General features: G+C 47.7%; 2 protein-coding genes across 2 annotated transcripts; one reads left to right on the top strand and one right to left on the bottom strand.

Moving 5' to 3' along the window:
* Positions 1-11,151: 11,151 nt before the first annotated feature.
* On the bottom strand, positions 11,152-11,685 carry LOC149367244 (uncharacterized). The gene has a single exon (XM_089566884.1). It carries the CDS (start codon positions 11,683-11,685, stop codon positions 11,152-11,154), a length of 534 nt encoding a protein of 177 aa, XP_089423010.1.
* A 1,520-nt stretch (positions 11,686-13,205) lies between these two features.
* Positions 13,206-60,286, top strand: LOC149367243 (uncharacterized). The gene is made up of 9 exons (XM_089573422.1): positions 13,206-13,239; positions 14,518-14,645; positions 19,358-19,452; positions 24,131-24,365; positions 34,914-34,965; positions 45,523-45,623; positions 50,381-50,463; positions 57,439-57,874; positions 60,248-60,286. Exons 1-9 carry the CDS (start codon positions 13,206-13,208, stop codon positions 60,284-60,286), a joined length of 1,203 nt encoding a protein of 400 aa, XP_089429548.1.
* The last annotated feature ends 11,803 nt before the right edge of the window (positions 60,287-72,089 follow it).

Raw genomic sequence — 72,089 nt, 5'->3', positions numbered from 1 at the left:
TATGAGTGACCAATTTAACGACGAAGTAATAAAGCACTCTGATATTGTTTGGGGGCGACTCAATAATTTGCTGAAATCAAAAGAGAAGAATGTAGTAGATGAAATAGTCACAGATGGCACTCACTTCTCCGGTTCTCAACTAGCAGATGCTTTCAATAATTTCTTCGCGTCCATTGCAGACGGCACGCAACCAAACCAATACCTCAACAGCATGAGTCAAAAGGTTAGCGAAACCGCGTTTTTAACCCCTGATACAACTAACGACGTTCTGTCGGTCCTACAATAGCTGAAAAATAGTAAAAGTAAGGACATTGACGACCTCAAAATACTTCCAGTGAAGTATACAGCCCCGTCCTGTCCTCAACCTTTTTGTGTCCTGTTTCAACGCTACGTTTTTTTCGTTTAGACTAAGTATACATCCCACATACTTGCACCAGTATTAAAATACATAATAAACTTCGCATCTTCCTCACGAACTTTCCCGAAAAAGCTACAGATTGCCAAGATTACCTTCATTTTTAAAGGAGGAGACGCTAATAATTTCTCCAACTACCGACCTATATCGAATTTCCCAGTTTTTTCGAAATGTTTTGAAAAGCTTTTACAAGTGCGCATTACAAGCTTTAATAACAAACACAGTCATATCAGCTTCCCAGTTCGGTTTTGTCGCAGGAAAATCAAAGAAAACAGCGTTATTAACCATGAAGGAAATTATATTAGAGTCATTTGAAGAAAAAGAACTCACTCTCGGGGTTTTCGTGGATTTTTCCAAAGCATTCGACTCTGTAAATCACAAAATATTATTCCTTAAACTTGAGCACTACGGATTTCGTAGCACACTCCTTAGCTGTTAATAACATAGGAATGGAGGAAGGGTATGTAAGACAAAAACAAGATAACCAATGTTCCTTTAGAGCAAGGGACTTGGTTCTAAGAGAACGGAAACGTAGCAGGGGTGGCAGGAAGGTATGTGGGCTGATGTGATAAGAAGTTTGCATGGATGGGGTGGGCGCCGCTGGAGCCGGACAGGGTTAATTAGATATGGGAGAGGCTTTAGCTCTCTCCCTCTCTCTTTCTCGCTGAGAAAAAGTGAGGGAGCACTCTGCAAAGGCCTAGTGTCAGTCTCCTTGATTAGCGTTTTAGGGAAATCAGCCACCTGTGATATCTGGTAGCACGTTGCGCAGAAAACTGTGTATTATTCTCGCCACACGATATTTATGATCAAGGGTGGTGAAAGCTGACGTCCCTGAGCTACACGGTTCCATAGCTCTTTACAGCGCTCCTATTCGAGAGGCCTGGGCCTGCAGTGGAGCTAGTGATGGTTTATGGGCACTGTCACGAGAGCCGTATGCTCAGCGCACAATCACGGTCTCCGCGCCGCTCTTAATCGCATGAATTAGAATTCCCCAGTCTTCCCGTGGACTTCGCTGAAGCGCCCGAAACACAACTCGTGCGCCGAATCTTGAGCCCTTCTCAACGCACTGTAGAGCAGTGTTTGTCTCCCTCCGTGTAAAAGGTAAATCTGCGACTATTAAGATGTGCAGTGAACGGTAGAGTCAGAGTTCACAAAATTTCTGAAATTCTGAATTTGTTGCTCGCGGGCGTTGTATGCGTATTGGAATTACTACCGTTTTAATAGGCTAGTACACTCCACTTACGTGTACAAAACTGGTGAAAAGCTCCCCGGCCGCAGTCTGCTTTTTATCGGTATATCCAGGCACATAAGATACCGATGAAGCTATTGAGATTCTTAGAGGATGGAACGTTACTTCTTCAGCCCACTACCTATATTTTGAGCTTCAGGAGTGCCGTAGCTGCCCCGCTATACAGCTCAATAGGAGACCCTGTGGCCTGGGAACTTTTGACCGACCCTGTACTTAGTGGCAGTTCAAGTAAACTGAGTGTTAGGGTTCCCGCGGGCTGTCCGGTCGACACTATGTGCTCACTCGCGTATTGTGCGTTACCACAGAAGGAAGAGCCGCATTAACCGGAGCTATTGTTTTTTCTCTGTGTATTTTAATTTGCATTTTAATTTCTCTCTCATCGCCCCACGTATATATAAGCGCGGTTCAAGTGTCCACTGACCCAATGCAAAGGAAAGGCGCATAACTGCCCTCTTGGAACAGTGGACACCTCAATCGCGCCCTAACTATGTGGCGGTAGTGAGACATGTGTGCTGCTTGCGTTGGATAGGCCGTCGGCGTTCGTTGTGTTCATGGGGGTTGGCGTTGACAACGTTTTACACTCCGATCATTTTAAGGAAAGGAAGTGCGCATTATGGCTCCCAGGGTAAGTGGACGCCGGAATTGTGCTTATAGGTACGTCGGGTGATGAGAGAGAGATGTAGGCTGCGCGCTGCTCTCCAGATGTGCGCCATGTGACGTCACTTGCTCCTCGTGCATGCGCAGTTGGAGTTCTCAGGGGCTCCGCGAAATCGCTCACATCTAGCGTAGTGTTGTAACAAAACAAGTGCGAATTGTCTTTTGAAGCGAAAAGCTTCACTACGAGGGTCGGAGCCTAGCTTCGCGTGAGCCGGTGGGCAGATTTTCCAGTCCTGCGCTTGCGCGAAACCGAGTGCCGTCACACGCGACGCAGGTGGCCGCAGCCGTCGCCGCCGGCTCCATCGCCTGACCCTTCGCCGCAGCCGCGCGCTACTGCGCAAGTGCGCCGCCGCTACCGCAGCGCGCGCTACTTCTCCTCGCCACCGTTTGACCTTTCCATGCAGCCGCGCATTACTGGGCTATGAATGCGCTTGTGAAAGAACAGGCGCTCGCACTCGCCATGGAAGGAGAAGCAGCCAGACGTAGCTGTAGGAAATCTACCGATCCAGAAGTGCTAGCTTGGGAGTTGGCCGAAAAATAGCGAAGAAATGAAAAGCGCGAAACTATACGCATGGCCGAAACGCCAGGAAACCGGGCAGAACGCCTCGCCATACGACGTCAAAGGGAAGCTGAGCAGCGTCTCTCGGCCGAGTCAACTGAGAGTAGCCAGATGAGCGAAGACGGCGAAACTTCTCAATTGGGATTTGGTTTTTGCTTCTGATATCCAGGCTTAACCAAGCTAAGCCATGCCCAACTTTTTAAAGCTGAAATATGCAGCAGGCGCAGAAAATAATGACACAAAATAAAACACAAAACTAATGACCACTGCTTGAAATTCAACGCGTAACTGAAGCGCGAGGAAAGAGAGCGCGACTAAAATAGGTCGCGGTGGTGGTGGTGGTGGTGAAAAACTTTTATTTACAAAGAGAGTTTGAGGGTCAAGAAACCCTGCTACATGGTCGGTATCCTTAGTCCGGGACACCGCATGACGAGGCCCCGTCTCGCGCCCGCTTTACTAGAGCCCTTTGAGACTCCAGTGTGGAGCAGTTGAGGAGGGCAGTCTCCCATGCATCTCGGGTGGGGGTGGGGGAAGGGGGAAGGTGAGGATTCCGAGTACATGCCCACACCATGTGAAAGATATCGCAGATCTCTCCACAGTGCGGGCAGCGCCCATCTGTGTTCGGATCGAAGTGTTTTGCTATGGCAGGACAGAGAAGAGTTCCTGTCTGCAGGCGCCGCAGAGTTCGCTCCTCCGCCTTACTCAGCCCCTTGGCAGGTACTGCGTAGAGACGGTGGCTGTCGCAATAATGAATTATGATTTCGCGGAACCGCAGAAGCGGTTTATGAGCTTCTGAGCCAGGAGAGCTAGGATGAGGAGCCCGGTGTGTGAGCGCTCGGGCGGCCGCATCAGCGGCCTCATTGCCTCGTAGACCCTGGTGGCCAGGAGCCCAGATCACTTTTGTGCGAGTTGGATCGGCGGGAGCGCGTCTTAGAATTTGGGAGGCAAGAGGGGATATTTCGCCTGCAAGATAATGTTCACAGGCCCGGCGAGAGTCCGTGAAAACTGTTCTCGATTTTGGGTCGGCGGCAGCGAGAGCTATTGCGACTTCCTCCGCTCGCGTTGAATTTGGGGCCCGAAAAGATAGCCCATCGACATTCATTCCCCGGTGGACTACGGCAGCCGTGAAGAATCCCGTGGGCGACGGATACATGAAATTTCTGAGAGTTCCTCTACAAGCTCAACATTAGTTAAAATCATCCGTTCTCTTAAATTGGTAAATTGGTTTTTGAGGAAAGAAAATGGCGCAGTATCGGCCTCACATATCTCGGCGGACACCTGAACCGCGCCGTAAGGGAAGTGAGGAAGGTGGTACTGAAAGAGGAAAGAGAGAAAGAGGTACCGCAGTGGAGGTCTCCGGAATAATTTCTACCACCTGGGGATCTTTAACGTGCACTGACACCGCACAGCACACGGGCGACTCTTGCGTTTTGCCTCCATCGAAACGCGGCCGCCGCGGTCGGGTTCGAACCCGGGTACTCTGACGCCCGCAAAAAACGATTCAAACCTGTAACAGAGGCAGAAGCACACACACCTGCCGAAAGATCACGGCCTGCACGCCCCATCAAATTACCGAGGCTGCCGCATGATGACTACAAGGTGGTAATACGTCTGCGTGGAGGGGTGACGCTGCATAACAACTCCGGTAGGTCACTTCTTGCTGCTTTGCAATTCAAGCTCAGCCGCCAATTGACCCACGAGGCCAGAGTAAGGATCAAGCCAGAGCAAAACATCGCTATTCTGAGCACCCCAGATCCGGACCTCACTGAACAGATATGCAACATCCAAGCAATCAATCTAGGAGGAAAGCAATATTCAATGAGCGCTTATGCAGCCTCACCAGATAACTCTTGTAAAGGCATCATTACCGGCGCCTTACCGATACCTTCAGAAGAGGAATTACTAAACTGCACGGAAACATATCCCCAACAAATAACCATCATTCAAGCGAGGCCTTTCGGCACCAAGGGGGCATGTCTATATACCTTTGAAGGCAAAGCTGTGCCACTGTTTGTCTACCTCAGCGGCATCGAATACAGGTGCAAACCATTCCGACCAGTGATGCAGGTTTGCGGATGCTGCCTGAAAATAGGGCACCGTGCTGACATTTGTCCCACTCCGCAGGAGAAAAGATGCTACAATTGCGGAGTACGCAATCCTCCACCAGGACATGTCGATTGCAAAAAGTACTGCATCGTCTGCGACACATCGGACCACTCCGCCATTGACACGAACTGCCCGGCAAGACAGAAGAACTACACCACAAGAGGGAAAAAGACCAGCAAAGCTGATGAAGCCGTAATCCGACGTCATCAACATAAAGACATTGCTGCACAGAGCCAAATGCAGAAGAACCAAAAGCCTGAGCAGAAGCAAAAGAATGCGCAGAAGAACAAGACTGAGCAGGAGCACGAGACTGAGCATCGGCCCAAATTTAACCAAACCCAAGCCGACCGGCCGGGAGAACTTCAAGGATATAGCAACAGCACAACACTTCCCACGAAAGGGAATCGGAAAAACGGTCCAAGCAAGGCACTCGCCATCCATCCAAAGAAAGCTTGGAACCAAAGCACAGAACAATGGCCACCCCTCCCACCACTGAGGAAGGAAAACCCAGTGGCCACCACGGGTGCCTAGACACCTTTGGAGCAGACCATGGAGACCGAGACCTCAGAACCATCGGACAATCAAGATAGCAAAGACCACACGGAAAAGCGTAGTGTGGACACCGTGAACGCCGGATATAAAACTTCACAACGCGATTTCGCCCAACGTCAACCCCTTCGGGTGCCCAGTGGTACCGAGACAGACGCCACCGAGCCACGGGCCTGTACCCCGAAAGCCAGTGATTGCGCATCCCACATCCAGGAGACCCAGGAGACGCAGTCACTCCGGAACGCGTCACCCGAGAAAGAAGCCGGCTCTGCTAAAAGCGGTGAGTTATCCGTCCAAGCAGCCTCCACTCCCACCTCTTTTCGAAACCCTGACTCCCCTATTACACCTCAAGAGGCGGTTAAACAGTACATACGTTCCGCTGAATTTCGCTCAGAAATCACTACCACAATAAATACTATAGTTGCTGAACAACTCGGAGTGATGCAGCAACAGCTCATACTAGCCCAGGCACAGTTGTTACAGTGCATGGCTGAGAGGATAGAAGCTACGATTAACACACGCTTGGAAAAACATGAAGCCGGCATCAACAAGCTTTTCGAACTTGTACCGCATCAGGAATTGCCTCGTAAGCAGCGCGCAGTTGAACCCGCTGCCTGTCGTCATCCACTCTATCCAGACCAGCAACATGGCGCAGAACAATAACACGCGAAAACGTCGGCGGCGACACCAGTCCAACACACCAGCAGAAACAATTATATGGCAACGGAACTGTCGCAGCATACGCCGAAAACAAGCACAACTAGCCGCCTATATAGCAAACTCCCCTAATCCCCCCCCATGTCATCGCTCTGCAAGAGACGGAAACAAATCGCATTCATATCCGCGGTTATCACACAACAGCCCTTACACCACGTACGGCAATCCTGACACTCGCATCCATGCCGGTACTAGACCGCACACCGACAAACACGCCCGACAGCAAGGGCACTCAATATACCGCGATAGAGCTCAGCTCACCAGGACACACATATGGCCTCACTATTATTAACATATACAGCAATCCTAAAGATAAAGGCAGAGTTATTCCGGGTATCCTGGGCTCCTTCCGTTCCTCAAACCTTCTTGTGGTGGGTAATTTTAACGCACGTCACACGCACTGGGGATACAACTCGGATACCCCCAAAGGTAACCTGATTTCTACCGCAATGGCTGATTACAACCTTAGCCTGATCACAAACCCCACCGTACCCACTCGCATTGGCACAAGCGTCACTCGCGACACCACACCCGATCTCACATGGGCCACACCGAACATAATCGTTAAATCTCACACGGTGCTCCAGGATAGCTTTGGAAGTGACTACTTTCCAGTCTCCACTATTATATCTTATGATTCCAAGATTTTCAACCCTCGTTCGCAGCTTCTCACTGACTGGGATAAATTGCGCTCATATTTGGCAACTGATTCGACAGAACCCCGTACTGTCACTGACTGGACAGACCGTCTGGTGAAGGCCATCCAGGCGAACAGCAAAAGCATTAAAAATACCCCTAAGGCACCGCAGGTTGATCCGCATCTGGCTCATCTATGGGAGGCCCGACAGGGACTTCTCAAGCGTTGGCGTCACCAGCGACACAATCGTAAATTGCGACTCCGCATAGCCGCTCTCACTCGCGAGGCAGAAGAATACGCGAACACGCTAGCCCGCGCAAACTGGGCAACCTTTTGCAACGACCTCAAGGGTACATTAAGCACTAAACGCACGTGGTCCCTCCTACGCCCTCTCTTGGATCCAACAACCACTAAATCTCAGACACAAGTAAACACACAACGTCTAATACAACTAGAGCTCCAAAAGGGCACCGACGTAATCGGCCAACTACGGGACACTTATATACCCACATCTCTTCAGTCGGCAGATCCACCCAATCTACCTCCTCCTAACCCAGAACTTGATGCCGACATCACCTTAAACGAAGTCCGCCGAGCACTCTTTAGTATTCGCCGCTCTACGGCGCCGGGGCCGGATGGCATAACGTACAAGGCACTACTCAATCTGGACGATGTCTATCTCCAGGAACTCATGGAGCTCTTTAATAACCACTGGCAAGCTGGGACGCTCCCATCAGCCTGGACCCATGCCAGCATGCGATTTATACCCAAACCGGGCAAAGCCCTCACTCTTCAAATTTGCGCCCCATGTCCTTAACTAGCTGTGTCGGCAAGCTCTTCGAGCATGTCATTCTCAATCGCCTGCAAACATTCCTAGAAACAACAGGCTTTCTCTCAAACGTTCAATTCGGCTTCCGCCCAAACATCTCGGTGCAAGACGTACTTCTCGCGCTTAAAGAGTCCCTCTTTTGCACTAAGCGTCGTACAGCCTCTACGCGAGCCATACTGGCCCTGGATATCAATAAGGCTTTCGACACAATAAGCCATGACCATATCCTCACGACATTAGCCACCACGGGGTATGGCACCCGCATATGGCAATATATTCGGGCCTTCCTTCAGGGGCGCACGGCAGACCTCCACCTTGGGGATATTACCTCCCAGCCTTTCCCCCTGCCTAACCGGGGAACCCCACAAGGGGCGGTTCTATCACCTTTACTCTTTCACATTGCCCTAGCGCCACTGGCAAAGGCCCTTGCTGCTGTCCCAGGGCTCCACACAGCCATATACGCAGATGATATAACCCTCTGGACAACGGGAGGATCCCTTGGAACAGACCAGGATATCCTGCAATCTGCCATAGACATCACCTCCACTCATTTAGCAAACACAGGCCTCCGTTGCTCTCCAAATAAATCGGAACTCCTGCAGCTGAAACCCCTCCCCAGTGACCCCCCGATTGAACTGCACATGTAGAGAGAGAGAGAGACTCTTTAATGAAGAGCAGAGAATTTAGCCGGCGTTTAAAGATCGCTGGCATGCTACTCTGCGTAGGGAGGGGAATTTGGGAGATAAAGACAGGAGAGCAGAGTGGAAGAGGTAAAAAAAAACGAAGATAAAATGCGGCCATGAAATGGGTACTAAGGATGCAATGGCGAGTATTGATGTAACCTATGGAGTGATGGAGTGCATAGTCCGTCAAATGGGCTGACGAAGTTCACTGCATGAAGAATGCATGAAGGTGACGTGCAAGTGAATTTAAAGCTTATCGAGAAGTCCAATGTCTTTTAAATATGTGAATAGAAAAGTCATTGCAAGTCTCTGTTGCCTAAAGCAGGCAAAAGGACCTAAAACTTTGTCCATTGTAAGGGGCACTGAGCAGAGCTTCTGCATGCAATGTTCATACTACGCACGCTCGTTAGCATATGCAGGGCACTCAAGCAAGATATGCTCCACAGTTTCTATCGCGGCACAGTTGTCACAGTGCGGACTGTCCATTTGTCTAAAACGGTATCGTAAGCCGTTTGTATATGCAGCATTAAGACGAAGTCGATGATAAAGTGTTTCCAGATGTCGAGGAATTCTGGGCGAGAGTCTTGATCTAAGATGTGGGTCGATTGAGTGAAGAAATTGGTACTGATATGTCGGCAAACTCCAAAGCCGATGCATTTCTTCGGAAGCAAAACTTTTGGCCACCTGGGACGCATCAGATTTCGTAAAATAAGTCATAATGTATCTCCTCAGGTGAAGATTCTCGGCCTTCTAATTAACAACACACTCGATGCAACCGCCACCCTTCAGCTCTTGCAGAGACAGACCAAACAGGTCGCTGCACTTATCAGGCGGGTGGCAGCACGCAGTCATGGGCTGTCTGAACGCGAGACCCTCAATATGACAAATGCACTAATCATTAGCCGCATTACATACCACCTTCCATACCACATACTCACTCAGCGGCAAAGACAACAGGCAGACATCCTAATACGCACGGCTGTCACCTCTGCCTTACGTCTTCTACAGACGGTTAGCACGAAACGTCTCCTGGCCACTGGTACCCACAATACAGTGATCGAATTAATAGAGGCTCAACGCATCAACCAATTAGTCCGCCTGAGTCGCACGGAAACAGGACAATGCCTACTGCGACAGCTACGTCTCAATCCACCAATTCCCACCCCAACAAGTCCTACACCTTACATGATTTCTCTGCGCACGCAGGATCACATATATCAGAAGCCCCTACCGCGCAATATGAATGCTAGTCTCCATTACGGTAGGCGGCAGGCACGAGCGAGCTATTACACCAAAACATACAGCAACCGCTCCGATATCCTTTATGTCGACGCGGCACAAAATTCTAAACCAGGATATTTCACGGCAGTCGCAGCCTATGAAGACGGCACAGTGGGGGCCGCCGCCACTATCCGAACTAATTCGCCTGCAGAGGCGGAAGGAGCCGCCATCGCACTTGCTCTGGCCCACTCCATCATTGACAAAAACATAACAGAAATTTGCACAGATTCATAGGCCGCGTACCGCCACTACCCAAAGGGCGTGGCGACTCCGGCAACACACCGTATTCTTACCACGGCCACCTCTCTCGACCGAACGGTTACTCTGTCGTGGGTCCCTGGGCATGCCTCGATCCCCGGTAATGAGCGCGTTCATGCGCTGGCCCGAGAACTCTCCTCCCGGACCCCGGAGGATCAGGCACCCAACCCTGCGCAAGAAGCCCCTTCGGTCCTCTCTACATATCACCAAATTACCACATTTTACAAATTCAGCCGCATGACACTGCCACCACCCCACAGCACCTTGTCGCCCTTATCCAGCGCCACATGGCGGCAATTACAGACAGGCTGCTTTATTTCACCCCACCGCCTCTCATGCTTTCATCCCACCTTTCCTCCTGATTGTAACACCTGTGGCGTGCCCAAATCCACACTTTTCCATTACCTTTGGGAATGCCCTTCCCCAAAGGCAGTATCCCCCATCCCCAATCCCACTCATTCTTCCTGGGAGGCTGCTTTACGGACCGCTCAGCCCGCCGGCCAGAAATGGCTAGTGGATCGGGCTTTACGTGAAGCACTAGCCCGTGGACTCCTGGACCAGTAGGGGACAACCCCTGGAAGATTTTTTTTTTTTTTGTGTGTGTAATAAAGTTGTTTCCATCCATCCATCCGGCTCGGTAGACGAGCGCCTTACCACTGAGCCACCGCGGCGGGTCTGCGACCATAAAATCGTCTAGAAGAAGGGGGGAGGGGGTGGTATGCAGCGCTCAGAAAATTTCGAGGGCGTTCTGACACAGAAGCACCCCCCCCCCCTCCCTTGGCTACGCCCCTGGTCCTGGGGGTAAACTATATATTTTAAAAGCTCATCTGCAACTCGCCACCTGTCACAGCTTGACGATGAAACCAAGTAAGGTTTAAGAACAGAATTAAGAACAGAATTTTTAAGAACAGAATTTTTTTCAGAAATGTTTCGGGACATTTCCTAGTTTTTATTTCAGCATATCTGATTATTGTTCGTTCCTTTTCATCGGAAGTCTCGTCTGTAAGCTTTATTCGCCCGCGTGTGTGGAGTGTGTGTGCTGTTGTGCGTGTTCGAAGTCTTCCAACACGTGACTGCGAGGTCCGCCGAAGCGCAACGCGCTCATTTTGCAGCCACGTGTGTGGAGTAGACTTCGCGAGAAGCTGCGATAGTGTCGCTCACTACCAGCTTCTTGAAGAGGCGCAAGTGGCTTTTGCTACAAAGACGCCTCATCACTTCGGCACCAAAGTTACGTCGGCGCAGGTGATGTAGGGGGCACCGTCCCGCATCTCCCACGTAACCTCGAGTCGCCGGGATGCCTTGCGCGCCTCGGTCCATACGGACTTCAGCGGCGTGGCTCGCGCCCTGAAGTCGCCCTCCGTCTCCCCGCTGAGGTAGGCTGCGACGTCCGCCTCGGTCACTTGTCGTCCTAGTCTTTTGGTCGTGACCTCGGTGACTGCTCGCTTCGCCAGGTCTCGAACCTCTGCGTCGTGAGAAGAGAGCAATTTAAAGGCGCTCTCGATGAGGCAGATGTCGCTGAGCTCTGCTGCGAGGGGGATTCCCGCCGCGCCCGCTGCTGCGCTGCCGTAGATGTACTCGTTAGCCGCGCTCACTGGAAGATAGAGAGTGCGTTTAATGAGTGGTCGCAGGGCTTCGTCGAGGCGCTCCCACTCTGCCTTCCCCAACAGCCCGCACCGCATGGAGAAGTTGAGCGCTGGGTAGACAAATGTTTTAACAGCGTCCAACCTCTGCCACGGGGCGAGCATTGAGGTCAGCAGGCGGGTGCCTACGCCGATGGCCTGGTCGACTGTCGCCGTGTCCGGGAACACGCTGAAGCCGACGGGGCGCCCTAGAAAAGATTGAGACTCGTAGTCGTTAATGGTTGGGATGTCGATGCCGTCGATGTTGAAGACGGTCGGTCTCGTTCCCACGGGGGTCTTGCCGGAGAGGTGAAGCGTCTTGCACTTCGCATCGCTAGTAAACGTCGTGTTTACTAGGAAGAACATAGTTCGCATCCCAAACCAGACAGAACTCTGTCGAATGTTTTCATTTTATTCGCGTAGTTATGATTAGTGATGAGGCGCCAACGGGTTGATAAGCAAGGTGCCGGATATGAATAGCTTCGATGGTTGTTCGCTTGGACGCGTCCAACCTAACCTTGCTCAGCACGCCTGACAAGATTTGGCGGCGCCTGTGCTTAGAAGAGCCACACGTGTCTGAGCCTCTCTAAACCTCCTGCAGGGACGCAATGGGCACATCAGGCGTGTGCTATGCGGGGAAGCATCTCGCAGAACAACCACGTCATTCGACACAACATTGGCCTTTCTCAATAGCCTGTCCGCAAGCGAATTATCGTGCCGCTGATCGGTTACGCGGCAATTATCACGGATGCCTGTAGTGTGTCCCCTTTTAATAAGGGAGTAATTACTGATTGGCATCCACCCAAGCGCAACCATATGTAAGCCATATGCTAGCCGTCCTGGTTAGCTCAGCTGGTAGAGCGACTTCCCGGTGAAGCGGCGGTCCCAGTTTCCCACCTCGAGCGTCTTCTCCGGTGAAGCGGCGGTCCTAGTTTCCCACCTCGAACCAGGACGAATTTTCCTTTAAGCTGCCGAGTTTCTGAGAAAGCTGTACAGCTTTCCTTTGTAGCCATATGACTGCGCTTCGGTGGATGAAAATCAGTAATTATTCTCGTATTACAAATATACTCCATCTTGGGGGATTCTTCTATACATCTGACTGGTGTGTCCCCTTGCGTGAAAAAGGTATACACGCAGATGCAGCCACGCACTGCAGCTGCTCTCCGTCCCATCACGGGATCACTCTTCATGGACTGATTACAGCCAAAATTTCACGCTAACCGCCACACGCAAAAAGACCTGAACTGCTGCAAAGTAATAAAATTAGAATCACAAGTAGAAGCTTTTACCTAATATTTCTTCTTTTAGCAGCGATACTTTATTGGCAAAGGTTGCACGCATCTCCTGCGTGAGAAAATCGATGAAACTACAGGGTCTGTTCTGAAAGTAGTAGAACTGGTTTTTTCATGGGCGAACGGGTGGACGAGAGGCGGTCTGCGGCGCGTGCTGGATCGTTGAAGGGGGATATTGGGAATGCAGGGGAAAATCGGCAGTCGGCTCTCGGCCGTTCAAGAGAGCAGGTCGCTTGTACTGTGAACCCCTGTCGAAACGTCTCGTCACGCAGAATCGTGGAGTGTTTACTGGATCAGCGATACGGGATCAAATTTTCTGTAAATCTTGGTAAAACGGGCAAAGACACTCGCGACATGATTAAGGAGGCCTACGGTGGGGCTGCCACGGGTAGATCAGGTGTTTTTTGAGTGGCACAAGCTGTTCCGAGAATGTTAGAAAAGAGTGGAAGACGACGACCGCTCCGGAAGCCCTTCGACCAGCAAGACCAATGAAAATGTGTAGCGAGTGAAACATTTACTGTACAGTGATGATTGCTGATGACTTGAGCATTCTTCAAACCCAAATTTTTGAGATCGTGACAAAAAACTTAGCCATGAGGAAAGTGTGCGCGAAGTTGGTGCCGGGAGTGTTGCCAGACGAGCAAAAGGCCAACCGGAAAGCGATCTGCCAGGATCTTCTTCATCATATAAATGAGTACCCCGATTTTTTGCCCAGCACTAGGCGGCAACGCTGCCTCAGCCCCCCTACAGCCCAAACTTGGCCCCGCCAGACTTTTTTCTATTCCTGAGAATAAAATCGACGCTCAAGGGGAAGTATCACGGATCGGTAGAGGCGGTTCAACAGCTGGGCCATGACGAGGGAGCTAAACAGCATTCCGGTCCAGGCGTTCCTGGAGGCGTACGAAAACTGGAAAACTCATTGGCAGCACCGTGTAGGTGCGGAAGGGTGCTGCTTTGAAAATTTTAATCGTTTGTACTATTCTCATGAGTAAATTTTATTTACAAAAATGAGTCCTACTACTTTCAGAACAGACCCTGTATGTCATGGTTCAGCCACACCCTTTCTAGAGAAAGCCCGAGAGATCACATTAAACTCAAGCTCTGCATGTAGCCGCTCTGAGGAAATTGCTTCGAGCTCAGTACGCTTGCAGTGGTCGCATGAAATTATCCCTCTTCACCGGCCGTCTGCGCTGCGAGCTTTTGATCTTGCGGGAAACAGTGGGTGACTACATTCCCGGCTCTAGTTGTTGGAACACAAGCAATTCCCCGTGTTGAACCTGGTGCTAACACTTAGCTGAAACGTTACGTACACAACGCAAGCAACACGAGAAGCAACGCACGCAGCTGGAGAAACAACGCTCGTTCGGGTTGCTGGAAGTACCCCTGGCTCCTCAACGTGACGTAACGTGGGCCGACAAGGGACGAGGCTTCCCTCTCCGCTGTTCTTTCCCCCCGCGCTCGCGGCCGACGCTGGAGATTTGAACACCTCACTTTGAATTGGCGACTGCGCGAGTGTTTTAGACAAGATCGAGAAAATAACTTGACAGACGTGATCAACAGCGAGTCTACTTGAGAACGCTAGAAGGTCAGCAGATTCGTGAACCGCCTTAGTATCCCTTTAACTTGGTCTTAATCCTATCTGGAACTAATCTCCTACCGCATGCAGGAGAACGTCCGACCAAATCAACCAACGCCATCATGACCGCCTATGGCCCTTTGGCAAATATACCCGACGACATACTGCAACAACGCATCGCAACCATGAACCTTAATGGCTATCACGTCAACTATCCGGTAAGTGGAATTCTCGCTAGTTGCGAGGAAGCGGCACTGCTAGCGACACACGCCTCGTACCGCATACTAACTGCTCAAATGCGCCGACAAAACCGGCAGAGCGAAGACAGGTAGATTAATAATTTGGCGCTTAGTTAGTGCTAGGAGATAAGTCGAAGGGGAAGGAGAAGAATTAATGATGCAACGGTGGCAATCCGTTAAGTTGCCTTCGCATTAGATGTACTGCCGAAGCCAGTTTCTTCTTTATTTCGACTAGCGTGTCATTAACGCGTCTTTGTTCCTCACTCACTCTGCCCGCTTGCTGGCTTCACCTATCATTCTCCTTTCTATAACTATGACTGCGTTCCCCGTAATGTAAAATGAAGCCATTCGTTAGCCTCCATTTTTCTGCCCCAAATAGGTGGGTATCGGTTTGGTACAGCTATTAAGTACATTCCACTTGAGGGATATTGATAAACTGCCATTCACGATCTGAGAAAACCTGGCAAATGCACTCCACCCCATTTTCATTCTTTCAGTTATTTCGCACTCGTGATCCCGATCTGAGGTACCTTGCCCTGGGTAGACGTATTGCCTTAACACTTCCAGCGCCTCGCTACCAAATAATCAACTGCTGTTGCCTTCCGAGACCATTGCGGATTAGTTTTCTGTGCATTAATTTTGCTGCTTCACGTTTTGACCACAGTCAAGAATAAGTTTATGAAGTACCAGGTTGATGCAGCTTGTGAAAGTGCTGGGTGTGCTTTCCTCAGGCTACTACCTCCTTAGTACTGTGAGTGCAACTCCATAGAACTCACTTAGGCACATAAATAAGAATGTAGCAGCAGCGCTGTATACTACATTCAAGGTCAAGGGTGTGCAAACTCTTCCTCTTGCGGAAGTACTGAAAGTTACGGAAGAAAACTGGAGCAATACTTTGCGGCATGTGAAAGACGTCGGAGCACTCTTCAGGGAGAAGTGTGGGTTTAGTGGTAAGTAATGCGTGAAGTTGGGCCAGTTGGTTCTTGAGTTCAGTCACTTGAAAACAGCGCGCAGAAGACGGGACAACAACAAGACGAGGCGCAAACAGACCACACAAGCGCAGTTGTTTTATTGGTAAGCTGTAGCCAATAATCTTCATCCTGGGCAGTGATAAGAGCACTTCTGAAAGCGAGCTGTCTGGTATTGAGCCGTTGCGGTGAGCTCAACAATGTCACGAGTGGCGGCTCGAATGCATTTACCACCGATATGTATGATCTTGCTTCGAGATGTGCCCGCTTCTACCACCTGAATGAGCCCACTGTCAGTGCTCACCTGAACCACACAACGGCTGAGGCGTGCTCCCCAGATGTCCTCACTGCTCTCCATGACTGTGCCCTCGCCTCGACTGAACGCTGGTTGATGCACTCTCTCTGCAGTTCATCAATCCGCCAGTGACTGAAATCCGCCTTGTGCCGTGTGACCCTATTGTGCCTTGTGTGGAGGGTGTTGTATATTCTATCCCTTTAACTTGCGGTAAGGCTTACGTAGGCCAAACAGGAAGATGTTTAAATAAAAGGTTAATCGAACATAAGAATGATTTATCTGGGGCGCCATTGAGGAACCTGCCCGCCCACTGCCGGGTATGTAACAGCAAAAAGAAATGTATTCCTCATTTTAAGAAAGCAACCGTCTTGAAAAAGCACGAAAACGAACTAACGCACGAAATCGTTGAAGCCGGCGACATCTCAGGTTGCGTAAGCACCCCATCTATCTCACTATCTGAAAAAGAAATCACCTTTCTCTCTGGTTTTATCTCATTTTACCTGGTTTTTAGAAGTACACTTCACATGTTGCATTTTCTTTCTAGCCGTGTTAATTGCTGGCGCTCATCCTTCGTATCGCTTACCTTTCCACCGTCTTCTCGGTTCCTCATGCTTTTAGCAAAATTCGGGCCTTCAAGCCTGTTTTTCCATTTTTTCCACCTTTTTTGTCATTCGCGCACACTCAACCCTGTTTTTTTTTCCCATTTCCTTTTTTTCCGCATATCGTTCGTTCATTTCATGGAACTCATTGTATAGTGTGATTCTTGTCATCCTTTGTTGCCCTGCACATCGTGTGGGTCCCAGTTCGATCGCGCGCCTTGATTACTCCCCCTGGTGGGCTTTTACCCGGTGTGTGTATACAAGTGCGGGTGCAGTTTTTGTTCAAATAAAAGTTGGAAGTTCAGCGCTCTGTACTATCTTCTGCTCCTTCCTTTTTTGTGTTCGCGCTGCTGATACATATTTTGTGCGCTAAGGCTCGTTGCAGCCCCCCCCCCCCTTTTTTTAGAGTGAAAGCGCTAGTCCTGCCCTAAAGAGCTGAAGGTCATGTGGCTATGAAATCTGACCTTCAAACCAGGGGGAGGGGAGGCTTGGCTCTGACGTCATGCCACGTGACTCGCCACGCCTCGCCACAGCTGCACGCGTTGAGCCGATGGCGCTCACTCGCCTAGCAACTATCGAATCACGTGATTCGCTGCGCCTCGCCACAGCTGCGTATGCAGAGCCTACGGTACTGTCGCTGCTGCCGGAAATCGCGTGACGACGTTCCGTTCACTCTATGAAGGCGTGTGTCGTGTGCTTACTCACGTGCTTATCTTAATAGAGCTTTCGCTCTCCTTACTAGATTTAGCCGGGTTGTACCGCAGCTATTTTTTCTTTTTACACACTGTGGGGCTAGAGACGAATTCTCCAGCATTTAACCACAGAGAAATCGAGCAACAAGCCAACAGACAGCTTGTACTCATTGTATCACCGGTATTTTATAGATTGACCTTGACGGTATGCGTTAACGTTAAGAATTTTACAATGGTATGAACGCACGGGCACAATTCGAACATCAGTGTACAACAGAGTTTAAGGTGACAGCTCGATCAATAGCACATCTCGCTAAAAAAAAAGTTATGAATGGCTCAAGCAATGTGCACAAAGCTTCTGCTTTGTCTACATAGTCTAATCAGACCTTCGAAAGAAGGAGCACTAGGCCAACAACATTTTATACGTTCACTTTATTTGGAACTACTTCATTAAAGGGGCTCTGAAATGGGCTCTGAATGTAGTTCCGGTATGCCTAAGTTGTTAAAGGACGCCGCATCCACAAGTATCCTTAGCAAGGATTTTAGAGTGAAAGCTGTGCTGCTTCATTCTTCAGGGTCATGTCGGTATGCAAAACGACCTTGGGAGGCAGCGGAGTGTAAAATAAAAATAATAAAAGAAAAGAATGAAAGCAATAACAAGATGAAATAAAATAAGAACAAGAAGTAAAAATGAAAACAAAACAGAACAGTACCTTTTGCTGGGCTAGTTAGTGTGACATTGTGTTCAGGAAAGTAGAAACAGCGCTAAATTTTACACAAACCACACAGAAAGACGGACAGGACGGGCGCTGACTCCAACTATGTTTCGGAGTTGGAATCAGCGTCCGTCCTGTCCGTCTTTCGGTGTGGTTTGGGAAAAATGTAGCGGTTTTTACTTTCCTGAACACAAAAACAGAACAAAAACCAAAAATAAAAATAAGCGAAAAATAATAAGTAAATAAATAAATGAAACAAAAGGAAGATAATGAAATAAAAATAAGTTAAACATGAAATAAGTTACAATAATGTAAATATCCAGAAATAAATGTAAAAATAAAATAACACGAAAAATAAAATAACAATCAAAGAAAATTCAACGAAACAAAAATGAAAATATAGAAAGTAAACGAAAAGCAGCTTTCGCTCTGCATTAGGGTTAGGCAGAATTGCGACAAACCAGCGTCAGTTTTTCTTCTTGCGTTTCGCGCAAACTGAGTCGTCAAAATTTAAACATCCGCGTCTTCGCCTCTCGTCACATCACTTTGTGCACGTTGAAATGAAGGCCTTCCTCCGCTGCCCCACTTGTTCTGCCGCTTGTTCTTGATCTGTGGCGCACAGGATAGCGCCTGCCAGGCACCTGCACTTCTTTTCGCAGTTAGATGCCCGTATTCACAGAGGACGGCACTGAACGAATCAGGGGAAGAGGTAGCGCTTACAGGGTTGTTCTTATTAGGCAGTTTTAAGGCGGAAGCCTTTAATGCCTCATCGTTGTAAGCAGGAGTTGTCGACAGATATGTCACGCTCTTCAATTGGTCGAAATGGTCGTGACGTCACAGTGCGCGAATTTCAAACGGGGCCAATTGTACTTTGGCTAGCGACCATGCAACCAATTAAAGGGATGGTATAGCGATGCTCTCAGTAAAATAAATAAATAAAACCGACTAGAAAATTGGTCGAGTTGGGGAATCGAACCACACACTCGGGAGTCCGAGACGAACACGCTAACCACCCCGCCACGCTAGCTCGATGGTTTGGAATGAACAAAGACACGTTTAGCGAATACGGTGTCTTCGTTCACTCCCATCTTCCTCCCTTCCCTTACGGCGAGGTTCAGGTGTCCACCGAGATAGGCGAGACAGATACATTTCCTTTCCTCAAAAACCAATTTACCGTCGAGCAAGGCGTAGAGCCTAATGGGCGATGGCGTTCTGTGGACTCCCTGGCAGAGTTGCAAGAGGCTGTCGCGTTCCACTCTTAGAGGCGAAGCCTAACATCTTAACCACCACACATCAGTGACACACGCAGCAACACTGCGCTCAAGGTTTTCGCCTCACCGCACTTTAGGTCAGCAAAGTGTTCCTTAATTTTATGCAGTTTTTACTAACGCCGTGACCACTGTTCTTGTCCTTGCCTGCAGCATGGACGCACACTCCAACAGCCTATAGGCAATGTGCTAAGGGGTCCGTATTACGATGGCCTGACATTCCGTGTGTTCTTCTACGCCCCACAGAGGTGAGTAGCTTCAGGTTCCTGGAAGATATTGTAGAGCTTTTAATGTCCCAAAGCAACTGAGGCTATCAAGGACACCGTACTGGAGGGCTCAGGCCACCCAAGGTAAAGACGAAATATGGACGACAACATATTGAATATGAAGCAGCTAAACTTCTGAATGGAAGAATTAACAGATCTGAGTGTTAATGTCTCCAAGAACACGCTTAGAGCTCTGCTGCTGGAAAATAACTTGGAATTCAATTAATCTGCCATGTTTTTGTTCATAGTTTGTATTTTTTGGGAGTGCAGTATCGTTTTGAATCTTGCTGTTGTGTGTTGCTATTATGATGTTGCTATTATGTTGTTGCTAAACTAACACCGGTTCTGAGCAATATTTTCCTTTCAATGATTGATCGAAGTGTGAATCAGCGGTTCGATAAAAATAGGGTATTGAAGGTTTTCAGGTACGTCGATGATTTTTTAATCCTTCGAAGTAAACAGGACACACAGTCCTACTTAGCCCCAGTTAACGAGATTCTAAGAATTTTTAGCGAGAAAGGAGAAGGGTTGGAATTTACATACGAGCAGCCGGAAAGTGATAAATTACAGTTTTTAGACCTGCAACCTTCCATAAACAATGAGAGGATGTGCTGGATGCACCACCCTCGTGCCCAGAAAGGATTTTTGTCTTCTAATCGGCGCACTATAAGACACAGTAAAGCGAACCATTGCTGTGTCAGGTTTAAAGGCCGCCATCGCGAAGTCCTGTTGCCATACATGGAAACAAGCTTCCAGTTTCCGATGTTAAGGCTTCAGGATGCAGGCTTCCCACAGTCTGTTCTGACAAGTGCAGTGGAGTCCCTTCTTCATAGCATAAAATGCGTGGAACGAAAGCAGCCTAAACCTGTTGAGGAAAGAATTAAGCCATAAGCGGTTCCCTACTCCCACCGCGTTCCCCGTAATCTAAGAAAAGCTGCATCTAAATTTAAGGTTCCAGTAGTATTCTCAGCTCCCTGTAAGCTAGCCTCGTTGTGTCCTCGTGTCAACTCGGAAAAAAGGGGAGAAAAATCCCGTGGAACCAGACGTACCCTTAGGTACGTGGAATGCAGTGAAAGGATTATATATCAGATCCCACTCACATATCGAAAAGTGTATGTTGGACAAACGGGTCGTTGCCTGAATGAAAGGCTGAGGGAGCATGAACGTTCGATGGCGACTAGAGCAGGTTCGAATCTGCCTCTTCATTGCAAGGACTGTGAACTAAACTCCTGCCTGCCCATTCTTGAGAAAACCGTCGTTTTAGGTACAGGCCATGATCGAGTGTCCCGTGAATTAAAAGAAGCTTTTTTGATCAGAAAAAAAAGGAGGTAAATGCTATTTAGGATGCATCGATCTTCTCAAGAAAGGTTTTTCCTGAGTACTAGCACGTGTACAGGTGTTGTTCCCCCAATGTAATCTGAAGTATTCAGTGCACAGGCCTTTTTTATGAGGGTTTTCTTGCTTCACGTGTTTTTTTACTGCATTTGTTAGGTTTTTATGCAACATTGTTTTATTAGCATCTTGCTGGATTCCATTCAGTCATGTTTCTTTGGCCCTATACACCACGTGTCATGATTTTTAATGTTCTTCCGCCGCTTTTATCGTTCTTAGCTACGTCGCGTTTTAAGTTTGTTTGTCTTTTACCGCTTTTATGACCCTTTACATCATTCTGACGTTTGCTTCAGCTGATAGGTGGTGTGACGGTGTGCCTATACCCTATATTACGTGTTTCTTTCAATAAAGAATCAGTTGCCAGTAGCGCATTGTCCTCTCCACCTTTCCAGTGAGTGTCTTGTGTTTTGAGCAAACTTTTGTACGCAGAACTATGCACCGACTATCCCAGCAACAAGCGTTACTTGAGTTCCTATCGTTTAGTTCAGAACATTGCAGACGTCTCATAGTCCGTGGAATTACTGTATAGCCTGATAACAGGGCCTAACCATCAGAAATATGGCTTAAGCCAATCTGTAGTTTTTAGTCTCGCGAGAACAATGTACTTCTCGACAACTAGGTTCGTCGTTCTGGCATGCCTCGTGCAATGATCGAAGAACCAAACCTCCCTCAACATACATCTCTTCAAATATGTGGAGGGTTGGACTGCGCTACTCTGAAATCCAGTTAAATATCATCCATTTGGGCATTCCTGTTAATGTTAAGCTAACCTCACATTCGCGAAACTGCTTGCAAAAACATGCATGTAATAATACATTTAGCTGCAAAATATGTCGCCTGAAAATCACGTTACTTATAATTTACAACATACAGAAAATGACCTCAATGGGAAGCACCCATGACAGGACAAAAAGCAAAACAAGCTGATGGCAAAGAATTACATCCTCAACAATTCCTTGCGGAAGAAGGAATTATTGCATCATAATATATTCAGAGATAGCAGATAGGTCCTCTATATTCGTGATATTATGAATTTATACGGGAAAAATTAAAATATATCTTCTTGTTCACTGCTGCATATAAAGCCTGAGGAAGCCGCCGATCAGGGGAGCTCAGCTCCGGAGCGTTGGCCTAGTACAGTGTGATAGTGGCATCCCGGCCCAGCTGTTGAGGTATTCTTACGCATGTCTCAGTCGCGGCAGCCTACCGGCTCAACTTCTGCAGTTCTTTGGCACCGTAGAAGCGGTACGTGGCGTAAGTGGCTGCGAAGTTCGCGTCCTGTCACTTTGTAACCCTTTTAGATGCTGGTGCTGGATCCATCTTGAACAAGCGTTGGTCCGTATGGATTGATTAGAGTTTGGAACGCAAAGTTCCCGTGGTGTTGATACCAGCCGACCTAAACATGTGAACTTGAACGCTGTATTTGTTTTTGCAGCGACACACTTGCAGCATTCCCTCTCCGCAAAAACAAAATAATTGAATTCTCAAGCAATTTGCTCGCTGTCTTCTGTCACCTACCGGCTCCGGGCTAAAGTAGACTAGGAAAGCAATGGCTAAGCGAAAAGGCAGCGAATAAAAGGCAGGGTTACCAGAATACGGCCCTACGCTATTCGAGCACTACATTCCGCGCCGCGTCTTCAAGCTTCCACAGTGGAGTTTGTTCAGTTCGTTCGTTCTTTTATTGCGTAAGCAATACCAGGTTTCGAGTCGTCGCGTAGCTCCCGGCGGTGGCCACGGTTGACCTTCAGCCGCAGCGAGGTCAAACAGATGGAGCGCCGTAGCCATAGCAACTGTTTCAGCCACGCTCCACCAGGTGGCAGGACCGCTACTACTTAAAAAAAAACCATGTCGAGGCTGGGAATCGAACCAGGGCCTTTGGCATTTGAGGCGGAGACGCTACCACTCCGCCATGAAGGCTTTTTTTCTGTCATTATATGGATTTACATGGTTTTGTACAGAAAGTATATACATATGTGTGGGTGTATACACACGCACACGCACACGCACACGCACACGCACACACACGCACACACACGCACACACACGCGCACACGCACGCACGCGCACGCGCACGCACGCACACGCACACGCGCGCACACGCACACGCACGCACACGCACACGCACGTGCACACACGCACACGCACACACGCGCACACACACACACACGCACGAAAAAAAATCTATTTACAGATAACCTAAGTAGGCGCTAGGTAGGACAAACATTATAGTAAACGTGTTAGAACTAAAATACCGTTAAGGATATACAGCGCATCAGGAGAGGAAACCAATCCTTCTTTGTAAATGTCCTTGTTGTAAATTATTTGTAAATGTCCTTTAGCTGCAGCAACATTCGGCTAAAATGAATTCTGGGCGAAACAACAGGTTCAACGTTGCGATCTTGCACGCGCGTTTTCCAATGCCTATGAAGTCCAATCAGAAGAATCATATCATAGGGCTTCGGGTCAGGTTGGGAAACAACAATGTAGCGCACACTGTAGGAATTTAGGGGAAAATCTTTCTGTAGCGTCCTCTGCAACACATCCCAGAACAAAATCGCGCCTTTGCAGTCTATAAAGCAATGTTCAGTTGTTTTAGGCACATTGCACAAGCGGCAGTTTACAGAAGACCCAAAAATATTTTTCCTACCGAGCCACGTGTTGACAGGTAGAGTTTCGGTGTGTAATTTATAAAAAAAATGTTCTGGTGCAAGCAGAAATGGGCATTTTTACGCACTCGCTTTAAAACGTCATGACCCTTGAGCCCAAAGTAGACAGAGCGATACAGTGGGGGAGGGAAGAGCGTCGATATCAAATCTCTGTACAGATTTTTACGCGAAACAGAATATAAGTACTCATTTGAAAACCTAACCCTAAAAAAACGCACGAAGGCCCAGCGTTTGAGCATGAATAAAGGCTCGTCTAGTGATTGCATGGGTCTCATAAATAAAATAACTGAAATAAAAAGTAACAATAAGAAAATAAAACTAAAAAACACAAAAATAAGAAAAGAAACCGAAATGAAAAACAATAAAAACAACGTAAAATGTAAAAAAAAAATAGAAAACAACAATACTACGCCAGGTTTCGAGCCGTCGCGCAGCTCCCGGCGGTGGCCACCGTTGACCTTTAGCCGCAGCGAGGTCAAACAGATGGAGCGCCGTTGCCATAGCAACCGTTTCAGCCGCGCTCCACCAGGCTCCACGCTGCTTACGCAGCTTGCCCGGTTTAACCAGAGCTAAACCTTAGATAATTGCTTTTTTCGTTTCAGAACCACCACGAACGTAACAATAGTCAGAATAGCTCTCAACAAAGCGGAAAATTCGGACAAGTTTGTCCAGGTTGTGCTGCGTGACGACAATGTAAATTATCAAGGTTCAGATGTCACTGGAATGCATAACGAGACGCCATTCACCATCCCTGGAACAAATCCCGCTGAACCACTTAAGTTCCAGACACCTGGGTTCTACACCGCCGCAATTGAGTTCGACGGTGGACAAATGCGAGTGAGTTTGTTTACGCTGAGTTTGTTTACGCAAGTCATAAAGGAAAAGACGAATAAATAAAGAATAGCATGGCCGCCCAGGGTGTCAAATAGATTTGGTACGAGATTTTCCATTTCAGCAAGGTAACTTGGGATGAGATAAAGTTTTTGTATGTATTTTTCATAACGTTTCTAATCACGCCTTATCAAATTTGATGCCCATCTCAAGGTGCATTTAGTCAAATACGACACTTGTGCTTTTTCGTCCAGACAATGACTAGATGCAAAAAGAAGCGCTAACAGAAACAAACAAAAGGGATTGATAAGAACAAGTGCCGACTGATGGAGTGATCATTAAGCGCTTGTACGTGAGTTTCTTGCCTTTGCCTGTGTTGGCGCTTCTTTCCCTGCCAAGAACTCACCACACCCGCAAAAAGTTATACTTGAGTGCCTAAATACTCCAAACATTGGATTAAAGAGTGCAGGAGGAGGAATAAGAGTAAAGGCAGGGAGGTTAACCGAAATAATAATCGGTTTGCTACCCTACACGGGGGGAAGGGGGTGAGGGGATAAAAAATGAGAGAGAAAGGAGAGTAACAGAAAATTGAAGTCACATCAAAGTTAGCATTCGTGAAGTCACAGCCTGTAATGCAGGCCAGAAGTCCGCAAGAAGCGGAGCAGTGCCTTTGAGGCCTTCACCGCCGACGATCGCCGCGGCCAGTGGTCGAGGATCGTCATTTCAGTCAGTGGGTGTGGATCTAGACGCTCCAGCTTTTCACAAGCAACGATGAAACAGAGCGAGGCGCAGCTTTGGTCGAGAAGCCTATACGCCAAGCTTACAGGTTTTCTTCTGATCCATGCACTGGACGTACGCACTAGTGGTAAACAAATTGTGCTTTAATCCAAGCTACGCCTGATTTACACCTCTTTAGGAATCCACTCGGGGTGTGCTGTTTTGTTGTCACGCATACGAAGCGAGTGCTATGACTGAAACTGTCAGGCCCTCGTTTTTTTACATCAGTAGTATGCACTCTGGTGGCAACGGCGGTAACATGGCGTTGAGATCGCGCCAAGGCTTCGTGGCGTGAGCATTCGTTGGAACGCATGACATCGAACATGGTCGTGGCCTTCCTGTAATGAAAAAGCCTAAAAGGCGTCGTCTGAGCGGTCTCTTGCACTATGGTGTTGTTAACAGAGACGCCTTAAGGTGGGACGACGTCCCAAGTCTCATGTTCGGTAGCGGCGTACATGGCAACCATATTTGCTATGGTCTTGGTCAGGCGCTCAGTAAGGCTCTTGGCCCCGCCGGGGTGGCTCAGTGGTTACGGCGCTCGGCTCCTGACCCGAAAGATGCGGTTCGATCCCGGCCGCGGCGGCCGAATTTCGATGGAGGTGAAATTCTAGAGGCCCGTGTACTGTGCGATGTCGGTGAACGTTAAAGAACCCCAAGTGGTCAAAATTTCCGGAGCCCTCCACTACGGCGTCCCTCATAGCGTGAGTCGCTTTGGGACGTTAAACCCCAATAAATTAAACTAAACTAGTAAAGCTCTTGGTATGCGGGTGGTTAGCAGTTATGCTCCAGTGGCTTGTTTGACTGTAGCGTAGAATGATTTGCTTCAGGTCCCCAGTGAACGCTGTTCCTCTGTCCGTGATTAGGCCTTTAAGGGCGCCGTGTTGCAGAAGTATGCATTCCAGGAAAAAATTGGCGACTACCGCTGCTCCTTCGTTCGGCACGGCTTTTGCTTGGACTCAGCGGGTGAGGTAGTCGGTGGCTAGGATGATTCACTTGTATTCAGAAGTTGACTTCGGCAAAGGGCATAGCAGGTCCATGCCGATCTACTGGAAGGGCCTTGACGGGAGTTTAATGGTGTTCAGGAATCCTGCTGGGGGGGGGGGGGGGGGGGGGGTTCTTATGTAGATGACAATCTCGGCACATTTTGTCATAACGCGAGACATCAGCTGAAGGACATGGCCAGTAATACTTGCCTTGAATGCGGAAGAGGATGCGAGAAAACCCGAGATTTCTTGCTGTCGGTTCTTCGTGTGATGCCTGCAGCACTTCATCGCAAATACTTGTTGATACGACAAGGATGTAAATGCTTTTGTTCGGTGCGAAGTTTTTCTTCACGAGGACATCATTCTCCACGCAGAACAAGGAAAATCCCCGCTTTAACGAGGCGGGTGGTGATGAAGCCTTGCTTTCTAAATACTCGATGAGGCGATGGAGGTCGGCATCCGAGAGTGGCTGCGGTTCAAAAGTAGTAGAACTGACAGCTCGAAGGCGCCGCCGTCGTCGTCTTGCGGCGGTGCATCTACAGGGACTCGTGACAGGCAAACGGCATCAAAGACCTTGCGTCAGCACTTGCAAACGGGAGTGCAGTTAGCGCCTCTATGCGGCTGCACATTTACACCCTCACTATTGATGCTCTCAACCCTTGCTTACTTTAGATTTGCCCTTATGACACCGTTTCATTGCATTGGGGAATAAAAAAATTATAACCTTCATTTAGGCTTCAAATGAATGCCTGTTAAACTGCAGGGACCTAACAACGTAAAAATCAGCGTTCTATTCACTCATTTCCATGATTCCGGAACTTTTCGGCTGGGCGGAATTATGGCGGTGAATCGCACCCATTTTTGGCAACGGCGGCACATTGTATACCTAATTAAATGTCCATTTGGCATTACTCCAAAATGTGTGCGTATACTGCGTTTCACGTGACATTCTTCCACCCGATCCGATTTTAGGTAGCTGCCATTCCTAGTATGCAGCTATTTTCTCCATATTGGCGAGCGTAAGGGTTCTCGTACCTATCACTTCTAGCTTCTTTTGCCCTTCATAATTACTTCTATTTACCTGCATGGCACCAAGAATAGCGATTCTAAGAATCTATTTTCAATGCCACATCTCTTTAACATCAACGCGAAAAGTGCACCTGTAACTGACGTGGATTGACACACACGTTGACGGTGATTGACACTTCTGAGAGCCAATCAGAGAAGCAACATGGCGCAGACAGGCGAATGTGAATATCAAGAATCGGGCCCCAGGAATGCCAAGAACGGCACCGCAAAAGCCGGCAGGCCACAAAGCGTGGGCAGCCGTTTATTAACTGCGTAATTCAAGCACGGCCGGCGGGGTCAGCCTAAACTGCTTGAAATCAAGCGTAGGTCGCCCAAAAAATTTTTCTCACCTTGGCGTCATCAGAAACCGGCGAAGTTCCGCGTGAAATACAACAGAGAAGCACAAACACGCAGTCACAGGGCATTACAAAAGACTCCGCACTCTCACACGCGCTCTACAAGTTTCGTTCTGCCCCACTGCCCGGGCGCGCACCTACGCTGGTGGCGCCACTCATCGGCGGGCAGGAATGCTCATCCGTGAGCATTGGGCCAAATTGGGGCCAAATCTTTGGGGCCAAATTTTGCCGAGTGTCCGCTTTTTATGAAATGTCTTTTTCGATGACTAAGCTCGGGAGCAGAAAAGTTAGTGACATATCGCCATGAGCGCTGTAAGTTCCACAAGCCCGAATCATTGGTTCCAGAAGCGCGAACACTGGTGCGTCGAAGCTGCCCTGGCCGAAGCTCGACATCGACCACTGCCAAATCAGTGGTGCAACCTATCCGTTAGTTGATTAGTTGTTTTAATATCCAGAAGTCGCTCGCATTGCAGTGACTGCTGGCGTCGATGTCGTAAACAAGTTCAAAAACGTATTTGCACGGCACTGGTATTCCTAAACAGGTGCTTTCAGGCAATGGAGAGCAATTTGACTTGTCGCGTTTCTGTGTTTTTCATCAGAATATGCCATTAGACATATCACGTCAAGGCCGAGGCATACATAGGCTAACGGCTAGGTGGAGCTCTTAATGTCCCGAGCTCTTGATGTCCCGAAGGATGCGCACTATAATTTCTCTACACCTCAGAAATGTTGCACCGCAAGCCGTAAACCTGAGAACAGTTGGACAGAAAGATCATGCTGTCAGTTAGAGACATACTTCTGTCGTCGTCAAGTGCCCCCTGACCGCGCCCTATATGTAAATGCGATTTAAATTGGTAGATTGGTTTTTGAGGAAAGGAAATGGCGCAGTATCTGTCTCACATATCTCGGCGGACACCTGAACCGCGCCGCATGGGAAGGGATGAAGGTAGGAGTGAAAGAAGAAACAGAGGAAAAATGCGGTTTCCCAATCATTCATTTCGCGTACTTCACAGGACAGGAACCGCCTTCCTGGATCGCACACCTCTATTGATCATTGGCGTTTTCGCAGTGCCTTAGGTAACATTCTATAACTGGAAATGTAACAAAGCTTCTAAGTCATTTCAGCTAATAATGCATAACAAAGAAACATTCATGCTTGTAATTCTTGTTCTTGTAATGGTTCTTGTAACCATTCTCCTCTTTATTTTCCTTGTCCTCGTGGGTAATTCAAGTAAATAAATAAATAAAGCAACATCTTTACCGCCTTCTGAATTTCTAGCGAAGTGCGCGGCTCCTGCATCACTGACACATCGAGGCGCAAAATGTGGCGGCGTTCTCCGGGCTGAAAGGAATGGTAACTTACGACTGAAAGCGGGCGGAAGTCCGAAACGTGGTTAGAGACCGGTGAATAAAAAACGCAGCCCTGAGCGATCGTCACAAGCAGATTTCCTTGGAGATAACCATCATCAGCCTGACAACACCCCTTTAAGGCAAAGGTCTCTCGCATTTTTCTGCAATTAACCCCGACCGTTGCCAGCTGCAGCCACCCTATCCCCGTAAATTTCTTAATCTCATCCGACCATCTAACTTTCTCCCGGCCCCTGCAACGCTTGCCTTCTCTTGGAACGCACTCTGTTAATCTTAAGGACCAGCGGTTATCTTGCCTTCACATTACCTGCCCTGGCCAACCCGATTTACTCCTGTTGATATCGACTAGGAAGTCATTAATCCGCGTTTTGTTTCCTCACCCACTCCGCCCGCTTCCGATCTCTTAACGTTACACCTATCATTTTTCTTTCCATAGCTCGCTGCGTTGTCCTTAACTTAAGCTGAACCCTCTTTGTTAACCTCCTCATTTCTGCCCCACAGGTGAGTACCGGTAAGATACAGCTGTTGTAGACTTTTCTCTTGTGGGATATTGGCAAACTGCCATTCACGATTTGAGAGAACCTGGCATAGGCGCTCCGCCTCATTCTTATCCTTCTAGTCATTTCCCTCGCATGATCCGCATCAGCGGTTGCCACCTGCCTTAAGTAGTCATATTCCCTTACTACTTTCTGCACCTCGCTAGCAAATGTGAACTGCTGTGTCCTTGCCAGCCTGTTAAACATTCTTTTGGTTTTCTGCATGTTAATTTCTAGACCCACCGTTCTGCTCGGCGTGCCTATCTCACTGATAATTCTTGCACTTCATCTCCTGAGTGACTTGACGACGGAATGTCATCAACGGACCGAAAATTGCCTAGGTATTCTCCATTAACTCTAGTCCCCAAATGTTCAGAACCTAAGCCTCGGAACACCTTGAAACAGGCGGTGAATAGCATCGGCGAGATAGTGTCTCCCTGCCTGTCACCCTTCCTTATTTGAATTTCATTGCTGACTTTATGAAGGACTAAGGCAGCTCTGGAGTGGTTGTACTATAGATATCCTCCAGTATTTTCATATGAACTTCTACCGCACCCTGATTCGGCAATGCGTGCATGAGTCCAGAGGTTTTCACTGACTCAAATGCTTTCTCGTAATCAATGACGGCTATTTGATAGGTGTTCATTATCTTTGCGCATTTCTCTATCACTTGATTAATAGTGTTAATATGGTCTGTTGTCGAGTATCCTGATCGAGTAGCCTGATCATTTGGTTGATTGAATTACAAGGTTCTCTTGACTTTAAGGTTCCCGTGACCTTGTACTCAACGGGCAGTACGCTGATCGGTCTGTAATTTTTCAAGTCCTTGACGTGTCCTTTCTTATCAGTTAAGCAAATATTATCGTTGTTCTAAGCTTCTGGTACGCTAGAAGTCATAAGGAATCGCGTATGCAGGTTGTCTACTTTTTCAAGCACAATATCCCTTCCGTCCTTTAAGAGATGTGCTGTTACCTGATCCTCACCAGCTGCTTTTCCCTTTCGCATTGCTCCTAAGGCTTTCTTTGCGTCCTCTTTCTTTACTGGCGGGGTGTCCTATTGCTGTGCGCTACTGCCTTTCTCATTAACATTCTCCTTACATTGGATACTGTATAGATTTGTGTAGAATTCTTCGGCTACTTTAACTACCTCATCCATATTGCTAATGGCACTGGCCTCTTTGTCTCTCAGTGCATATAGCTGATTTCTACTTATGCCTAGTTTAATATTCATCGCTTTTAGGCTACCTCCGTTCTTTAGAGCATCCTCGGTTCTCTACATTATCCCCCTTATGTCGGCTACTTCGCTCTTATTGAATAACTTTGACAGCTCTCCCAGTTCTGTTCTGTTCTGTCTGCACACTTGGGCGTTTCTTAATCAGGTCTTTCGTGTCCTGAGATATCTTGCCGATACCCTGTCGATCCATCGTACCGCCGACTTCTACGGCGCAGTCAGTAATGATGGTTGCGAGATTATCGTTCATTATTTGAGTATTAAGATCGCCTTCCTCAGTTAGAGCCGAAGAGATGTTCTGCAGTAATATCCAGAATTCCACCACTTTCCTCCTTACCGCTAACTGGTTAATGAGCTTCCGCTTTGCGAATTTCTTCCGGTCCCTCTTCAAGTTCTTACGTTTCGCCTTCGTCGTGTGGAAGAAAACGGCGTGGCTGCAGCGGAACGCCGACTAGCCCCGAAAGGCACGTTGGGTCAACGCCTGGATTACCCACGGAAGCCGCGTCCGTCTGCGCCTTCTCTATTTTTAGATGCCGGTCAGATCGTGCGCCGAACAATGAGAGCTCGCGGGACGCCGCGCTTCGCACCGTTGCCGCAGTGCGGCGCCACCAGCTGACACTATCGCCGGCCAAGCCCTGGATGACCGGCCCAGCACCCGCGCTGCACGCTTGCTGTGCAGGTTACTGAATCGGTTGAATTCCCACGCTACGTTTTGGTTTATCGAATACAAAAACTTTGCATTACTCTTATATGTCGCAAGCAGGCGGATTTTACGACTGGGTTTAAACTGGCTCATTCACTAGCTCTGCCGTTGTTTTCACTTCACTTCACTTCACTTCACTTTATTACCTTAAAGGCCCCCAGGATTGGGGGTATTACTTAAGGGGTGGGTTACATTGAAAAATCAGATTGAATAAACAAAGAAAAAACGTAAAATACAAATATTATTCGCTGTTAAAGGTAGCAGTTAAACAGTTCGCAAATGTTGATGGGCAGGTGATTGCGGCGATGTCGTGTGGCAGGCTGTTCCAGTCCTTGGCTGAGCGTGGAAAGAATGAGGATGCAAATGTAGTTGTACGCATACATGGCCGGGCTACTTGAAGGGGATGACCAATGCGGAGGGAAATGCGTGCCGGCGGATCGATGTAGGGAGGACGACGAAGTGAGCTGAAATAAAATTTGTGAAACAAGCACATACTAGTAATACGACGCCTACAAGCCAGGGATGTTAAGCCTGCCTCTGCTTTTAGTGCTGATATACTGACATTATATGAATAGCACGAATGTATGAATCTTGTGGCTCGATTTTGCACTGATTCTAGGGAATTTATTAGATAATTTTGGTTAGGGCTCCAAATACCAGAGGCGTATTCTAATTTCGAACGAACAAGTGATTTGTAGGCAATCAATTTTAGGTTCTGTGGCGCATGACGTAGATGTCGTTTTAAGAATCCAAGGCTTCTGTTAGCGGATGATATGATTTTAGTGACATGCGCGTTCCAGGTTAGAACATTGGACAATGTTACTGCGAGGTATTTGTAAGTCTGAGCTAATTCTACCGTGACGTGCGAGATTTTGTAGGAGAAGAGGACAGGATTACGTTTTCGGTGAAATGACACGAGTTTGCATTTATTGGGGTTTAGTTCCATGAGCCAGTTGTTACACCAGTCCTGTACGCTGATTAAGTCATTCTGGAGGGCGAACTGATCAGAGGCGTTGTTGATAGTGCGATAGATGACACAGTCATCGGCAAAAATACGGACGTTACAAGAGACATGCGTTGGAAGGTCATTAGTGTATATTAAAGATAATAGCGGACCAAGGACTGATCCTTGCGGGACACCTGATGTTACAGGAACAGAGCTAGAGGCTTGATTATTAACGTTAACAAACTGGGTGCGGTTAGCCAGGAATTCGCTTATACACTGTAATATGTTAGGTAAGCGTTTGTGGGGTACTTTGTCAAATGCTTTCGCGAAGTCCAGGAATATTGCGTCAGTTTGTAGGTTACAGTCAAGGTTCACATGCAGGTCATGGATGAAAATAGCCAACTCGAGATCCCTGCTGAGCGGAGCTCGAGATCAGCAGGGATTTCGTGAAAGGAAACTCCTGGGTCTTTCTTCCTGGTACTTGACGTACACATAGGCACACAGCAGTAACGCGCATGATGAAAGCTGATCATCGGGAGAACCAAGGTGTAAAAGCAGGCGTTCAGCTGTCGCCGTAAACAAGGCGCGAACGCGAAGCCTTGGGCGAACCACGCTAACGTGCAGTGCGGTGGGACGGCAGCCGAGTCGCCGAGTAGTGTCAGCTGCCAGCGCCACGAGCGGCGAAAGCAGGAGAATGGGTGAGGGCGACAGGAGAGGGCTAGCGGCGTCAGGCGCAGCCTTTCTGCCGGGCATCAAAAAAATAGAGGAGGCGGATTACCCACGGAAGCCGCGTCCGTCTGCCAGGATGAAGTTTTGAGCGAGCGTCTCCCCTACACCGCGTGCGAACGCACGTTCGAACGCATGAAATGCGCGGGAACGCCGCTCGTGGGCATTCCAGCGTCTGCGCGATGTGGATGGCATCTTTCTCCTTCTCCCAACACGTGACTGTAGCGTGATCCCTCAGGAGAGTGTGTGTGTGATTGGTGCCACAGTGAACTTCCTTCCTCGGCAGGCCCGGCCCCCATCTAGGGAACCTAGGGAAAGAGAAGACTAAAAACTCGGCAGCGAGTACAGCCGAGGGCTCTCATCTCCAGGTCTCATCATGTGCTCTCCTCATGCAGCGTTTCAGAATTGAGCGTCTTGTCATCGAGCTCCTTACTTTGTACATAATGTAAATTAGCTGTATAAAGTTTTTCTCTCCTTGTCTTTCTCACATCCTCGTCTCCGACCTCCCTCATTCCCTCTCCGGCCGACCATGCTACCTGATCTTTAACAAAGTCTAGACTAATTCTAGACCTTACAATTCCGTGGTGGCTACAACACACCTTTCAGAGCATCTCTACATTATTCACGACACCAGGGTGAGCGCATAGTACGAAGTCGCAAAGCACAAAGACACAACAATGGAGAGACAGGTGGTAGTAGCCGCGCGCTGGCTCAGCAGTTAGGGCCCTCGGCTACTGAGGCGGAGTTCCTGGGTTCCCGAAGGAGGCGAAACGCAAAAGGCGCCAGTATCGTAAGGATCCCCAGGTGGTCGAAGTCATTCCGGAGCCCCCCACTTGGGCCCCTCTTCTTTCACTGCCTCCTTTATCCCTCCCGTATGGCGCGATTCGTGGGGCGTGGTGGGGAAAATATTTTAATGAAATTGTTTAGGAGGTAGTAGCAGTGCTTGGAGCTCTCAGTCCGGAACCTCACTGGCGTAGGCTGCTGTCCGGGCTCTTTCAATGAGTTCCTTTTGACTCGTTTCGTCCAAGCTGGTCAGAACTGCCACCCACGCCTCCTGCGTTGGCCGGTTATTCACAGTGACCGCGTGATATCGTTGGCAGATGCCATATGGTGCAGGTGTCCACTGAGATTTGCGGCAGTGCGCCATTTCCTTTCCTCAAAAAATAATTTCCAGTTTCAGAGTTGGCGCGAAGCCAGCACCTTCGCATGGCCTATAGTAGGATACAACTTAAAAAAAAACAACAACAAAAAACAGCAGTTGCTAGCACTGGGGCGCGTTCCGCGGAATCTTGTACTACTCCGTTGCCCAATCGGAACAGTAAACGAAATCAGCTTTTTAATATTTGGCCATAACAAACAATCCTCACATCAAAATTGTAGAGCTCATATTTTTTTGTTGTGCTAAGCTTCTTGTTTTGGTAACAAGACACGTTTAAGCAGTGGACTACTTTTTCGTCGTGGAGGAATTCTGTGCGCAGAGGCTGAATGTGGCGGAGCATCACTGCAGACGTAAGTTGTATCCGACTACAGATAAGATGACCAAATGAGAGCGCCGCTGGCGTCACTCACGTGCCACCTTTAGTTGCGATGATGCTATGTTTGACAATGAAGCTTTCGCATGCCGCCGCGCTCAACATCGCGGCAGACATCTTCGCAAAAGATATACACCTGCCAAGCATGAAAGCACTGAAGGCAAGAAAGAAAATGAAAGCTCTCGAGTCTTTTTTTTACGTACGAAGCCCAGCGTAGTGCGCCTTCGTTTAAGTGCTGTGCGCTATTTGAGCAAAAAAAAAAAAAAAAAGTAGCATCAGCCAAGCTCGCGTGAAAGCGGCTATAAGTGATATATCTCTGCATTTTTCAGGCCAAATTCAACACCTATGCAAGCGTCGAGTTTACTATGCCAGCATTAAATCGTAAGTTTGCTTTTGTTCATATTAAGCGTTAATTGCCGGTCCGACCCAATACACCTCTGTAACCTTGCTAAGCGCCAATGCATGCCGCCATGTGTCGATTTAAAGGCAGTATTGCAATTGACGCCTACATCTCCGCGTCCCTCATAGCCTGGGCTGCTTTGGGACGTTAAACCCCAATAAACCTAAAACCAAGCCTACATCTGCTTCTATCCATGCCCGCGAATTTGTGTTCATTCCGCTATGAACTATTAACCCACGCCCGTTGCGTGTGCAAACAGACGCGTGCGGTTGAGGTGTACCGCGACGACTTTTGCGGGCGTTACATATTGGGAGAGTAAAATTACGAGGAACTTTAGCGGCTAAAGTGGTGAAAGGCGAAAGCCGGAGTGCTGCATTCTGCTGCGCGATTGTTCACTTCACATTCTGTTGGTGCATGAATTAACTGCCAATTAATGACGCTTTAGCTTCGCCTTTAGATGTGGAACGCGACAGCCTGTTGTAGCGCTGCCAGGCGGTCCACGGAACGCCACCACCCGTTCGGCGCAATGCGTTGCCCTTTGAATGCAACGCTTTTTGAGGAAAGGTTGCACGCCGTACTCGTCGGTAAATTGGTTTTTGAGGAAAGCAAATGTATCAGTGTGTCATATCTCGGTGGTCACTTAAACCTCGCCGTAACGGGAAGGGAGGAAGATGGGAGTGAACGAAGACACCGTATTCACTAAACGCACCTTTGTTCAATCCAAGCCATCGAGCTGGCATGGCGCAGTGGTAGCGTGCTCGTCTCGCACTCCGTAGACCGGGGTTCGATTCCCGAGCTCGGCCAATTTCCTACTCGGTTTTATTTATTTATCTGGTCTGACTAGGAAGGTTAATTAGGCTAATTGGTTAAGTAAGTCCCACTAACTTGGAGAATCACTATACAATCCCTGTAATTGGTTGCATGGTTAGTAGCCAAAGTACAATTGGCCCCGTTTGAAATTCGCGCACTGTGACGTCACGACCGTTTCGACCAATTGAAAAGCGTGACATTTTCTGTCGACAACTTCTGCTTACAACGATGAGGCATTAAAGGCTTCCGCCTTAATACAATACATGAAGAAAAAAGGTAATAAAAAACAAATGCTGAAGCAAACACTGCGACAAAGGTGCCACGTCTGCCAAAAAGGTTTCAGTTTGGATACAAACTCATCGTGGCTTTAATGGATGCAGAGGCATCGGGAAGTTTGTTCTAGTGATGCTTGGAAAGGAAAAGTTATGAACGATGAAGGTAACGTCAGCGAATATAGTTACACTTTGTAGTTGTGGTTAAATGTGATAAGCAAGGGCGACACATAACGACGACTGTCAATGTGATACAGGTGGAGACATATTTATTTATCCTTATTCATTACGGTACTGCAAATCACCGGTGGGCACTGTTTTAGGGGGATGTCACATAAAATAAAAAAGCGAACAGTGGTTAAATGAGCAAAGGATCATTCGAACTAAAGCATAAAAACACAAAAAGAGCAACAAACAGTAGAGAATCAAGTTCCGAGACAAGCAAAAAATCTTTTTTACAGAGGAAAAAGCAAAAGAAGAATACAGTGTAGAATGCATTATAAAGTTAGAGTTTATGACCATGCACTACCGCAAAGATATCGCCTCTACGCATCGCTAAATTCCTCATCACTTGTAGACACCATGGTCTGAGGCAGTTTGTTCCAATCGTTAATGCTGTGAGGAAGGAAAAATGACTGGTATAATTATGTTTGGCACATGACTTCTCACAATTTTCTGTTATAGCCTTGTCTTTGTTACATGAAATTAGGTGGTTTTGAGAAAACGTAGCTGTTGATGGCCATACGATTCCGGTCAATTTGATTTAATAGGGAACATCTAGCTACTGTACAAAGGACTGCAAGTGTGTCCGTGGTAACGCTAGTGCTAACCTGATACTAGTTCATTACAAATCGTTCTCCACTACTTTGGATTGTTTTCAACCTATTGCCGAGGTTTACAGAGTCAGAGTCCCAGACCCCGGCTGCATATTCTACGATAGGGCGCACATTGAGAAAGTACCGCCTGTTCCGTATTTATCTGTCCGTGTCAGAAAAAATTCTCCTGTGCAAACTACTGGACTATATGGGCTAAAACGATGACCACAAGGTAGCTTATGATAGTCTTCGTCTTTCGATAAGTAATTTAACATCTAAACTTGCCTGAATTTTCTGGGATCGGCGAAAAACTGCATTCGACTGCGGCAGAACTTATCGTCCAGGCTGGCAAAGAAGACAGTTTGACAGGCTGCGCCATCTGGCGAGCGGTGAGGCAACCGATGTCACGGCTTGGGGCGGGAATGGCTTCGAAGGTGCGTGTCGCCAGCTCGTTGAGATTATTACGATCTTGCGCAGCAGCGTGGTTCCCTGGGGCACAGCACGAACACAAACCACTGGGCTAAAACGAAGCTCCCGTAACGTCCGGACCGAACCATCGAAAACAGACGGCACCGAAAACAAGATGGAAAACAGAAGTTACCAGCTCCCGTTTATTAGTGTCTTGAATGTTATTGTAAACATTGTTCTGTGTTATTTTTAGAAAGAAGAATGATATCTCTTTCCGATCGTATTAATTTCAAGGAGCAGACGACACGCACATTCGAAGAAACCACGCGAGGTGCATTTCGCCCCAATCCGTGACATCGGTTGCCTCACCGCTCGCCAGATGACGCAGCCTGTCAAACTGGTTTCTTTGCTCGCCTGGACGATTGGATTGGATTGGAGCAAACTTTATTTGTGCCTGCAATTGGGCGCTCGCACGCCCCGACGAGGGCCTACGTCGTCTACGAGGCTGCCGTTACTCGGCGCGGGTCTCCGCTCGCCGTTGCCGGCTCGCTGGGTCCCTGCCTTTCGAGCGCCCCGAGGACCTGCTGGACGGCCCATAGCTGTTGGTCATGGTCGTTGCTCTTCGCGGCTGCCTCCAGCCGCGGCGGGATTGTTCCTGATCTTGCTTCGTTTGGATTTCTGATGCAGTGCCACAAGATGTGCGTGTGATCTGCCGGCTCCCTCCGGCAGACTCTACACGTATCGGTCGGGTAGGTCTCGGGGTACATGCGATGCATCAGACCCGGGCTCGGTAGCGATCCGGTCTGGAGCTGTCTCAGTAGTACCGCCTCCGCTCGACTCAGCCTCGGGTGCGGGGGTGGGAGAGTCCTGCGAGCCAGGCGGTAGGCCTTCGTGATTTCGCTGTAGTCGGTCATGCGGTCCTTGGCTCCGAACCACGTCGGACGGTGTGTTGCCGGGGCGCGGTTGGTTAGCGCTCGCGCCACTGCGTGTGCATCCGGCAACGTGATCCCCGAGGTCAGCAAAATCAGGATCCTAGGCATGGTCATCGAAAAGCACGGAAGAAACGGCGAAACCATCGCCCGTCTCACGGCAAAAGCGGCCAACGCTATGCGACTCCTCAAAAGAGTCACTTCCCGGAAGGCTGGCATGAGAGAGGAGAGCCTAATCAGGCTCGTCCAATCCTTCGTCATCAGCCGCCTGGACGAAAAGTTCTGCCGCAGTCGAATGCAGTTTTTCGCCAATTTCAGAAAATGCAGACAAGTTTTGATGTTAAATTACCGAAAGACGAATACTATCATAAGCTACGTTGTAGTCGGCGTTTGAGCCCATAATCCAGAAGTTTTCGCACGAGAATTTTTCGTAACAGGGACAGATAAATACGGAACACGCGGCACCTCTGACTTCTCGCGATGCTTTCCAGAAGTTTCTTCTAAAGAAGGTGAGCACTCCGCTAGCTTTTAGCGTTACGTAATCAACGTGGCTATTCTAGGTTAAATTTATGAAAATATAACTCACAGGTATTTTGCTTCCACATTTCTGACCCCCTAACGAGTAATCGTTTCCTACTGAACCGTATATGAAAACACTGCAAAATTTTGGGTCATTTTTGACCTCGACCACATAGGTCTAGGGCTGCTTTCAAGGCAACGGTGTCTTCGTGAATGTTATCTCTATTACTCAGTCATCGGCAAATCTAATTCTAGAAGTCACGTCTAAGCCTATATCATTGCTATACACTAAAAATAGAAGTGGTCCCAGTACGGACCCCTGCTGGATGCCTGATGAGACCGCGACCGATTCGGATCCGTTAATCACTACTTCTTGGGTGCGAGTTGTGAGATAATGTTCAAGCCATTCATGAACACCATGTGGCAAGACATGGTAGGAAAGTTTCAAACTGATTAAAAATGGCGAACAGTATCAAAAGCCTTTCGGAAATCTAACATGATGCAGTCGATCTCTGTGCCGGAATCAAATGAAGAGATCGTGGGAAAATTCAATCAGTTGCGTCACGCAGCAGAGGCTGCCCCTGAAGCCACGCTGATAACGACTGAAGAAGTTGTTTTCTGTTAAGTGATGATAAATGCTGGAATATATTATATCTTCCAATGTCTTGCAGCATACGCTAGTTATTGAGATTGACCTGCAATTAGAAACCAGTCTCCGAAGGCCATTGTTATCTACCGTGATAGCGCTGGCTGTTTTCCAGTCTGAAGGTAGTTCCTTCGATGTTGATAACACAAAATTTTGCAACAGTAGGTGCACATGATTTTCACAGAAGGAATTTAATACCAACTGGACCAGTGGCAGAACCTGATTTTAACTCAGACAATAATTTCAATACACCATCGTAAGATACAGCTATATCGGGCATATTCAGCAAACAATATTCGACTGGTTGTATAGGAGCATTAGAGGTGGGTACGCTGAAAATGTACATGAAATGATGCTTGAAGCATCTCGCTTTCTCCATTTCATCAGGTACGTAATCGTAAAGCGCACAGTGAAGATTAGTTTTAAGTATCCAAGGGTTCATGAAGCCTTAGCTGTTACTTTATTAATGTGTGTCTACCAAGAAAGGTTTTCAGTGAGGTGAATGCCGAGATATTTGTATGTAGAGGCTGTTGTGACTCGGTGACTATTGAGCGAGTACGTGAAAGAGGAATTTGACAGCGTAAAGCTTAAAGTCATTAATTTAGGCTTAACAGTGTTAACTGTCATTAGCCACTTAGAACACCAGTTGCTTGTATGGTCGAGATCTTTCTGCAGAGCAAGATGATCGGCTGGATTAGAAATTTTACCTGAGATAATACAGTCGTTAGGAAACAACCGAATGTAAGAAATAATTTGGGTTGCCAGATCATTGATATATATTGGAAATATTACAGTGCCAGAACACTACCCTGGGGAACACCGGACGATACACAATGAGAGAGACGACAAGCAATTATTTATACAGCTGAATTGTTTGCGGAATGAAAGACGATCTCAAATATATGGTGATATAAGGAGTCAATATGTAACGCACAGAGTTTGGAAATTAAACTACAATGTGCTACCCGACAAAACGCCTTGGAAAAATGAATGAAAAAACAATCAGTCTCTTCCCCGCAGGGGTACCTTGAGATATCAGGTGTATGAGCCTGGCGATACCACGTACGCCAGCTCTCATGCCAAAGCTGTCATGCGCACCGTGGCAATGGGTTGTATGGTGAAGGGTAGAAACAATGAGCAATGACAGTCAAGGCCACGGTCAAGCCCCGGCTCACGAGTCCCTCAACTGTCTACCAGGTGGGGAGCGCTGGGACCTTGCTGTGTATAAGACGGTGAAGCACAGGCGACATACGAGGAACCGTCATTTAATTCATGTCGCATGGATAAGCCTTCTTCAAGAAAACCTGATCGGCCCCCGAAAAGGAGCCGAACCAAAGTTGTACCAACTGAACACTTTCCAAAGTTTCTTGTCTTACGTTCTCTCACAGAGGCCAAGCCTGTCAATGACCTGTCAGTCTTTCTGGTTCCAAATTCCCTGAAGGCACTGATAGGAACAAACTACAAAGCCAAAAAGCTAGGATCTGGTAATTTGCTGTTAGAAGTATCAGACAAAACCCAGTTCGGCAAGCTGCTCAATATAAAGACATGATAGACAGTATAAAGACATGCTCAGGTATCACCTCACCCAGGCCTCAACAGCTGCCAAGGAGTGACTTCTGAGTGAGTCCTCCTAAATGAAACAGAGCCAGATCTCCTTGAAGGCCTCCAGAGTCAAAGCGTAATTGCAGTTTGACGAATCACCATCAAGCGAAACAACTAGGAAATAAAAACGAAACATATTGTTCTCACATACAACTGCGGCACACTTCATGAATTCATCAATGCGGAATTCATCCGCTGTAAAGTCAACTCCTATGTTTCAAGCCTTCGTAGGTGCTTCAAGTGCCAACGGTGTGGCCATGGTAACCAGACATGCCGTGGATGACTGACCTCTGCAAAGTGCAAAGCACATAATCATGAAACAGAGAACTGCAATACAGCTGACTTCATTTCTGTGAATTATGAGGGAACCTTCCCGTACTCACCGTCTTGTGCAGCCTTCCAGGCATAAAAGGCAGTGATAAACCTCCAAATAACCGGGAACATAACATGTTGACAAGCGCCGAAAAACCACAGGATGCTCTTCACTGCTTCCTATGCTGACGCAGCCCGAATTGAATTGAATTGAATTTTTATTTCGGATTGTCAAAAAACCTGGAGCCCGGAGCTAAAGGCAAATAAATTCTGTCTGACGTGGCCCCGGGCCCCAAGCAAAAAAAGAAAAAAACATAAGTACAGATATAAGTTTACAGCAGCAACAGTGTGGGGCAATGTCTAAAAGGAAACATCAACGCAAAATGGGAAATGAATGCATCCACTGAAGCATGAGGCACGCAATGCATGAACCACTACACAGCGGACAAGGCCTTAAATATAACGTAACGAGCAAATAGGGAATAAGAAAACCGCGTTAAATACAAACAGTTGGAAGAAGGTAAAGTTTAATAACAATTTTAAATGAACGAGCAGTTTTGAAATCCTGAGACAAGGATTCTGTTCTTGAACCGTCCCGTTTCATCCCAGCTATTTCAGCGCTGTGTTCGTCCCTTTCTCCCCTTTACGGCAGTATTGTTTTCCCATTTTTTCTGTTGCTCCTTCGCTGAGGAGAACCTAGATTGTTTCATTGCTTTGAAAAAGCGCTTTTTTATTCCTAAGTGAGCGCAGTGCCCTATGACACCATGGCTTAGAAATGTTGATCCGAAATGGTATTTCTGGTAGGTGAGCAATCATTAATTCCAGCCACATTTCTTTAAACAAAGTCCAATTTTCATTGGCAGCAAGGGAAGAGAAGTAGAAGGGTACGAGCAGGAAAATTCTTGCAAACCGATATTAATGGCATTGCAATCAGCTTTTTAATAGTTAAAGATGAGCACTTAATAGCTAAAGATGAGTCCAGCAGGCCGGGCGTTGGCTTGTTAGCCTCTCTGCTTTTCCATTACTCTGTCCCTCTACCTGACTGGCATCAGCATTTTGCATCCCTCCTGCTTCGACCAGTGTCCCTCTGTCCCATTCACTGCGCTGCACACGCCACGCCGGACGCCCACCTTATATATATATCGTTATTGATTTATTTCGCCTGCCCTCAATCGCCGAAGCATTGGAGACTGGAATGGGTTACAACGACAAATATGCGACACAAAAGCACTAACAAATGAGGGTGGGGGGACACTTATGCTCCTGCTTTAAGGGGGGATGGTACCTGGAGACATGACTTTATCGTTTTTGGCATATATCTCAACCACACCGTGATCTCAACTTATGCTCAATACAAACTCTTCAAAATTTGCACACTTATTTATGTATGTTTCTGCTTGTTCCACATGAAACTGCGAACAAAACAACTGAATAGCATAAATTTTATAGAAAAAACTATAACAATTTTTTTTACTTTGGTAAAGGAACATTTAAAAAATCACTATTTGTTCTAGAGCGACGAAAGTCCTCTCACATCTTCTTTGCAACACAAGGTTTTGACTGAACTAAAAGAAATAAATTTGCTAATTGCATTCCTGAAATATAATTTTCTGTGTTTTACATACTAGCTGGGGGGCTTTGGGGTGGAGAAATTAGTAAATAAAAAATGTTTTCATTAAAAAGATAAGTTTTTGGTTCAGACTCTGCGATGATCACTCAGAAACTATTGATCGAAGTTTCAAATCAACGCATTTATTCACTGCAGAGAAAATGTTCCTTATACAAGTCAAAAAAGCTTTTCCAGAAATCTTGTTTTAAAAATTTAACTGCTTGACCTTCTGTCTAATATGCACATGGGGCATAGTCTGGAGGATCATCTGCATCAGATTTCTTTGTGAAACCTTTTCTGGTACTTGGCTTGGCCTCCCGTCGTTGTTTGCTCTCAGCAGAGACCCGAAACTCAGCCTTGACTGTTTGAGCATTGTCCATCCGATTGAGGGCTACTTCGCAAAACACTCCCTGTTCAGCACCTTGGGCCTTAAGAACTTGTTTCTTTGCTTTGTTGCTATCATTGTAGAAGCTAACCGTGTTATGCACAGCTGCTTTTACTGTGCAAAAGCCTACAAATGTTGTTTCGGGACAAGAAGAGGCAACGTGGCTAGGAAAACAAGGAGAAGAGAAAAAAGGAAACGTCAGTAGAAGAGCTCTTTCCTAACCTCAAAGAAAAGCGCGGACAATGATTACCTAAAAAAGCGTGCAGTCTGATATGGAAGCGACACCTGCCGTACGGCGGCTCTTGTCTCTAGATATGCCTCTTAAGAATTAATACTAAACACAATTTTATGCTGCAATGAGACCAAATTCATGTCATTGATCACGCGTGAAGAGTGGTACTAGGCGACATGGCGAATTGACTGTAGAAAAACGCTTGGTAGTAAGTTTTAGGAAGCAAGCAAATACGAGAAATTTTCCAGCGCAATGACAGATATGCTAAATCTAGTCTAGATATCATGTATTTTAAGCTGGCTAGTCTGTTGTATTTAGATAGCATGGAGCGAAAAGGATTATAATAGAAAATTTCAACAGCATTATATCAACTACTATACTGATGTCCCAGGCGACAGCAGTACATTGTGAATTTGCGCAGGTTTATTTAAACAAGACCTTCGCTGAAATTAGGTCATTAGTATCCTAACATGCAATCTGCATTGGAAAGTATTCGGTCCGTGTAAATTTTCTAATCAATTCGGAATAGAATGCTCACAGGAATGGATACGGAAATGAATTCCCATAAGTTTTTGCCAGTGAGCTATAGTTCTACCGATAGTTAAATGAAAAGGGTTCTGCCTAAATTGAACACAACAGAGACAGCTATGGAAAGGAATACATTAGGTGCAACATTAAAAGACGGAAAAAACGCAGAGTGAATCAGGGAACAAACGTGGCTTAATAACTTTCCAGTAGAAATCAACAAGACGAACCGTGCATGGACCGGGCATGTATTTCCAAGGCAACATGCCGATGTTCACTTCAAGTAGCGCAGTGTTTTGCATGGGGAGCTAGCGTAGCAGGTGGTATCAAAAAGCCAGGAGGGTGTATGAAATTAGGTAGTATGCGGGGATAAGACCACAGCAGCTATCAGAAGACAGGGTTCTTGGAGGGATATCGGAGAGGTCTTTGTCCTGCAATGTACGTAGGTGGATGATGATGTAACCATTTCGGCAGGATACCTGCATAACGACACGGGCTGAAGCGCGGTGTTAACTTTGTACGTCGAGGCAGATTGTCCTTGTCGAGAGGCCCGAATTTCCTTACATTTGTTTTCGCTCAGTTGCATGATGCATGTCATTTATTCTTGTAATGGATTGTTATGTCATCTGATCATAACTATGAGCTTCATCGATGGAATGGCGCAGCGATGGGCCACTGTGCGTCCCCCCCCCCTCCCCCCGGTCAGTGGTTATTTTAATCGTTTACATCCCCCTTAGCAAACGGCAACACCACTTATCAAACGGCATTTGCCACAACACTGCACACAGCACAGCATATAGCACAGCATAGCATGTGAATGTAGCGGCACAAACGCAGAAGACATGACACACGTATAGTTTTTATGTACTGCGACTGGTAACAGCATTTGGCACCAGCCTAGCTGCCGGTGAAATTCACATTACCACACCGGTAACCACTGGAGGAATTTTTTTATCGCATATCGTGAATCTAGACTTCTTGTGACAGCAGTTCGTTGTAACCGCGTGAGAGTTGCTTCCATTTCACCACTTCAGGCTATAACCTTTATTAAAGGTGTTCCATTGCACGCGTTAAGCTGTGACCTCTGTCCGATAACACTTTTCAATTAATGAATGCATGATCCCTTTTCGTACAAGAGCCGTGTGCGTTGTTTTACATTGTATGTTTGTTGTATGCTCCTTTATTGATTCTGTATGTAGTGTTCTTTTTGGGCTGTATTTGCAGTTGCTGCATTTTGAATACCCTAAGTTCAAAGTTTGTATATATTTTTTTTTCGAAAATTGCACTGTTTCCGAACAAAGTAAGGGTTTAGGAACCTAGTCAGGTGCACAGTACCTTTTGCGCCTGACCCTCTAGCTTTGTGTGCACAGAAAACTGAGAAAAATAAAAATGGAATGAAATTAAATGAAAAACAAAAATGTTTAGTTGGATCTCTTACAGAACTGTATTTCTTTTTTTTCTGCCCCTCCCTCAGCGAACGAAAACTGGTACTTTTACATCAATGCTGGCCATCACACTATAATGTCAATACATGTTAGCGAAGAAAAGAAGGGCAAACTTCCGAGCGGAAAACTGGTACGTACGGAAATTTTCAGCGCACATCGTGACGACAAGCGGGCACAGATAGCTGAAATTGCGCTTGCTAATATGCTTATAATGAACTAGTGTGGCTTCCGCGACCCGTGATAGCTCGTCCAAAAAGACCTATAACGTTAATTTGGCTTTGTGTAGTGACTGCGGAGCATCTGATGTTTGCAGCCCGAGTCAAGCAGGTTTCTGTCAAGTTTTCACGCAGTCTTAGTCTTGTTCCTTTTACGGTCATACCATTAAGTCTTCACAACGCCTCACAAATGTTTGGTATTTTGGCGGCATTTGGCCAGCAACGCTCCGCCAATGACAGCGTGGTTATCATGGAAAATGTACGCTAGGCCTTGTTGGTGTACTCAGCAATTTGAATATGGAGCTCCCGTCTTCAAAGAAGGAGCGCTATGAGCTAGGCCTGGATGGCAACATTATTTCGAAACGATTGGTTCTGCTGGTACTTGTGGTCTTCATATTGATAGAAAACTACAAAATGTGACCCAGGTCAGGCGGCTAAAGCCAGTGTCCCGCCTGGCGATGCCATCCAACTCTTGACACTAGCGGCACATACAGTACTAGTAGAATTCAACTTAAAAAGTTGTAATTCAATACATCGAACAGAACTTCAACTAAATTGCAGATCTAGGGCATAATAAATATTTACGCAGAGCACCGTTACTATAGTACTCCAAAAAATAAATGAAAATAACATGAGTATGCGTGCCTGCTTATGAGCATTATAGAGTAAACTCATGAAGTAGTCACTTTTAGTAATAAGTATAAAAAATGAATACCTCTGTGTGCATTATGCAACAAAGCTGTGTGCAACGAAGCATGATTTGTTTGTGTACAATAAGAACAACATTCATATGACATCAGAGTTTCCACCCATTCTTCTCTGAGGTGCATAGTTTGAGTCCTTATTGATTCTGCATCGTGGTAGTTTGGTTGATATTTACTTAAAATGACTAGATATTAATGTAGCGGGCTGGGTATCCTTGTGCATAACCTCTGATCTCTATTGTTCGTATATAACGTAGTGGTTACTATTGCATTTTCCTATATTCAAATAGTGTCTATTTTCTGTGGAATTTCACCCAAAAAATTGAGCGGTCTATCACCGACGGGTGATATTGAGGAATAAATTATACTTCATTACCTTACTAGTATTCAGCATACCCTGGAAAGCAGTTTTCTGTTTTTACAATACTTCGAAAATCACTCACTGGACGTTGTGAAGAGATTGCAGATAAGGTTTTTTGCTCGGTGAATGACCATAGTAGGAAGCAGAGAGAGTCAAGTAAATATTTTGTTTTGTCGATATTGGCAGATAGTACCTCAACCTACAGAATGTACCAAAAATGCGAAAAAGCTAATTCGGAGAGCACATAACAAGGTATTCAAGTGGGAATTTTTGCTGGGCTAGTTGGTCTATTGTGACATATGTAACGCAGCACGAACGAAGCTGTCCGAAGGCGAAACGAAGATTGGACAGGAAAGATCGTTGAACTGACCACTGATTTTTATTGAGCAAAACGCGCACAATATATAGGAAGACGCTGCAGAGGTAATCAGATGCGGTCAATGGCACATAGTGTAAAGGGCCATAGAAGCAATAAAAGACATAAACGGGTCATAAGGTTAAAAGGCCGTGAAAAATAAGAAAGTATGGTTTATAATTTATGGTAATTGAGCGTCCCAAAGCCGCGTAGGCTATGAGAGACGCCGTAGTGAAGGGCTCCGGAAATTTCGACCACCTGGGGTTCTTTAACGTTCACTGACATTGCACTGTACACGGGCCTCCAGAATTTCGCCTCCATCGTTATTCGACTGCCGTGCCGCGGCCGGGATAGAACCCGCGTCTTTCGGGTCAGCTGAGTGCCTTAGTCACTCAGCCACCGTGGCGGCTATATTTCTATGCTTCCACACACACTCCCACAAGGACATCCGCGAAATTTGAAGCGATACTAAACGCATCTCGGTTAACGATGAAGAAAAAAACGATTCGTGTAATGGCGAGTGTCACGAACAGAATGAGACGTGTAGTCTGCGTTAGCTTTGTGTAAAGCGCTCGAGCAGCAAAGATCCCTGCACAAAAATAGACACCTCTTCGTAGCTTCTCGTTTTTAGAGGCAATATTTGCGCCAACGTAGAATCACATTCACCTGGAAGCAAGGTGGTCATGAGCACTTTATCAGGAAATAATTATATACTTTCTAATTCCTGCTTTTATTTCGTGGTTCACACTGCCCGAGCGCTCTGCACGAGGGGGAAGCAGACTGCTGGTGCGGTGTCGCCATAGGTGGCACTGCCATGCTAGATAAGATAAGATAAGCAGTTTATTTAGACAGATACAAATGTCAGGGAGAATGGCGAAAGTACAGTGAGATGCCTGACAAAGCGCCATCCCCCCCTTCCCCCCAACTCCCAGAAGTTGACCTTTAAACCTAGATAAATGCCAACTGTTGTCATTCTCTCGCAAACGCGCAGTTATTCATCATTCATACAATATTAACTCAGTCCCGATTGCCTCAACAACGTCATATAAGTATCTTGGATTACATCTGACATCTTCACTATCTTGGGTGAACCATGTCCAAAGAATATGTTCTGATGCCTCCCGTGTCTTGGGTTATCTTTGACGTAACCTCAAGTCAGCATCTCCCGAAGTAAAAAAGCTTGCTTACCTAACATTTGTTCGTCCCAAACTTGAATTTGCATCATCCATCTGGCATCCCTCTCAAGCGTACCTTAGCACCGAACTTGAGGCCATCCAAAACCGCCCGACCCGTTTTATCACCTCTGAATACTCAAAAGAAAGTAGCATCACTGCACTCAAACATTCTATCTCCCTCCCCACACTTGAATCACGCCGCATCATCTCACGCCTTTGCCTACTACACAGCTTTTTCTACCATCCGATATCAAAACATCCCCTGCTGAAACCACCGATCCGAACTTCCAGTCGCCTCAGCCACAGCCACCCCATAGCCAGCATCAAGAGTCGTACCTTAGCAATGAGCAGTTCCTTTTTTCCTGACGCAATAAACCATTGGAATGCCCTGCCCAACGACATAGTATCATGCAACGATCGCAAATCATTTCGCGCGAAACTCACCAGTCATTTTCAGAACACGTGAATCATTTGCTGGCCTTTACTTTTTTTTCTGTATTTTCCCTGAGTTTTTCTTGTATTTTTCTGGGCTTTCTTGGCTTCTCTTGTTTTTTTTTATATAACCACTTGAAACTTTTTATCTTTATCTTTAGTGTTTGCAGTTGCAGTGTTTCTTTTATTGTCTATGTTTTCATCATGAGTGCGTTCACACAAAACAATTTGTAACCCCCTCCTTATGTAATGCCCTCGGGCCTTTAAGGACGAAATAAATGAAATAAATTAAACTTGTTCAGACAATGCATGCAGATGATGCATTAAATGGCGGAAGCAAACAGTCTCTGAAACCAAGGAGCATGGGGGGGGGGGGGGGTGTTTTCTTTAAATTGATAGTTTTTATCAATTGGAGAGAAATAAAAGCAGAAGAAAAACAAACACATGCCATCGGTGGGATCCGAACCCACTACCTCCGAATTTCGCGTCCGATTCTCTACAAACTGATCTACGGCTGCGGCTATCTGGTCTTCCGCTTTCGGGGGTATTTTAGGTGCAATGTCAACGTACCTTGAGAGTGCTAACCAGCGCCACCCTTGTCCATAGCGGCGGACGTAGTACTTACTTTATTACCACGAGTGGGGAGTCGGAACATGGTCGAATGGTTAGGGCGCAAAACACTGGACGCGAAATTCGGAGGGTCCTGGGTGCGGATCCCGCCGCCTCCGTGTGGTTGGTTTTCTTCTGCTTTTGTTATTCTCCCACTGCTTTTATTTTATTATTCTCTTATTTTCACACTACGAGATTATACCTGTCCACAGCTTGTACCGATATTCCTTAGCAACCAGATACAAGAAATCTCTACAATATAATAATCGAGCGTTTCTAGACTTGACCTGCCTCACTCAAACTGTACCGGTTTATACCCAGCGTAATACAGGAGAATGGTTTATTGCTTTCTGCCGCACCAACTACTGGAATCAGATGTTGCGTTACAATATGCCACGCTTATTAAACGAACTACAGTCCATGAATGTCGATATTTCCAAAAGCAGCTTGCGCGAAATTAAAGCTGCCTGTAAATAAGCAGCAAAACGTTGTTAAGCATATGTTTTATGGTGTATAAAATATTTTGTATGTATTTTATAACTGTGTCTGAGTAAAAAGTATTGCCTATAGCGTTGGACCGATCTTCGGTTATTTGCTGCTGTATGCCATGTAAATGGGGGTCCAGGGGTCCCTCAAGTGATCTGCGATCACTTTTTTACCCGGACCTACCCACATCTATGATGTAAATAAAGCAAACTTGAAACTTGAAACCGATCAAAATAGAAAAATTTGAAAAGACAACCCTATGCTCCTTGGCTTCAGTGACTGTTGGCTTCCGTCGGTTAAGTCATAACAAGCACGTCTTTACATTCCCTTGTCTGCTGAATAGATAACTCTTTCGAATCCACTTAAGGGCTTCAGAAGCATGTGTGGCACTTAGAAAGGTTCGCGGGCTCTCTTTTCAGTAAATGAAACTGTTCCAGCAAAGATAAAAGGCTAAGCCTCGGGACGCAGCAAAGAGTACCTTACGCACAAAACTGAATTTTGTCCGCGCAGTACTGACGTTGTGTAATGGCGCGCGTTGCTTCCTTTGCAGGGATCCCAGTATTTTCTCGGAAACCTACCGCTACACGTGGGCTCCTTCGTAGTCTACACGGTAGAATTCACCGGAGGCGTCTTGTGAGTGAAGGATTAAGTGGTTTGGTTTGGTTTATGGTGTTTAACGTCCCTGTGTTTTGTATAAAGCAAAGTAACGATTCTAAAACAGCGCTGCAGCTCGCCAACGCAATACACCACAAAGGTCAATAGCGCAGCAGCTAGGACCATTTGTATCAAATTATTGTGAAGCTTGTTTCCATATGTGAATTTTCAGGCGCACTAATTGCAAACAGACGTAAAACGTGAGAACGAATAAAACGAAAAGAATTTAAACGCCCGACTTTAAAACCAGGACACGTGTGAACGAGCAAACACGCCAAAAGGGCAGCGCACACCAAGAATCAATGTCACGACCTGATCTTTTTTGTGAAGCAGCCTCAAGAAAGCTCAACTTCAGCGTGCGTCAGATACTTCCCTTACAAAAAATGTTTTAGACAGTCTATAGACTTTTGTCTATAAAGTCTATCAACTGTCTTTAGACAAATCCTAGAGAACAGTCTATAGGCAACAAAAATGCTATTGACAGTTTATAGACAACTTATAGATTTATGGTCATACACTTTTAGTAGACTTTTGTCTATAGACTATGAATAGACAAAAGCAATACCTATAGGAAGTCAATAGAGTCAATATGAAGTCTATAGATTTTCTATAGACCATTTTGATAAGGGTTAGCAAGACAGACAGTGTCGAATGTCTCCCGATTTAGTGCAGCCTCTTTCCTCTTAGAAGTCAGTATGTTACCATAGATCGGCCAGCGGCCGCAAGGTTGCAGCGCGCTAGCAGAGGCGTCCGATCGCGTCAGAAAGAGGCTTCACGGATGATTGACTAGTCTGCAATTTTGCCCACCGCAACGCCAGCTAAAAATAGGCGGGGTGATATAGCGCACTTATACGGCGCCTAGAACATCAAGGTATATATGTGACGCTTTCTCCAGATCAACTCCTGCCTATCATCAAAAGTAGTTCAGAAAGTTTGCATTGCTCGGAAAAGCAATATATGCATCATGTTAAGAATTATGCTTCTTAAATTATAAGAGACCGTGTAAATGTACAGCAAAACATCAAAATCAATTCCTCAAATATGCTTCTAGCGAGTGGGCGGGCGCGCCGAGTTCTTTTACTTATTAAACGAAAAGACGCGGCAGCAGTCAAAAAGTGCCGACTGTCAGTCGGTCTGCTTCAAGGCCGAAGCTGACATCGATCGAGCGATAGGCAGGCAGAGGTGGTGGTGGTGGTGTAACACTTTTATTAGAACATTCTTTCTATTAGGCGTTCAGTACGTCCTGGGCCAAGGCGACGCGGGCACGTTGCAGCTTCAGATCCAGGGAGGCGATCCAGATGGGCCACGGTGGGGGTGGGGGGAAAGGATAGACGGGGGACTGGAAGGCTGCGTGGCACTGTGTAAGGCAGTGTTCTATGTCTGCATATGTGTGTGGAAAGTTTGGATACTGAGGTGTGGAAGAGGTAGATGTAGAGTGGTAGCGCTAAGCCATGCATTCAGGACATGGCGGCTTATGGTGCGAAGCGAGCGCCTTCTTCCAAAGCAGAGGCAAGGCAATCCATGACATAACTAAAAAAGGAAAAAAAATCAAGACATATATCCATGTGTTTTTGTGGAGATAAAAATAAATCTCGGGGTTCATCCCGAAACACGGGACAAGGGCGAAGAAAGAAGGCACGAGGAGCGGCGACTACAAACGCAATTTTTCTGTTGTAAGTTCCTGCTGAGTCTTTTTGTTTTGCCCTCGAATCCTGTGTCACGTAGAACTGCAAAAGTGTTAACGTACTAAGGAGGCCAGCTATTTGTCTTAATGCCGGAGAGGTGCACTTTTAGATATATTTAGAGTTTCTTTTCAAGGGCTGTTTTCTGCACTCAAGTTTGCGAGCAACGTATTGTGACAGAACAGCGTCCAGGGAGTTTTCTCACAGAAGTCTGTTTATACGTTGAAAACCAGAACACAAACTGAGGTAGATGTGGGATATGCTACACATTACACCTGTATTGGTCTTTTTCCATTGGTAAAAAATGAGTTCTATGGGCGAAAAGGGGGCGTGGCCTTTTTTGACGTCATCATAATAAAAAATCTGGTGGCGGATTTGATACCATATTTTGGGATTATTTTGCAAAGACCCTAAGGCACCAAATAAACGCAATCTCAACATTTACCAATCAAGCGCTCTGCAATAAAATACATAAGTGGCAAAAAGAAACACGCGTGAGCGCGCGCTGATGTCACGGGCCTCTGAGATGTGTCGCAATCAGAACTGAAATCCGGCCATTCTACATGGTTGTCTAACTCTCTAGTGATGCTCTAAAAAAAAAAAAAGAATTGCTCAGTGCAGCTTTTCGCCTTTCAGGAGCGCGTGGGGCAACACATCCCATGGTTGCCGACCGGCGTACCACGTCCGGTCCAAGTTTCCCTTTTCGCGCCACCCTAGGCGTTAGAAAATTAAAACATCAAACTGAAACCGAAAATATGGTGTTATACAAGCAAACTAGGTGGCGTAACATGTCCAGGAGCGCTGTTTTGAATTTTTGGCGGAATGGTCAAAACGTCGGCCATATAATGACCGATGGCCAAGGCGCGGAAAAGGGGCGTTGCGTTCCTTGACATCATCATCATCAGCAGCCTGACTACGCCCACTGCAGGGCGAAGGCCTCTCCCATGTCTCTCCTTAACCCTGTCCTTGGCCAGCTGCGGCCACCGTATCCCCGCGAGCTTCTTAATGTCATCCGCCCACCTAACTTTCTGCCGCCCCCTGCTACGCTTGCCTTCTCTTGGTATCCACTCCGTTACCCTTAAGGACCAGCGGTTATCTTGCCTTCGCATTACATGCCCTGCCCAAGCCCACTTCTTCCTCTTGATTTCAACTAGGATATCATTAACGCGCGTTTGTTCTCTCACCTACTCCGCCCGCTTCCGATCTCTTAACGTTGCACCTGTCATTTTTCTTTCTATAGCTCGCTGCGTTGTCCTTAACTTAAGCTGAACCCTCTTTGCTAGCCTCCACGTTTCTGCCCCATAGGTGAGTACCGGTGAGATGCAGCTGTTGTATACTTTTCTCTTGAGGGATATTGGTAAACTGCCATTCATGATCTGAGAGAACCTGCCATATGCGCTCCACCTCATTCTTATTCTTCTAGTTATTTCGCTCCCATGATCCGGATCAGCGGTCACTACCTGCCCTAGGTAGCCATATTCTCTGACTACTTCTAGCACCTCGCTACCAAGTGCCAACTGCTGTTCCCTTGCTAGGCTGCTGAACATTACTTTGGTTTGCCCCATGCTAATTTTTATCCCCATCGTTCTGCTCTTCCTGTCTAACTCATTGATCATGCTTTGCAGTCCATGTCCTCAGTGACTTAGCAAGGCAATTTCATCAGCGAATCGCAGATCACTTAGGTATTCCCCATTGACTCTTATCCCCAACTGTTCCGATTTCTGGCCCCGGAATACCTCCTGTAAACAGGCAGTGAATAGCGTAGGCGAGATGGTGTCTCCCTGCCTGACAACTTTCCTTTTTGGAATTTTATTGCTGACTTTATGGAGAACTATGGTAGCTGTGAAATCTTTATAAATATCTTCCAATATCTTCACATAACACCCGGGGAGGTGGTGACGAATCGCGGCTACGGCCGCTTATCTGTTGTTTCAGCCAGCGTGCGCTCCAGCGGACGCAGTTGTTGCTGCGACCCACGTCTTTTCTTTTCTTTCGCTCTTTCCTCTTATGTTTTAAGCCTCCTCTATCTGCGCGTGGCAGCGGTGGTGGCTCGGCTGGAGCCAGTTGGCAGGCCCGTGCAATTTCCTTTTCATTCTTCTCTCAGTCGCACCGACAACAACAACATAACACTCTTCTACACCCTGATTCCGCAATGCCTGCATGAGTGCTGAGGTTCCTACTGAGTCGAATGCTTTCTCGTAATAAATGAACGCTATATTAGGGGCTGGTTATATTCTGCGCATTTCTCTATCACGTGATTGATGGCGTGAATATGGTCTATTGTCGATTATCCTTTACGAAAGGCTGCCTGATCATTTGGCGGATTAAAATCTATGGTTGTCCTGACCCTATTAGCGGTTACCTTAGTAAATACCTGGTAGGCAACAGACAATAAGCTAATCTGCAGGCAGGGGCATATTATCTTTATTTCCTTTTTGGTTGCCCCAACCTAACAAATGTACGTATGTGGTAAGCCCGTTGTGCTCTAAGCGGTGCGGGCCGGGCGCTATTATTTTCCTTTCCTTTTTGACACGCCCACCCTAATTTTGTACGTATGTGGTGCATGGATGGAGGGTAGGAAGCAGAGATGGGTCCCCACGGAGGGGTCAGTTCTGAGGCCGCGAGGCCGTTGACGTTCTGGGCCTCTACTGGCCGGGCCTATCACACATACTTCTGGAGACTGAAAAACCGCGAAAAGCAGTCGATGGCGAGTAGCCGGCAGGTTGGAAAAGCCTCCTAGTGTCGTAGAGGAGCCCCAGGTAGCTACTGACCCCGTGTTACGTTTTCCTGTCTCCGAAGGTGGGAGCCCGTTGCGTATGGTGGGTGGTCGGGCATCCCGTGAGTGGGGCCGCACCATTGGGCAATCTCGATGCTCTCCCTGCCCTGGCCAGGCAGACCAGCAATGGAGTGGAGACAATCGAAAGATATGAACAAAAACCTCACTGTCCCCATTCCCAGCTTTTGCGCCTATTCCCTACAACCATTCTTCCCATCCATTATCCCATCCCTTCCGCTGCTTCCCAGGGGAGATCAGGGGAGTCTCCCCGGGCCCGCTCCCCCGGTTGTGGGTCGCTACAGTAGCATTTTCCCTTTTATTTTATTTTTCCACCCATGGGTGGCGAAAATATATTTTGCCTACGGGCCTCATCTTTTATTTTCCAATTGGGTTAAGCCTGTTGTGCGTAAGCGGTGCAGGCAGGGGCATATTATTTTTATTTCCTTTTGGTTGCCCCAACCTGTTGAATGTACGCATGTGGTGCAGGCAGGGGCCTATTATTTTTCTTTCCTTTTGGTTTCCCCAACCTATCGAATGTAATTCTTCAAGTCCGTGACGTCTCCTTTCTAATCAGTTAAGCTAATATTATCGTGGTTCTAAGCTTATGGTACGCTAGAAGTCACAAGACATTGCGTATACAGGGTGGCTAGTTTTTCGAGCACAATCTCTCCTCCATCCTTCAACAACTCTGCTGTTATCTGATCCTCACCAGCTTCTTTCCCCTTTTGCACTGCTCCTAAGGCTTTCTTTACATCCAAACATCGATCGCTAAATATTTAACGGTTATCTGCATTTAAATAGCTTTTCTGAATGTAGAGACATGCTCTTTATTACTTATTTGTCTCTTCTCCAGTTAGGTCCAGAGTACCATGCACTAAACATAATTACGCGCTTCCCATTGTTTTCGCTGAACTCTGTGTCATTTCCTGGGGCATAAAAACACGCAAGCTACGCTCGCTCTAGGCAACGAAAGATGATATACTCTACTGGGTCAACAGTATATTGAGTATACTGCCAGACGTTACACAAAGGCGAACAGTGTAATTTGATTCTGTAATAACGTTAACAGTATCGTTAATATAGATAATAAATAATAATGGGCCAAGGATGCTTCCTTGAGGGACTCCAGATGTTACCTGGAGGGAGCGTGAGGAGTGACCACCAACACTAACAAATTGGGTTCTGTTATTAAGGTATGGGGTAATCCATTTGATTAAGAAAGAAGGTAGACCAGCAAATTTGAGTTTACAAATTAGTCTTCTATGTTAAACAAGATCAAACGCTTTCCAGAAATCTAAAAAAAATTACATCTATTTGGCCTGCTAGGCGTAGGTAAAAACCAGATGTATGCGATAAGAGACAAAGAGGGTAGTGTCATTAGCAATATGGATAAGATAGTTAAAATAGCCGAAGAGTTCTACACAAATCTATACAGTAGCGATTGCAATCAGAATGTTACTGAGAGATGCAGTAGAGCCCAGCAATGGGACATCCCGTCAGTAACGAAGGAGCAAGCAAAGAAAGCCTTAGGAGAAATGCCGAGAAATGAGAGGAAATAAAGTAAATGGGAAGAAGCATTGCTCATCCTCTAAACCAACAGTAACCACAATAACGTGGTTGCATATTGTGGAGGTTAGCGCACATTCGAATGCGCTCAAAGCTGCGCCTTTCTACATTATGAGGTCGGTGCATAACGATCGCCGCGTACAAAATGTACCGACAAATCTGTATTAGCTCCCAAATACCATGTTACACCCAAAGCAGAGCACAACTCTTTCACTGCATAAAAGTGTAATAATTTGCTTTGTTTCTGTTTGCTCATTCATGATCAACATCCATCTGTTGGAAACAAAGTCATCATCATTTATTTACCCTTAAGGGCCCCAGGAAGCATTACATAAGGGGGGGGGGGGGGGGGAGAACAGTAATCAAGTCACAAAGAACAAAGTTTGGAGCATAAATTTAGACACATGTAGATGCAGCTGTGAACACTAACAGAAAAACAAGCGAGTAAGTAGGTGAACAAAAGGAAAAGAAAGAAAAGGTGCCTTCAACAGGAATTATTATGAGAATAAATCAATTAAAATTTCTTTAAATTTTAGGGAATTAACTTCATTCACAACACTGTCTGGAAGGACATTCCACTCCGTTATGGCAGCTGGCAGAAACGAGAAATTGAACGCATTGGTTGAACCGTGAATGCATTGAACACTGCGGCAACAAACGTCCCGATGATCTCAAAGGGGGCATAATTAGGCTCTCACGCAGTTGGGAAAAATTATAATAAAGTTTATGAAATAGACAGAGTCTTGCTATCTTACGACGGGATGCCAAGGAAGGTAAACCAACGGAGGATTTGATACTAGTAACACTCATCCAAGAATTATAATTTGATGTTATAAACCGAGCAGCTTGATTTTGAATGGCACTAAAATATTGTTAAATACTATTGATGGGGATCATCACTTCCTTTCTCAGTGCATATTGTTCTTTCAGGTTCAGTTTCAGATTCCCAACAAGTGGCGGAAGTATAGAGCGTTCATATTATAATGTGAGCATTAGGCCCGGTACAATACTCACCATTTATGTGCGCAATAACCCGGCTGGGTGGTTCGTCCAGGCAAGCTTTACATCCATAGTGTTATTCGTGCCGGGACAGGACTATCGAGACCTCATTGCCCCCCGATTCGCCCAGGCCGTCATATTAAGAGCTTACTGCGTGAGTACAACAGAGAGGACTTACTCTTTGCAGGGCATGCGGTGTGCACTTAATTTGTCTTCGCAAAAGTGCGCACTGCTTCTGCGTGGCGGTGGCTTAACCACTTTCTGGTGGTTACATGACCGAAGCCAACAGTTACCAAAACCGAGGAGCATAAGGCGTGTTTTTTTAGTGAAAGAAAATTGTGGTGTTCGTCAATGGGAGATTAATGGGGTAATTATTTTGAAGATAATTGAAAGCGGAATAAAAAATAACCACATGCCGCCGGTGAGATACGAACCCACGACCTCCGAATTTCTGGTCCGGTACTCCACCGACTGATCTACGGCGACTTTTCTTTACTTGCTGGCTTTGGAAAACAACATTTTACGAAAAGAACATACCAATCACAAGACGAATCGCACAAGACATTGTACGTATTGAAAGTTATACTCAGCCATCGTCAGGCTGGCTTCGTCACATTAAAACTTCCGCAAAGGCATGCCCACACCATATGGTAGAGGTTAGCTACCTCTCCACAGTGTGGGCACTGCGGAGAGTATAGTGTAGGGTACCACAGGTGTAATTTAGCTGGCGTTGGGTATGTGATGGTTTGTAGTCTCCTAAGGGTGTTCTCTTCTAACTTATTGAGGGATTTGTGTGGTGTTGGGTACTCCTTTCTGGCTGTTCTGTATGGCGCGAGATTGTCAGCATACACTGCTAAACCTATCAGGTCACGGCACCCTTCATGGTCATCAGGGGGAGACGCCCGGTATAGAAGAGCTCGGGCATGCCTGTGAGCGGCTTCATTTCCTCCTGGTAGTTCCAGGTGACCGGGAAACCATATGATTGAGGCTTGGTTGGGTGGATGCTTAGTCAGCAATGACAACCCATATGGTGTGGGCATGCCAATTTAATCCATTAGTTGACCCCATTCCCAACCCCTCGGAGGAGCAGTGGGACGCTATTCTGCTCAGCGATGATCCTGACCGTCAGCACTGGCTGGTGGGTGGGGCCAGCGCAGCAGCAGCAGCCAATGGACTACCGGACTAGGCGGCCCACCCACATGTTCTGAGAATACTGAATAAATAAAGATGTTTTCAATCAAATCCGCAAAGGCAATAAAGGCTCTATCTACCCTTGAGAGCCAGTCGGGAGGTTCCGCAACCGCCTTTTGTATAGCGACAAACCAATTCATACTCTCTCGAAAATAAATTCGGGCAGGGCGCGCATCCCTGTCACAGTGATAGCCAGCCATTGTGGAGCGCCATATAGACTGGAGACCGATGAGCATAATTAAATAAAACAGAACCCCGTCCTGGTTATCAATGCTTAAATATTGAATGCCATGCGAATCTAGGGGGAAATCCTTCTTTATTGTCCGTTGCAAAATAACTCAAAAATAAACACCTTACCAAAAATGCAAAAAAAAATGGCTGAGGCTTAGCTAAGGTTAAGCCTAGTCAGATGCGAAGCATATTGATGGCTAGGCTTGGTAATACATGGCTTTCCTTGGTTGAATACTTGGTTAATTTATTACAATCACTAGAAGCCTTCGTCGTGGGGGAAGACAACGGCATGGCTACAGCGGAACGCCGACTAACCCCGAGACGCGCGTTGGGTGAGCGCCTGGATTGCCACGGAAGCCGCGTCCGCCTGCCCGGTGGAGCGAGCGTTTCACCTACACCGAGTGTGAACGCGCGTTCGAAATGCGCGGGAGTGTGACGTCACCATACCACGTGATTCACACGGCGTGCAACCGCAGCGACGGCACAAGTTGGAGCCCCGTCTCTCATCTGTCGTGACGTCATTGTGTCACGTGGTGTGACGTCATGTGTCACGTGATTTGGAGGCGCACAACCACAGCGACGGTGCGAGGTGCGCACCCGTTTCTCCACTGCCGTGACGTCAGCGTGTCACGTGGTGTGGCATCATCGTGTCACGTGATTTGGAGGCGCACAACCACAGCGACGGCGCGAGGTGGGCCCCCGTTTCTCTACTGTCGTGACGTCATCGTGTCACGTAGTGTGACGTCATGTATCACGTGATTTGGAGGCGCATAACCCCGGTGAAGGGCTGAAGTGGTAGCTAAAGTAGTATGCTTCGCATAAAAACATGGTTGATTGTTTCTGGCGGCTTGCAGATTAAACAATGCCATCCACAAGGTAAAAATAAATCCTTTCCCTCCAAAAATTTCTTTACTGGCAACATTCCGGTGTGTAATTTAAAGAAAAGGGTCTTAGCTCCTGGCGGCACCTGCATTTTCTTCACTCTCTTTAAGACGTCTGAGCCCGGGCCTCCACCGTATAAGGCTTTTTACGAAGGATGTGGCAAAACAACGTCACATGAAGACTGAGCTACGGCGACGGCTGTCCACTCTTCTGCTTTTTTTCTTTCTTTCATGATATTTATTCTACATGGTTATGTACAGAAAGGATATGTATACGTGTATATATATATATGTGTGTGTGTGTGTGCGTGTGTGTGTGTACACAAACACACAAAAAAAACTGTTTACAGAGCACCTAGGTAGCGCTACGTGGCTGAAAGATGATCGGGGTAGGTCATAAAGAGTCGCTTTTTTTCCTTCCTATGTCTGCTCAACAGCTAACGGGGGCCTCGGGTCAAGCAGTCTTCATGCCGTAGCATAAGATTGGATTGGATTGTAAAACATTTATTGCGTCGACAGCAGGTTGCAGATGCACGTACTAGATGGCCGCTAGCCCATGGCTAGCGGCAACCTCGTTGGCTCGCTCGATTGCCCGCACTTGAATCTTGGGGTCCGAGCTGACCAGCACGGCCTCCCACCGCTCGGGAGAACGGAGCTGTATCAACTCCGCCGCAGGCGGATTATTTGTGCAATTCCACAGAATGTGGTCGTATGTGGCCCTTTCACCACATTTATGGCAGCTTGGGTCGTACTGGCCAAGGTACATGACGGCAAGCACTGCCGGATTCAGAAGGGAGCGCGTTGCCAGGTAACTTCCTGCGCTTTTGTTAACCATTTGTGGGGAGGGGGATATGCGCGCCTCTCCAGCCTGAAGTGATGGGTGATGTCATAAGAGGGTTCTCGCACAGCTTACACCCTCACCATTCAATCACTTGCCTACGCGGCTCTCGCGGTAATACTGGACGTACTGCGTCCACCGCTGTGTACGAGGGTGGCGCTGGTGAACACTCTCGAGGCTCGGTTACACTACACATGAATACCACCGAAAGCAGAAAATTGAACAGCCGTCGCTGTAGCTGAGTTGGCAGAGAACCGACCGCGTAATTCACAGGTTGTCGGTTCGAATCCCACCAGCAGCATGTGATTGTTTTTCTTCCGCTTTGTAATCAATTGTCTTCTAAAACAACTGCCCTATTATTCTACAATAGGGGATATTGAAAATTCCGCAAGTGCGCTTTCCCGCATAACAATGTTGCCCCTAACAAGATGGCCGACTTCGCTATAAAGGAACTACATGGGCTTCAGGACAGGCGCTAAAGGTGTGGATAGAATGTAAGAAATGTATTTTGGAAGAATCAAACAAAAAACCAGTCTTTCTTGCTTTTTTTTCAGCTGGAAACGCAAGGTCCGCCATCTTGTTGGGGCAACATTGTTATGCGGGAAAGCGCACTTGCGGAATTTTGAATATCCCCTATTGATGAACACCACAAATTAAAAAAAGATCCCATTTGCTTCTTGGTTTCGGTGACAGCTAGCTTCCGTCATGTATCTCATACTGAACCTCTCTTTTCCCTTCCCTTGTTCGTTTTCTGGTGGTTAGCCTTTCTAGGATCAAGTTTTAGTTCAAACTAGGTTTAGCGCAAAAGACGAACACAGAGTAAGGGAACGACACGCACGGAGCGCTCATTTCGTGTTCGTCTTTCGCGCTAAACCTGAAGAAATGAAGGAAAAGTTAGCTATGGTTATCTAGGAAAATTGAAAATGCGATCAGCATACTTTCACTCAACAATATCTCTCTAGGCAGCACAATTATGACTCACGCCACACAATACACCAAAAAGAAATAATACGCATGAACTATGGTTCACAAGAATTAACCAACCAAATTGCAGATCTGTTAAATCACCATCCTATAATTATATCTATTATAAATGAAAGCAAGTTTGTAGGTACATTCAAAAAGAGCCTTGACAAGTAAGTATTGTCTCTGAATGAAACATCTTGTAATGTCCCAAGTGCTTGCATTTAAAAGTTTTGTCTGCAATACATATGTTTACGGTAAGGTGCACTTCCTTTATGTTTATTCCTTTATGGTTATTCCTTTATGTAGCGAATATGTATGCTACATTGTATTCTTTGTATTCAGACTGCCCTTCTTGCCGCGCTCTGTATGATGTGTCACACGTTGCAGGAGGTTGACGCCTAGCCAGGCATGCTGTTGCCTTTTTTTCGTCCTCTTTGACAACTGTATAGTTGTCAAAATAAACTTCAAACTTCAAACCTAGTTTCAACTATGTCTTATCAACTAGCCCAGCACAATGTTTTGTAGAAGGTTTCGTTCCTTCCACGCCAGAAAACTTGCACAGCATACCGTAAATAGAGTCTGAGCGTGGAGCCTTATTGGACACCTCCTACCGGTTAGCGTCGTTTGCTTTCGGCCACCGGTGGTACAGGAGGTGAAAGAACGCATGTGCGCTGCTTGAACCACGTTTGCGGTAATACAGCGAGTAAAGTTTCGCTCAATAACCGAAGCGAGAAGGTTTGTTTCTTCTTTCCTTTGCACCAGGGGTGCCCCATCGGAGACGGCTTTTAAATGACTTGAAGGCTGAATGAAGTTCTAGCAGACAATATTTGGCAACAACAGAGGAATTTGCAGGGGATATATACTGGAGCTTTATGTACACTAGTTTAAATATATATAGAAGTCCAGCAGTAAGCACAACAACAACGTGGAACTGGCTAACATTTAGGGGAGGCCCCTACTCGGCATTGCCGAAGATGCGTTACATCTATCTCCGTAGCCCAGAACCCCTTTTCCGTGCTCCAGGACCCAGTTTTAAAGACACATGGGCCCGGCCCACATTCATGAGCATCCAATCGTGTCAAACCCTTAACACGATTGGTTTTTATGCGAAGCATATTACTAGAGCTACACTACAGCCCGTCGAGCGCGGCGGTGGAGCTACCATTGACCTTTAGCCTGACCACGTGACACCACGTGACAACATGACGTCACAGCAGAGGAGAGATGGGCTGCCGGCTCGCGCGGTCGGCCGCGGCGGTGGAGGCTCCACATCAGAGGCGCGGCGGCTGACCACGTGACAACATGACGTCACAGCAGAGGAGAGATGGGCTGCCGGCTCGCGCGGTCGGCCGCGGCGGTGGAGGCTCCACATCAGAGGCGCTGCAGCTGACCACGTGACGCTACAGCGCGGTATAAAGCTGAGCTTGCCTCGCTCTCCGGGCACTTACGAGGCGGCCAGGTGTTGGGATGCCGCCTAGAAGCAGGGCTGATTTGAACGAGAAGCGAAAGCTCCAGCGTGCCACAGAGACCGATGAAGAGCGGGATGAACATCTGGCTAAGCGGCGTGCTCAATATGCGGCTCGGCGACAACGTTCTACAACAACTGAAGAACACGCTTCGCATCTGACTAGGCTTAACCTTAGCTAAGCCTCAGCCATTTTAGCCATGTGCCCGCCCTCCAACTTCCTTGAGGCACATAACCCTCTCTCAAATGTACACATTGTAAAAAGGGCCTCATTTTCACTCAAAACATAGTACATTCCGAGAATGCACACACATACGGATTGGCCCCTTGGGTTACGCGCCCCGCCCCACACTTCCACTGTATTACATAAACTCTCTCCCCTATGAAAGACACAGCAAAACACACAAAAACAACATGTCAAAACACTTCCACGGGTACGTCTGTCTCCACAGTACCCGTGACCTTGACGATTCCCGGAACTAGGGCAATTGTCGGCCCCAACCCAGCTGCGACCGTCGCAAACAACACCCGGGAGCGCAGATCCACTTTCCGATACGAGTCGGATCACAATGGACTGCCGACCCCACCAGCCATCCTCCGGGGTCCGGGCGGCGGCATAACTCGAGTGGCTGTCACTGTCCCCAATTAAGCAGGTGGCTGTGCTCGTTCTGTCCGGTGGTGTCTTCTGCGCACTCCCGTTTCTTGAGACCGAGTTGTCGAGCCTCGGGGCTATACCGGACGCCAGCCAGCTGCACCGTCGCCCACAGCTCCCATTCATCCGGATGCGCCTGGCCCCGCTTCGTCCAGCAGTGTTCTCTTTTCAAAAGAAATGCGGTCGAACCTCCGAAAGAAGCGTTCGAATCTTAATTGGGCCGCAAGTGGTGTTTTTCAAGCTGCGGTGAGCTGTCGGCGTACGATGCAACGGTGGCGTTGACATTTTTATGGCTCTTGGCTCTTTGTGCACTGGCGCGAAGCGGTCCTCGCGAGAAACACGCGTCCTTCCCCGAAGGGGGACAATGGGAGGCTAGGGTGAGCCGGCCGCTCCCTCTCTGGCTGCTGCCTGCTTGGCGCCCTCCTCGCAGCCCCCCCCGCCGGGGGCTCTCCGGGGTCTGCCGCGGCGACACAGGGGACAGAAAGATGGGCGCTCCTAATGAGACCGCGCGCATCCACATACCTCCTTGGGGCCCGCTCAACGGCGAAGCTCACCTCCCTTAGCCGCAAAGAAAGGAGGGGGGAGGGGGGAATAAACACACATGGCGCATGCTAGCCCTCTACAAAGCGTAACACGAGCAGAGCACCGATAATATGCTACAGCACCATGCAGCCCCGTTCAGATGCAGCTCCTCGAAGCCCTACATAAGCTGCAAATTAGAACTCGTTGCGGAGTTGGAGAACGGCATGAGGTGTTACTTGTGTAAGTCGCACGCTGAAAACATATCAACAGCTACTAGCTAGTGAGTCTGTAGCGCCCGGCGACGCTATAAAGCGCCGGCGCTGAGATCGGCGTTACAGCGCGCGCTAGAGGAAAATAAAGACGGACAGCGCGTGCTCGTGGCGCACGCCCGGCACGGGCAGTCCGGAACTAGAAGCCTGCCACGCTGGTCGTCTCTCTCTGGTGCTCCGCTGCGACCCCGCTAATACCTCAACAGTGGTGACCCGGCGAACCGTGCCTTCTTTCCCAGCGGCGTTCCAGCATGGCGTACTGGCAGCACCCAAGTTTCGACCCGCCGCTCCCGGCGTTCCGGCCTGCAGGCGTCGGCGGGTGGTTCGCCCAACTGGAGGCTGCGATGTACCTGAACGGCATCACCATCCAGCCGTTCAAACACGAAGTCCTTTGTGACATCCTCCCGGCCGACCTCCTGCGTCGGCTCACCTACTCTGCTTTCGGCGGCCGGCCATACGATGAGCTGCGTGCGGCCGTCTTGGCGGACTTCGGCGCCTACTACGTTCCGCCGCCGCTCTACGACGCAGCGGACCCGTTTTCGCCGCCGCCAGCCTCTGTCCCTGGACCGGCCTCGCTCGCGCCCACGCAGCCTTCATCAGAACCCGGCCCGCCTCAGCAGCCCCTCGCCGCATCGCTGCCACTCCCGTCCAGCGTCTCCAGCCCGGCTGTCTCTCTCGACGCCACACCAGGTGGGATCCGCACGAGCTCCGCCTCGCGTCCTGCTCCCACTACTCTCCTACCCGCGTCTCTGGCTCTGCCTCCTTGCGCTTCAGTGGCGTTGTCGCCAGAGCCTCCTGCAGCCAAAGACGACTCTGCGGCAGTAGCCGTGCCGAGGCTTCCGGCATCTCCATCTACCTCGTCACTACCGCCAACAGCTCTGCAGGCCTCTTCTGTGAGGTTGACGCCGTCGCCCGCTGATGCTAAAGAGCCCTCGACAACGACCAAGCCTGCTTGTCACACCCCCAGCCCCTCAGAAGGTCCGCAGAGCACTACTCGTCATCAGGAGCAGGATGAGAAAGCCAACCCGATGACAGCAGTAACAAGCACGGCGATCGCCTCCAGCCCCACTTTGCCTGAAACAGTTCCTGACCCAGTGTCAGCGCTTGCTCTCACGCCCGACCATGCCCACACGCGCATCAGCACTGGCCAGTCGCTCCGGACGGCCACTCCCGCTTTACCCCAGCACCTGGAATTGAACCCAGCAACTTCCTCCGTCATCACCACAGCTGTCACCGTTGTCTCGTCGGTCACACCTGTGCCAACCCTAGTGGCCGGACCGCACTGCTCGCGCCCTACATCAGGGGCACCTGAGCCATGTAAGCCAGCCATTTCCACCTTTTTGGACGACTTGAAGCTGGCGCTACAGCAGCGACACGACACCACGCTAAAGACCACATCTGTCCACGGAGCCGTTTCGACCGCTCCCTTGCTTGTGACGGCGTACTCTGTGTGCCAGCTTCCCGCCGACATCAGCTGCAACGGTCCAGCACCAATGACACTTGTGCCAGCGGGCAGCACTACAGTCGGTGACGGCCCCACCATGGCCTCCATTGCCCTAATATGCTTTGTCAGCTCGGCACCCTGCATCATTCGCCCATTGCGCAGCAGCCAGGCTCGTCCACCTGAATCCGCGCCCTCCACCCGACGGCTCTTCCCGGACCCTGAAATGAACTTACCGGACCCTCCCTCCATCGCGTGACCTCCATCTGTACCCCGTCGGCGCGTCCATTTCGCCGTTCCGTCTAGGCGGGGGGCCCTGTAGCGCCCGGCGACGCTATAAAGCGCCGGCGCTGAGATCGGCGTTACAGCGCGCGCTAGAGGAAAATAAAGACGGACAGCGCGTGCTCGTGGCGCACGCCCGGCACGGGCAGTCCGGAACTAGAAGCCTGCCACGCTGGTCGTCTCTCTCTGGTGCTCCGCTGCGACCCCGCAAATCCCCAACAAGTCCATGCATTGTGGGCCAGGTTCTAAATTTAAATAACTATGTATGTAATGCAGTGTTATGGAATACGCGGCGTTCCTTTAACCTTATTTGCTAGCTACCTTGACAACCGATCTCAAACAACTATCATTAACGGTATTTCATCTGGGATCGGTCAGATTGTGTCTGGTGTGCCACAGGGCTCCGTTCTAGGACCAACGTTGTTCTTATTATATATTAATGATATCGTCAACCTTCGTCCAGCAGACATTATAATCTATGCAGACGATACTAATGTATTTTTTTCAGGGCAAGATAGTAATATTTTGCAAGCAGCCTCGAATAGTTGGTTATCCAAATTGTCTGTTTGGTTAAAATCAAATAGGTTAGAACTTAATGTCAGGAAAACAAAGTACATACTGTTTAGAGCCAAAAAATAAGGAAGTTCCGAACAACTTCCAAATTCACTTCGAACAAGCTCCTATAACTCGTGTCAGCTCTACAATGTTCCTTGGAGTCATTTTTGAAGAACATTTGCTCTGGACAGATCATGTAAACTACGTTTGCACTAAAATGGCTCGCTCTGTTGGTATCCTAAATAAATTTCGCACAATACTGCCTCGAAAATTCAAACTACAAATTTATTTCTCTCTAGTCTTTTCGCATGTACAATATTGTTTGTTGATCTGGGGAACGACTACCTCAACCAATCTTGTGAAAGTACTTACTTTACAAAAAAGAGCTGTACGAGCGATTGATAATTTACATTACAGTGAGAGCACGGGTCTTTCCTTCCTCAACCATAGACTGCTAACCATCACGGCCGCTTACCACAAGAAGCTTGCTGTCTATATCAGAAACCTTATGAAAGGAAACTGGCAGACTTTCGAGAGCACATATTTAATTGCCCAAACAGCATACAGTCTTAGGCACCCTCAATACCATGCATCAAAATCCCGTACAAACTATGGGTTCCAAAAACTAACTCACATAATTCCTCATACATTAAACACCTATCCATATTTAACAGAATTGTCACTACAAAATATGTCCGAGGTCAGATTTAGGAAAACTGTTCATGAATATTTTTGTTATAGCTAGTTGTGGTGTGTTTTTACCTAATCAGTTATTGTCTTTGTTATGTTTGATCTTAGTTTTGTTGTGCTTAGCTCTATGCATGCCTGATCTCTGTTTCGTTGTCAATATATCCGCTGCTTTTCTAGTTTCTGTTACTTATGGAAACTTTGTACCATTGCCAAGTGCCACTTTGTTTTTGTTTTTTTTACATGGGGAGGGCAGGCCTCTGTCAGGCGCTACTAGGCGCCTTTAGCTTGCTCTCCCTTGTTTGCAGTCTCTGTACTGGCCAAACAAAACCAATAAATGAAATGAAATGAAATTGCCTTTCATGCTCGCTGGCATTGTCGAAGTCGAAGTGCTATTCTGCACTGTCGGCTTCGAAAAAGTCGGAGCACCACCTTCTTGTAACTGTTGAAAACATGGTCGAATTCCAATCGCCTGCTTGCTTACAGGAATAGCGCTAAGCAAGGCAATTATTTGTTTGCTCATTTGTTTATGGTTAGGTCCCTACTTACACCCGGAGGCTTTCTACAACTGCAACAGAATGCTAAAATGGGTGATCTGGAGGTAGTTCACGGCAGGACGGTGCAGCAACAGCGTACTCCACCACCGTCCCACGCTGCTCAAGCTACGCTTTCTAGCGCCGCAACGTCGAAAAATGTCCGGTCACTACTGCATCACGAAAGTATAGGCGACAAGTTTGGAACGCTCGCAGCACCGAATTTCGCAAACTTCCGGCAATAATTCCGTCTCTCGCGCAGTGAACCACAGCGCCCTTGTAGCTTGCTACTCCTAGTCCAAGGCTTATTTACTCCTAGGCCTAGGACTAGGCTACTTTAAGCCTAGTTTGTTTCGCATCAAAGCCATAGCGGACGGCGCTTCGAAATTGGCCAGCGCATTGGTAGCTCGCTACTCCTAGTCCTAGGCCTAGTTACTCTTAGGCCTAGGACTGTGCTACTTAAGGCCTAGTTTGTTTCGCATGAAAGCCATAGCGGACGGCGCTTCGGAATTGGCCAGCGCTTTGGTAGCTCGCTACTCCTAGTCCTAGGCCTAGTTACTCCTAGGCCTAGGACTATGCTACTTTAGGCCTAATTTGTTTCGCATCAAAGCCATAGCGGACGGCGCTGCCGAATTGGCCAGCGCAGCATGAAATAGTCTGCTAATGACGCTGCGTTACTGACAACTCCACAGTCTCATATTAAAAGAAACACATCAACTTCAGCGAAGGCTTAGCATAAGAGCTGGCGTGCGAGCGGCGGGCCAGCCGCAGTGGCGGCAGCTGATAATCATCTCTGAAAATGAACTAATTGCTTGCACCTGTCACGCCTACCACCAACTCTATGGTCGTGGGCCTGTACAGCGTTGGCGGCAATGCTGCTTGTGGACGGCACCGTCGGTCGGCACTCTGCCTTGTATGCCCATTACGTAGTAGGTAACTGAGACATTTCCAAATGCCTTGCCGACATCCTGCCGATCACATCGTCACTTCGTTTGTTGCACTGAAGGGGCCATTGGGTGCCGAATCCGAGAACGGGGAGCTGTGTGATAACGGCGCACCGCGATTAAGCATAACCCTGTTAGACTGGCCGTGTAAAAAAATTGGCGAGGGCTTAGCTTTGGTTAAGCCTGGTAGGTTGCGAAAGCAGGTGTTTTATACTGCATATGCAGCGCCTCTAGCGGGAAGAGCGCGGCGCGCCGTGCCAAGCGGCCGCCGTTACCCGACGAGCCGAGTTGATAGCCCGTCTCTAGCTCCTGGTATGACGCCACGCTATATCCTCACTAGCGCCTCTAGCGGGAGGAGCGCGGCGCGCCGTGCCAAGCGGCCGCCGTTCCCCGATGAGCCGAGTTTGTAGCCCGTCTCTCGCTCCTGGTATGACGTCAGGCTGTGACGTCACTAGGCATGGTATGACGTCAGGGGTCATTCTAAAGGTCAAACGTGCCAAGTGGCCGCCGCTACGCGAAAGACCGTTCTTGGGAGTAGTATTGCTTTCGCAATAAAAGAATATAAAAAACTGCTGGTAGTGACTCTAGCTCAGCACGGGTGTGAAAGAAATGAAAAAGGCAAAAATTTTCACAAACAGATGAGAAAATATTATAACGAAACGAGAAATGTTGATCTAATAACACATTCAGTGTAGGCAGTTTAGGTATGCTGCGTGCCGCCAGTTTGTTTGCCATCAACGACCGAACTGGAGAAAACAAACGGCACTGGCAGACGATTACGTTGATACTTCGTTCACCAAAGTGCGGGATGGAGCGGTGCAAGGGAGCAAAGAAGGGCGGCTGGCCAACTTTCCCCGGACTCACTACCGCCTGTTCTCCCTTTTGCCGTCCCCACTCCCGACGCTTCCGGAAACGACAGGGGCGTGTCGGTGGCGGGATTTTAACAAGCACTCTCGGCAGAATCAATAAAAAATGGATGCACACATCATTTACAATTAACCATGCAATTTGAAAACCGTTTCAGCTTCCTTTTAAAAAAAGCCTATCCTGTCACACAGACATCTGGGAGCCTATAAAATCCTTCCATGATCGTCATCTGTAATGTCAATAAAAGAATGGCGCTAAAACGGGTACTTGTGCAATGCCTAATAAAAGTTCAACGCAGATTGAGCGCCGCCATTTATGTTCAACAAAGTGCTGCCCCTGTCAAGCACAAATATGAGGCCCCGTTCACCAATTAAAACTCACATTTAATAGCATGTGTTGAGAGCCCAAAATGCGTTGGGGCTTCTTAATCTGCTTCCTTTTTTAATTCTGAAATATTTATGTATTTATTTTCAGGAAGTCGGGTCGGAAGTCGCGTAGCACGGAAAATTCATGAAATAAAACGGATTCAAATAAATATTTATACGGATTCTTTCATTTTTGGTTGCTTTCTGGCCTGCTGTGTCACAGCGAGCGTGAACGAAAACACTGCTTTCCAGCATGCTCGCCACGCTTGGGCTTCGACCTGAGATGGGCGCTTTCAGCCAGGTGCTCGACTGCTAACGGTGCCGTCACTGCTTCCGCAAGGCGCTGCTTTGCCCTGGAATGTGAGGCCGCGAGAGCAATCGCGACCGACTCGCGAGGGGCCTGTCGGAACGTCGAACAAGGCTGCACTCCCTTGCTACCTTATCGAATCTACCAAAATTGCATACGGGATACGGACCCCGCACACCGTTACCTTATATGGACCCCTGCTCATCAGGGGTTGGCAGGAAACGAGGCAGCAGACGCAGCCGCCCGCGCGCTCTCTCACCGGGCTGTTTTCTCCTCCCCACCCGATCAGGAACCCGATCCTAATCCGATCTATACCTTCAAAGATATTACAACCTACTATCAAGACAGTCATTGCCTTTACCTTAGCCCATGTAAAGGCCTGAAGAAGGCGGATGAGCGGCTCCTTCTCCGCCTTCTCACCAATACATTTCTGTGCCCGGCAGCAATAAAACATTTCGACCCCTCCTTTAGGGGCAACTGCCCGCACTGTATGCAGTGCGGTGTCTTCTGACACCTATCACATAGTGTAGGTCTGCCCCTCCAACCCGGTCATTCCCCCCATCCCCAACCCAACCCGGCAGGACTGGGAGGCGACCCTGCTCGGCTGCCACGACTTACAGACCCAACAAGCCTTAGTCGGGCGCGCCCGGGCGGCGGCCACCGCCACTGGGGTCCCATACTAGGGACCTCCACCTAGTGCCTGTAAGGATCGTTCCCTTACGGGCTGATCCAAACATACCTTCTGTCCCTTCTTAATAAATGTTCTCACCCCCACAGCCATGCCCCGGATATTTCTGAAGCAGTAGCTTCACTACTAAAGGTCTCGGGCTCAGAACGCCGTGCGCTGAAGATGACCTTCAAGGCTCAGTCAAGGTCAAATATTCACTTCATAAGTTTGGATAACCAGGGCATGGTCAATGGTCAAGCCAATGGACAGGTCAAAGTTCAAGGCCATTTCAATGTCAAGGTCAAGCTGCTGACGTCAAGGTCACGCCAAGGTCGACCAAAATGTGATCACATGATCGACTTTTGGCTCGCCGAAGAGCCTAAACCTAGCGTTTACGTGGTAGGACGTGACATCAGGTTACCTTTAAGTTAACCGAGTACATGACGGAAGGAGCGCCGGCGCACTCAAGAAAAGTTGACGGTGCTTGAGCATTGGTTAAACCGAGTGAGAAGCGGTAGATTCAAGACGATTAAGCCTGGAGAATACCAAAAAAAAAGAACGCTCAATGAACAGCATAGCAAGCCTTTGCTAGGCTAAACCATCATGAAGCTGCCGCTTCTCAATCGGTTTAACTAAAGCTGAAGCACCACTATTTTTTTTTTTCGTCTCACCAAGATGCACCTTTAGATGCAGCTGCCAACCACTGATTTCCCTTTCTCCATAACTGGAGAATGGTGAACGTCGCAATCATTCTGCGCCCTCCTGACTATCCCTCCTGTCGATCACTACACGTGTGTCGTGACGCGAACAAAGGCATCACTGTAAAGGTTGCGCCGCTTACTACCAATGCTGCTGCTTTTAGAACGAACTGCTCTCGCTCTACGTCGCGACCCTGCGGTACGAGCCATCATCGCAGTGA

The sequence above is a fragment of the Amblyomma mixtum genome, chromosome 1, assembly GCF_055824585.1.
Source record: "Amblyomma mixtum isolate Tamu chromosome 1, ASM5582458v1, whole genome shotgun sequence".
NCBI lineage: Eukaryota > Metazoa > Arthropoda > Arachnida > Ixodida > Ixodidae > Amblyomma > Amblyomma mixtum.
Note: the sequence above shows the minus strand (reverse complement) of the source record. Positions and strands in the feature narration are given on the sequence as shown.

What these genes read in the sequence shown, in the direction of transcription:
- LOC149367243 (XM_089573422.1), top strand. Translation starts at nt 13,206, where the DNA reads ATGATTAAGGAGGCCTACGGTGGGGCTGCCACGG. An exon ending in TACTATGCCAGCATTAAATC is followed by an intron (nt 34,966 to 45,522) that starts GTAAGTTTGCTT and finishes CCCCTCCCTCAG; the next exon opens with CGAACGAAAACTGGTACTTT. An exon ending in AACTTCCGAGCGGAAAACTG is followed by an intron (nt 45,624 to 50,380) that starts GTACGTACGGAA and finishes CTTCCTTTGCAG; the next exon opens with GGATCCCAGTATTTTCTCGG.
- LOC149367244 (XM_089566884.1), bottom strand. Translation starts at nt 11,685, where the DNA reads ATGCTCGCCCCGTGGCAGAGGTTGGACGCTGTTAAAACATTTGTCTAC.